Source organism: Gossypium hirsutum, chromosome A01 (genome assembly GCF_007990345.1).
Source record: "Gossypium hirsutum isolate 1008001.06 chromosome A01, Gossypium_hirsutum_v2.1, whole genome shotgun sequence".
NCBI classification, from domain to species: Eukaryota; Viridiplantae; Streptophyta; class Magnoliopsida; order Malvales; family Malvaceae; genus Gossypium; species Gossypium hirsutum.
In genome coordinates this window covers 11,968,478-12,040,566 of record NC_053424.1, presented here as the reverse complement: position 1 = coordinate 12,040,566, position 72,089 = coordinate 11,968,478, and the positions used below count along the sequence as shown (strand labels likewise).

The 72,089-nt window shown below is 33.9% G+C and overlaps 7 protein-coding genes across 8 annotated transcripts; 1 reads left to right on the top strand and 6 right to left on the bottom strand.

Moving 5' to 3' along the window:
* Window positions 1-15,139: 15,139 nt before the first annotated feature.
* LOC107917521 (uncharacterized) lies at window positions 15,140-16,069 on the bottom strand. The gene is made up of 2 exons (XM_016846857.2): window positions 15,652-16,069; window positions 15,140-15,501 (listed from the first exon to the last, which is right to left on the bottom strand). The coding sequence occupies exons 1-2, from the start codon at window positions 15,926-15,928 to the stop codon at window positions 15,410-15,412; spliced, it is 369 nt and encodes a 122-aa protein (XP_016702346.1). The 5' UTR covers window positions 15,929-16,069; the 3' UTR covers window positions 15,140-15,409.
* A 5,817-nt stretch (window positions 16,070-21,886) lies between these two features.
* LOC121206023 (uncharacterized) lies at window positions 21,887-22,816 on the bottom strand. Its single transcript, XM_041076186.1, has 2 exons — window positions 22,399-22,816; window positions 21,887-22,248 (listed from the first exon to the last, which is right to left on the bottom strand). Exons 1-2 carry the CDS (start codon window positions 22,673-22,675, stop codon window positions 22,157-22,159), a joined length of 369 nt encoding a protein of 122 aa, XP_040932120.1. The 5' UTR covers window positions 22,676-22,816; the 3' UTR covers window positions 21,887-22,156.
* Window positions 22,817-28,645: 5,829 nt separating this feature from the next.
* LOC121206018 (uncharacterized) lies at window positions 28,646-29,575 on the bottom strand. The gene is made up of 2 exons (XM_041076181.1): window positions 29,158-29,575; window positions 28,646-29,007 (listed from the first exon to the last, which is right to left on the bottom strand). Exons 1-2 carry the CDS (start codon window positions 29,432-29,434, stop codon window positions 28,916-28,918), a joined length of 369 nt encoding a protein of 122 aa, XP_040932115.1. The 5' UTR covers window positions 29,435-29,575; the 3' UTR covers window positions 28,646-28,915.
* Window positions 29,576-35,388: 5,813 nt separating this feature from the next.
* Window positions 35,389-36,234, bottom strand: LOC121206017 (uncharacterized). The gene is made up of 2 exons (XM_041076177.1): window positions 35,901-36,234; window positions 35,389-35,750 (listed from the first exon to the last, which is right to left on the bottom strand). The coding sequence occupies exons 1-2, from the start codon at window positions 36,175-36,177 to the stop codon at window positions 35,659-35,661; spliced, it is 369 nt and encodes a 122-aa protein (XP_040932111.1). The 5' UTR covers window positions 36,178-36,234; the 3' UTR covers window positions 35,389-35,658.
* A 7,443-nt stretch (window positions 36,235-43,677) lies between these two features.
* On the bottom strand, window positions 43,678-44,570 carry LOC107917083 (glycine-rich cell wall structural protein). Its single transcript, XM_016846468.2, has one exon. The coding sequence runs from the start codon at window positions 44,454-44,456 to the stop codon at window positions 43,953-43,955; it is 504 nt and encodes a 167-aa protein (XP_016701957.1). The 5' UTR covers window positions 44,457-44,570; the 3' UTR covers window positions 43,678-43,952.
* A 2,786-nt stretch (window positions 44,571-47,356) lies between these two features.
* Window positions 47,357-48,121, top strand: LOC107918147 (uncharacterized). Its single transcript, XM_016847678.2, has 2 exons — window positions 47,357-47,776; window positions 47,870-48,121. Exons 1-2 carry the CDS (start codon window positions 47,541-47,543, stop codon window positions 47,997-47,999), a joined length of 366 nt encoding a protein of 121 aa, XP_016703167.1. The 5' UTR covers window positions 47,357-47,540; the 3' UTR covers window positions 48,000-48,121.
* A 114-nt stretch (window positions 48,122-48,235) lies between these two features.
* LOC107918146 (rab3 GTPase-activating protein catalytic subunit) lies at window positions 48,236-53,343 on the bottom strand. 2 transcript variants are annotated; one of them, XM_016847677.2, is made up of 14 exons: window positions 53,047-53,343; window positions 52,801-52,865; window positions 52,149-52,349; window positions 51,921-52,018; window positions 51,418-51,611; window positions 51,114-51,295; window positions 50,603-50,947; window positions 50,454-50,518; window positions 50,061-50,109; window positions 49,815-49,950; window positions 49,397-49,481; window positions 49,230-49,299; window positions 48,839-48,979; window positions 48,236-48,579 (listed from the first exon to the last, which is right to left on the bottom strand). In XM_016847677.2, the coding sequence occupies exons 1-14, from the start codon at window positions 53,141-53,143 to the stop codon at window positions 48,241-48,243; spliced, it is 2,067 nt and encodes a 688-aa protein (XP_016703166.2). In that variant the 5' UTR covers window positions 53,144-53,343; the 3' UTR covers window positions 48,236-48,240. The 2 variants fall into 2 exon arrangements, with proteins under 2 accessions (XP_016703166.2, XP_040932096.1); XM_041076162.1 differs by having other exon boundaries at window positions 52,149-52,352; window positions 53,047-53,318.
* Between the last annotated feature and the right edge of the window lie 18,746 nt (window positions 53,344-72,089).

The following is a 72,089-nucleotide window of genomic DNA, read 5'->3' as shown; positions in this document are numbered from 1 at the left end:
ACTTTAGCGGCATTTTTTAAAAGCGCCGCTAATGCTTGTTCTTTAGCGGCGTTTTTCATTCAAACGCCACTAAAAAATGCCGCTAAAAACCCGTTTTGGTGTAGTGAAAGGGTCTAAATTTTTTTAGCTATTAAAGAACAATTTTGTGTCTCAATTTGGATCTAAAGAAAAAAAAGATTATTTAGGAGATGGATTTCTTGCAAGTTAAGAAGTTTAGGAAAGCTCATAAGCCAGACCCTGAAAAGGATTTGGAGAATATCAAATGATAGTGGTGGTGGTGGTTGTGGTGGCGGCGGTGGCGGTGGCGGTTCTGATGGTGGTGGTGATAATGATGTGAAGAAATCATCCAAAGTTGACAATGGTGTTGAAGTTGAGGATGATGATGATTATGATTTTATAACTGTTAGAATTAAGTGACCCGAATTCTTATTTAAATAAAATACGATGGAAAATAAAATAAAAGTAAAATCCATATAGAACTAGACTTCTTTTATTTTATTTTAGAATAAAGTTTTTTAAACCTTATTAAACTCCATCTATTTTATATTGGTTAGGATAATGTGTTTCAATCCTACTAGAATATGGCTTTACAAGCCTATAAATAGACATAGTCTATTCCTCTTGTATTGGATTCAAATTTTCAACATAGTGAATTTTCTTCTCCTCTGCCCGTGGTTTTTTCCCGAAAGGATTTCCATGTAAAATTTGTGTGTTCTTTATTTTATTTTATTTTATTTTTATTTTATTTTTTATAAATTGGTATCAGAGCTTCTGGGTTGTTCATTTCAATCACAGTAATGGCGTCTTTAAAGTATGAAATTCCACTGTTGGATCGCAACACTAGATTTGCATTGTGGCTGATTAAGATGCAAGCAGTTCTTACGCAGATGGATCTGAAGGATGCCCTGCTAGGGAGATAAGATGCCTTCGACATTAACAGATGAAGAGAAGAAGCGTAAGGATCGAAAGGCGTTAACACAATTACATCTGCATTTGTCCAACGAAATTTTGCAAGATGTGATGAAAGAGAAGACTGTCGCTGCATTATGGAAGAGGCTAGAACAAATATGTATGTCGAAAACTCTAACAAGCAAGTTGTATATGAAGCAGCGTCTTTATGCTCATCGTTTGGAGGAAGGTGCGTCTATGCACGAACACTTAACAGTGTTTAAAGAAATTCTCTCAAACTTGGAGGCCATGGAGGTTCAGTATTATAAGGAAGATCTAGGGTTGATTCTACTTTGTTCGTTGCCCCTATCTTATTCAACCTTTAGAGACACGATTTTATATAGCCGCGAGTCTCTCACAGTTGATGAGGGTTATGATTCTTTAATCTCGTATGATAAGATTAAGCATCTTGTAGTTAAACCCGACTCTCAGGGAGAGGGTCTCATTAATCATGGGAGACAAGATCGGAATACTGATGATGATCGTGGTAGGATACAGGAATGGAATCCTCGTAGTAAATCTAAGGGTAGATCGAAGTCTTCAAATAGAGGTAAACTTGTAACTTCTGCAAGAAGAAAGGACACATTAAAGCTGCGTGCTATAAGGTACAAAATAAGATTAAAAGGGAGGCTGCGAATCAAAAGGGAAAACAGCCAAAAAATTCTGGTGAAGCTAATGTTGTAGAAGACTACAACGATGGTGAACTTCTAGTCGCTTTTGTCAATGATTCTAAAGTAAGTGAGGAGTGGATACTTGATTCAGGCTGCACCTTCCACATAAGTCCCAATCGGGATTGGTTTACAACTTACGAAACAGTGTCTGAATGTGTTGTTTTGATGGGAAAAAATGTTTCGTGTAAAATCGCAAGTGTTGGAACAATTAAAGTTAAGATGTTTGATGGAGTTGTCAGAACACTTAGTGACGTACGACATGTTCCAGAATTGAAAAGAAATTTAATTTCGTTGAGTACTCTTGATTCAAAAGGGTACAGATACACAACTGAAAGTGGGGTTTTAAAGATTTCTAAAGGGTCCCTTGTTGTGATGAAAGGGTAGAGAAAAATTGCCAAGTTATATGTTTTGCAGGGTTCTACTGTTACTGGTGATGCAGCTGTCGCTTCCTCTTCCTTGTCAGATGATATTACTAAACTTTGGCATATGCGCCTAGGGTATATGAGTGAGAATAGCATGGCAGAATTGAGCAAAAGAGGACTTCTTGATAGGCAAGGAATTTGCAAACTGAATTTCTGTGAGCACTGTGTTTTTAGGAAGCAAAAGAGAGTTCGATTCACTAGGGGAATCCATAACACGAAGGGAACGTTGGAGTATATTCATTCTGATCTGTAGGGGCTATCCAGAGTGCCTTCGAGAGGTGGAGCTAATTATATGCTAACCTTTATTGATAATTTTTCCAGAAAAGTTTGGGCGTTCTTCTTGAAGCAGAAAAGCGATGTGTTTTCAGCATTTAAGTCTTGGAAAATTATGATTGAAAAACAGACGGGAAAACAGATAAAATACCTCCGTACAGACAATGGCTTAGAGTTCTGTTCTGATGAGTTTAATAGATTGTGCAAGTCAGAAGGGATCATGAGACACTTGACAGTTCGTTATACTCCACAGCAAAACAGCATTATAGAACGAATTAACAGAACGATCATGGAGAAGGTTCGATGTATGTTGTCAAATGCCAACTTACCGAAGTCATTTTGGGCAGAAGCAGCCTCTACTGCATGTTTTTTAATCAACCGATCTCCATCCGTTGCCATTGAGAAAAAGACTCCACAAGAGGTATGGTCTGGTAATCCTGCTAATTATTCTGATTTAAAGATTTTTGGGTGTCCTGCGCATGCTCATGTTGATAATGGAAAATTGGAACCGAGATCCATTAAATGTGTTTTTCTTGGTTATAAAGCTGGTGTAAAAGGGTATATGTTATGGTGTCCTGAAAATAGAAAAGTTGTGATTAGCAGAGATGTTGTTTTTGATGAAACTGCTATGCTACCTAACTTATCTCTTAAAGACTCTTTCAATAACGAAAAATCAAAAGCAGGTAGAGCATCAGATTAATACAGAGTCAACTCCTCAAGCCAGAACAAAAATTGAGAATAGAGTTGCTTCTTCACCACAGTACTTTATCGCCAAAAACAGAACTAGAAGAGAAATTAAACATCTAAAGAAGTATGCCGAGGCTGATCTAGTTGCTTATGCTTTAAATGTGGCTGAAGATATAGATGCGAATCAAGAGCCATCTAATTATTTTAAGGCGGTTAGCTGTGAAGACTCAGAAAATTGGATGTTTGCTATGCAAGAAAAGATGGAATCACTCTACAAAAATAGAACATGGGACCTTGTGAAACTTCCTAAGGGTAAAAAGGTTGTTCGTTGTAAATGGGTGTTTAAAAAGAAAGAAGGGACTTCAGGAGTTGAAAAACCCAGATATAAAGCAAGGCTTGTTGTAAAGGGTTACAGTCAAATTCCAAGAGTGGACTTCACAAATGTGTTCTCTCCAGTTGTTAAGCATAGTTCGATTCGAGCTTTGCTTGGTATTGTGGCCATGCATGATTTGGAGCTTGAACAGTTAGATGTAAAAACTACATTTCTGTATGGAGAACTTGAGGAGGATATTTACATACAACAACTAGAGGGTTTTATAGTCTCAGAAAAAGAGGACTATGTTTACTTGCTGAGAAAGTCCCTTTACGGTTTGAAACAGTCACCAAGACAGTGGTACAAGAGGTTTGATTCCTTTATGACTTCTCATGATTTCAAAAGAAGTAGTTTAGACAGTTGTGTTTACTTTAAGAAAAACTATGATAGTTCTTTTGTGTATCTACTTCTTTATGTTGATGACATGTTGATAGCAGCAAAAGATAAAGGAAAGATAAGAAAGGTCAAAGCCCAACTCAGTGAAGAATTTGAGATAAAAGATTTAGGACCAGCAAAGAAGATACTTGGTATGGAGATTCTCAGAGATAGAATAGCAAGTAAATTGTACCTAAGTCAGAAGGGATACATTGAGAAAGTTCTTTGCAGGTTCAATATGCAGAGTGCTAAGCCTGTTAGTACTCCTTTAGCAGCCCATTTCAGACTTTCATCGGCTTTTTCTCACAATCAGATGATGAGATTGAGTACATGTCACATGTTCCATACTCTAGTGCAGTGGGATCTCTCATGTATGCTATGGTTTGTTCACGTCCAAATTTATCATATGCAGTCAGTGCAGTTAGCAGATACATGGAAAATCCCGGTAAAGAACATTGGAAAGCAGTTTAGTGGATTTTAAGATACTTACAAGGCACTACTAATGTTTGCTTACAGTTTGGAAGAACTAAAGATTGAGTCATAGGGTATTTTGATGCTGATTTTACTGGAGACCTTGATAGAAGAAGATCTCTTACAGGTTACGTCTTTACAGTTAGAGGTTGTGCAATTAGTTGGAAAGCCACTTTGCAAACTACAATCGCTTTGTCTACCACATGTCGATTACTGAGGCTTGTAAAGAAGCTATTTGGTTGAAGGGACTATTTAGTGAACTCAATGAACACCTTCAAATCAGTACAGTATTTTGTGACAGTTAGAGTGCCATCTTCCTTACAAAAGATCAAATGTTTCATGAGAGAACAAAACATATTGATGTTCGGTATCATTTTGTTCGTGATATTATTGCTCGTGGTGATATTGTTGTGAGCAAAATTAGTACTCATGAAAATCCTGCAAATATGATGACTAAGTCACTTCCTATAACCAAGTTTGAGCATTGCTTAGACTTGGTTGGTGTTCATTGTTGAAGTTAAACCCTTAAGGGGTTTTATGGAAGAGGTGGAGAACTTGTTCATTAAAAGTTCGCGATGAAGAACTTGTTCGTTGAGAATTTGTTTCAAGGTAGAGATTGTTAGAATTAAGTGACCCGAATTCTTATTTAAATAAAATACGATGGAAAATAAAATAAAAGTAAAATCCATATAGAACTAGACTTCTTTTATTTTATTTTAAAATAAGATTTTTTAAACCTTATTAAACTCCATCTATTTTATATTGATTAGGATAAGGTGTTTCAATCCTACTAGAATATGGCTTTACAAGCCTATAAATAGACATAGTTTATTCCTCTTGTATTGGATTCAAATTTTCGACATAGTGAATTTTCTTCTCCTCTGCCTGTGGTTTTTTCCCGAAAGGGTTTCCACGTAAAATTTGTGTGTTCTTTATTTTATTTTATTTTATTTTATTTTATTTTTCACAATAACCAATGAAGTGAAAAGGAGATTAAAAGAACTTAGAAAAAACAGTTTTTATGGTACTGATTCCTGAGAAAGAAGAAGAAGAGTTGTACAACGAGGATGATGGGGAGGAGGTCAGTGGCGAGACGTGCTCGAGTGAATGTAGGGATGTTGAAGTTGAAGGTCGACAATGGTGGGGTGGATTCGATGCTGTTTACGAGAAGTATTGCGAGCGTATGTTGTTGTACGATAAGATGATTGCACAACAGCACAATGAAGCTGGTAAAACGTTATTTGCATTATTGAATTTTACATCGAATTTGCGAATCATACGAGCTTTTAATACTTTTAGTGCTGCATTACTTGTTTACATTGTGTTGCATACTAGCATGATGAACAATTTTAGGAGGTTGAATTGTATAAGGTCTTAGTCGAAAGCAGATGTACATCCTAGCCTCTCTAATGATCCGTGTACCGTTCTGCACTCGGCAAGATCCTCTCCTTGGCTTATTTTCTTCCTCGATTTAAGATTATGATTTTCTGTCACAAAGATAATAATTACTTTAACAGGTGGTCGAACTGTTCCCACAAATTTTTTTTTAATATAACATCTTGTAAGAGAAAAGTTTCAACACTGAAGCAGAAACAAACATGGACACAATATAGTACTAAAACCACCAATCCAACCATGAAGAGAAATATGTGGCATCATTCATAATTCACCTTACTTCCTAGAAGAATATTTCTCTGAAAATTGGGTGTCGTTTGATCATTGTGGTTTCTGTGAAGAAAAAATTACTGCCATGGAACTTTTCTTCTCAACTGAAGCTTGAAAACCTAATGATCAAACTATTTCAGGTCTTGACTTCACATAATAGATGATTGAACAAACCTCCAAAAACAGTATTGGAGATACCAATAGAAAGTTTAGCAGTTGTTTAAATTGGAAGTATCTCAAGAATCCCACTCCCCTAGAATATAAGTAAAATACAAAAGCATGCATCTTAGAAACCAATCACAACAAAATCTAAATCAGTATAAAATTTGAAGCTAAAAAGTAGATTCCAATACATTAATGATTTCCTGTAAGCAGGATTATTTAAACTAGCACCTAGAGAACTTGATAATTATTAACATACCAGGCATGAATAAAATGAAATGAATGGTATACATTGTCTAGTTGCAAAAGAACATACCAATAATGACTTTGAATGTAATTGTATAGCAAAGGTATTCATGCTTTACACCAAGGCCTCATTTTATCGGAAGAACGTCCTAGACACAAATTGTAGTAGCCATATGCCTGAAAAGTCATAAAGGGAACAAAAATGCAGATACAACGCAGTGCTCTACAATGCCAACTAGCACAGAAACAGAAAGTTGTTTATGAAACCATACATTTGTCTAAAAAGTTCATTCTCTATACCCTTAAAGTGAAACTTTTAAACTCTACAACTGAAATGTGCCTTAAAAAGGGAATGTGACAACTCTCTAACTGCCCTAGTAGAATAAAAAAACTCCAGCAGCGGTGCATAATACAATATTCCTTTTCACAAATCAATGTTTGATGTAAAATCACATACCATAATAGAAAGCTAAAAAATGTTATCATATTAATTTGCACAATATTAATGGATGATTAACTAACTAGCTAACTAACTAATATATCCACTTTGACATAAGCAAAATGATCCCGGTCCCATTGAAGACATTAAGGAAACAAGATAGACATGCACAAAAGATACCTGCAAATGCCTTGTGGGAGCGTGTGTAAATGGAAAATACATGAAAACCAAAAAATAGACAGCTGCAAGTTGAATATTAAACTTGGTTCCTTAACTATCTCATTGACAACATGTTATTAGAATAAGTTCAGTTTGATTTCATTAATTATCACCCCATTTCCACTAATGTCTTCACCTAGGAATGGGTTTTATGTACAATGCTTCTATAGCCCATTAAACATCAATGGAAGATAACAATTAATAAGCAGTCAAATAACTGAAATCTAGCCCTTTCAGCTTTGCCTTAAGGATGAAGCCTTGTGGGAAAATAAACACAACCTGCAAATAGAGCATTGTAACCTAAGAAAACGAGAAACTTACAAAAGCACGCTTTTTTAGATAAAAAGCATCATAGGTGTTGAGTTATATCATCATCCAAAGATTAAAAACAATAAAAATTTGTGTTTCAAAGATGAAAAACAAAAGCAAAACAAAACTGTTGAGAGGAAAAAAATTGAAAAACTTCACATTACTACAATAAGCAACATTACAATATACATAAGTAGATTCATTACATTGGAAGAAAACAAAACATTGCTTGTGGTAGTATCCAAGTTGTAAAATCAGCTTAATGATAACCTAAGAGGCTACTAAATCAGCTAAGTACATGACTAACCTTAGCAAAACAAAAATTACAATCAAACTAAACATAAGTCACATGTTACAAAAAGTTTTAACAACCAAATTGCACATTGGACATTTGCTTGCTGTTGTATTGTTGCCAACTTTCAACACTCCTCATTGGCTACAAAGCAGCAGACACCAATTCTTTTCCTCAAATACTCAAACCTTGCATTAGCTAGTGGCTTGGTTAAAATGTTGGCAAGCTGAACCTCTGAACTGCAATGAATCAAATTGACTTCCCTTTATAGTTTTGCCTCCCTTACAAAATGATACTTGATCTTAAAATGCTTGGTCTCGCCATTAAGTACAGGATTTTTAGCAATAGCAACAGCTGACTAGTTGTTCACCTTGATTTCTGTTGCTTCCTCTTGATCAGCATTCAAGTCACTCAAGAGTTTTCTAAGCCAAATGGCTTGATTAACAATAGTAACAGCTGCAATGTACTCTGCCTCTGTAGTGGATTAAGCTACTGTTTGTTGTTTCTTAGAATTCCAACAAAAGACCCATGAACCTAGAGTGAAAAAATAACCCGATGTGCTCGTCATATCATCAACTGAGCTTGCCCAGTTACTATCTAAATAGCCAATCAGTTTTAGCTCCCTAGTTTTCACAAACTTCACCCCATAGTTCAAGGTCCCTTTGACATATCTTAAAACTCTTTTAGCAACCTTGAAGTGAGCAACATTGCAGCAATACATTAACCTTGATAGAAGGCTAACTGCATACATGATGTCTGACCTTGTTGCTGTCAAATAGAGCAAACAACCTACAAGGCTTCTGTAGCATTTTTCATCCACTCGTTCACGGTCACTATTGCTAGAAAGTTTTTCTCCTTATGCCATAGAAATGCTAGCAAGTTTGCAATTTTTCATGCAAAACTTACTTAGGACATTCAATACAAATACTTGTTGGCTTATAAAAATGCCATGCTCATTCTAATTTACTTCCATGCCAAGAAAGCAAGTCATCAAGTCTAGATAAGTCATCTCAAAAACATCTTACATTTGTTTCTTAAACTCTTCAATCAATTCACTTTTACAACTAGTAACAAGCAAGTCATCCACATACAATGATAAAATCAACAAGGTTTCTTTCTCAAATTTCTTCACATAGAGTGTAGGCTCACTAATGCTTTTTTCAATCCCTAGCTTTGACAAGTAAGCAGCAATTCTGTCATACCAGGCCCTTGGAGTCTATTTTAGACCATATAAACCTTCTTAAGCTTGTAAACTTTGTGCTCTTCACCAAGAACCTTGAATCCATCTGGCTGCTCAACAAAGATCTCTTCCTTAAGAAATCCATTCAAGAAAGCAGATTTGACATCCAGCTGGTGCACTTTTCACAGCTTTTGAGCAGCTAAGGCAAATAACAGCCTTATGGTGTTTAACATTGCAACTGGTGCAAAGGTTTCTAAAAAACCAATGCCATGCTGTTGACTATACCCCTTTACAACTAGCCTCGCTTTGTGCTTGTTTAATGACCCATCTACATTGTGTTTGGTCTTGAACACCCATTTCGAACCAATAAATTTTTTGTATGCTGGCCTATCAACTAGCTCTCATGTACCATTCTTGTGAATCATTTCCATTTCTGCCTCCATTGCTTCTTTCCAGCAGCCCTCCTTTGCAGACTTATCAAAGTTGGAAGGCTCAACAATGGTCATATCACATCTTTTATAGATGTCCATGTAAGTCCTTGTACCTCTGACAGGTACATCATCATATCCTTCCTCAATTTTAGCTTCATTCTCAACATGCTGCAAGTCAAGATCTTGCTAGTCTTGTTCAAACAAGCTTGCATCTGTTCCATCCCATTTCCAACAGTTGGGCTCATTAAATTTCACATCTCTGCTCACAACAATCCTTTTAATGGATGGATTAAAGACCATATACCCTTTCTTTGTACCGCTATAGCCAACAAAAACTCATAGCATAGACCTTCTTTCCAACTTGGTTCTCTTTTCAGCTGGTACAAGTATGTAGCATAAACAGCCAAACACTTTCAAGCGTGAGACAGTAAACTTGTGTCCAAACCAAGCTTCAAATGGTGTTTTGCCTTTGACTACATTTTTTGGCAGTCTATTGAGTAAATATACTGAGGTATTTGCTGCCTTAGTCCAAAAAATGTTAGGTATTTTCCCTTCAAACAACAAACACCTAGTTATATTAAGAACAGTTCTGTTCTTTCTTTCACAAACACCATTCTGTTGTGGTGTGTAAATAGTGGTTAATTAATGTTGAATGCCAATTTCATCACAAATCTTCTAAAACTTTTGAGACACATATTCAGTCCTATTGTTTGACCTCAATACCTTCAGCTTACAACTTGCTTAATTCTCAGCTAAGGCCTTAAACTTGTAAAATAAATCAACCACTTCTGATTTCTGTTTCAAAAAATACACCAAACAGAATCGAGTGCAATCATCAATGAATAACACAAAATACCTGCTGCCATTCAATGAAGAGGTCTTCATAGGTCCATAAATATCAGTTGGAGCCTCTCTTGAGCTCTCCAAGCTTTGTTAACTAGAAAAGGTAGTCTGGTCTGCTTGCCAAGCTGACAGACCTCACATACTTCATTTTTAAGCTTAATCTTGGACATGTCTTCAACTAGACTCATTTTATGTAGCAAAACAAGTGACTTATAGTTCACATCCCCCAACCTTTTGTGCCATAAACATGATTCATCAACCAGAGCAGTATATGCATTTACTTCTAACTGATTCACATCTAAAGTAAAATATCTATCATACATAGCTATTTTCACAAGCTCTTGACCAAAAAGATCCTTAATCATACAAGTTTTATCTCAAAGATAAGGGAGTAACCCTTCTCTAACAACTGACTAACACTAAGTAAATTTTGGTCAATATCAGGTACAAAAAGAACTTCTGAAATTGTTTTGTTACCTGATTAAGTGCAGATCACAACTTTGCCTTTGCCTTTGGCCTAAATGAACTCACCATTCCCAATTCTGACCTTGGACACAAAGCTGGTATCTAGTTTCCTAAACACGCCTTCATCTGATGCCATGTAATGAGTGCAGCCACTGTCAATCAACCAATTCTTTTTGACCTTGTTCGAACTTGCAAAACAAGAAGTAGTAAAAATATGCTCCTCCCAAGCGTGAACATCCTCAACAGCTTGAGCTTGATTTTGCTACTGTAACTGTGTTTTTACCTTATTTTTACAGACTTTTTCCATGTAACCAAGTTGCTTGCAACTTCTACATTGAATGTCAGTCCTAAACCAGCAGTACTTTTCTAAATGAGTGGACTTCTTACAGTGAGTGCATGATGGAAGCTTCCTCTTGGCATAATTATTCTTTGCCTTTTCTTTCTTTTCAGACCAAAACTTTTTACCCTTGTAGCTTGAGTTCAAATTTGAGATTTCTTTACTTCTAGCCTGAAAGGCTCTTTCAGAATACTCCTCCATCCTGTTTTCTCTTCTCTGCTCTTATGTATAAAGAACATTTATCAACTCTGTCAAGGATATAGTTGATAGGTCTCTAGAGTCATCCAAGGAAGAAATTTTTTACTCGTACTTCTTTGGAAGAGTTGTAATGACATTTCAACTATTCTTTTGTCACTGAAATCATCCCCAAGAAGCTTAATATTATTAACTGTGGTCATAATCCTGTCAGAATACTGCTTAATGGATTTAGACTCCTTTATCTTCTTATTCTCGAAGTCCCTCCTTAAGTTGATCAACTGTTGCTACCTGGTTTTATCTGACCCTTAAAACTCTTTCTTGAATCTGTCCTAGGCCTACTTTGGAGAGTCACAAGCCATTATCCTTGTGAAAATTACATCTAAAACTCTATTTTAAAGCAATGACATAGCCTTATACTTTTTGGCACAATCCTCATTATGCTGCCTAATTTGAGTTATGGTAGGATTAACTCTCAAAGGTGGTGGCTCTGTGTCAGTTTGAACAACACCACCACCACAGATCATGAGCTTGCAGGTATGTTTTCATTTTCACATCCCAAATGTTGTAGTTTTCACTAGTAGAAACAAATGGTGGTGGTGGTGAGAAACTCATTCTTTTGCAGCAACCATAAAACCAACAAAACATCTTCTGTTTCTTTTCTTTCAAGCACAGAACACTCAAATGAACAATACACAACAAAAGGCCCTCAAAGATGACAGGCTCTTGATACCATTTGTTGAGTTATATCAGCATTCAAAGATAAAAAAACAATAAAAATTTATGTTTGAAAGATGAAAAACAGAAGCAAAACAAATCTGTTGAGAGGAAAAATTGAAAAACTTCACATTACTACAATAAGCAACATTACAATATACATAAGTAACTTTATTACATTGGAAAAAAACAAAACATTGCTTCTGCTAGTATCCAAGCTATAAAGTCAACTTAATGATAACCTAAGAGGCTATTAAATCAGCTAAGTACATGACTAACCTTAGCAAAACAAAAATTATAATCAAACTAAACATAAGTCACATGTTACAAAAAGTTTTAACAACCAAATTGCATATTGGACATTTGCTTGCTACTGTATTGTTGCCAACTTTCAACAACAAGCCTAATGCATTGCTTGAAAACTAAAATAACCAGCATTGAGCAATCTATTAGATCTTGCAAAACCGGAAAGAGAAAGCCAAAGCACCACAATATTATTGGCATGAGATACTAAATAGTAGCATCCACCAATTGAAAACAAGGCATACAAGCTCTCAGAATATCTGCAATCACAAGAAAACACAAAAAAAATAATCCACAATCAACTTCACCCTCTAAAAATCAAGAAGAAAAAAATGAGAACATACATTGATGAATAGAATATGGACGCTGGATTAAAGGAAAACAAAAATGGAAGCCTTTAGGTCCTTCAAAAGGATAACTGAAAGCCTGTTAGAGCAAAAGCATAGGAAGAATAGTCACAAGTTATATAAAATATCATGATTCTCCATAAATCTAGAATGTAAAGCAACATCAGAGGAACTTTAAAAAAAAGTAACAGTAAGACAATTCTATCTTATTCCATAATATAGGGCTTAATGCGACAATGGAAATTGTTAAAATGTACCAATTTCAAGATAAAAAAAAATGAAAATGTTAGCATTTATAATCATAACAGCAGAAGATACCCATATTTCAGGCCATTGCCAAGAAGATAAGACCGTCTCAAAGTATGACTCTAGACATTATCCAATTAAGATTGATTTTATATAGTATCTCATATGGAGAAACCTCAACTTTAAATGTAGAAACTCCATATAGATAACATAATAAACAGGCAATCATTATAAAATTTTCAAATTTACATTCCAAATAAAAAAAGAGATGCAGAACTCCTCTTAAGAATATATGAATTCATAAAACTGAAATTAGATATTAAATTCACATATTTAACTTTTTTATGAGATAAATGTTGACTCCACCCCATCAATTTCATGAATAACAAGAGAAGTACTAAGTGATCAAAGCAAAATGCAAATAGTCACTAGGCTTCATTGTGTTCTCGAGGTTCATTTGTTTGAAACTCATTTGTACACAGAGTATAGGTGGGGTGAATAGAACCTTAAAAATAGTGGTTTGATACACGCCTTGGATCATTATCCTATTACTTCATATTTTTACTAGAGTTGGTGTTCGTGTTCCGTTTATGTGTTCAAGATTTTTCTCATCGAAGTTTTAACAAAACCAGTTTGTTGCAGTTTACCAACTTTTGTTTGAGTCAATTAACGAGAAATCAAGACTCAACATTAGCCTTTACAATGTCTTCATTTATTTAATTGTTGGAAGATTCTATAAACTACTTAGGTTATGTCATACTCATAATGTGGGGTAGGAGAAAACCTTATATGTAAGAAAAGTATTTTTCTTTTAAAATTTATTCAACAATAATTGTAAACGAAGTGGAAAAAACTTTTAAATAAATTTTATTAAACATTCGTTCAAATAGATGTGTAGTTTTTAATTATTTTATTTAAAAATTATATAAAAGTATGGAAAGACAAAAGTACCATCATAATATTATTAGTTTTCATTTAAAAGAAAAAGTTATGTTAATCTTTTTTTCAATTAATTTGGTACATGATTAATCTGCGACACGAACTTAGTTAGAAGTTCTTTAATATGTATAAATATATAAAAGGAATGGCTAAAGCCACGCACGTGTTAATAATATTTTTTTTTCATTATAAGTTAATGATTAAATTTCAATTATGACCCCTTTACTTCTTTTTTAAGATTATATGACAATAACCAAATTTTAGTTTTTGTACACTCAATATTTAATTTATTTACTTTATTTTTTTATATAATTTGGTACTACACCAACTTTTATAATGTCTTGGCAAAAAAGAAATTACTTTTATAATGTAAGTAGGGGAGAATATTCGATCTAGTCGAGTCAAGTCGAGTAAAAAATTTTTGAGTTAGTCGAGTTGACAAATCTATTTTAGTAACCGAACTCAATTTGAATTTTTTCGAATCGAATCGAATCGAGTCAAAAAATTTCGAATTAAATCAAGTCGAGTTAACGAATTCTATTATTTATACTTAATGTTGCGTTTAGATGAACCAATTATTTAACTAGTAGACGAAGTACAAGATTATTTAACTACATGAACAATATAATGATTTTGTCTTTTAACTTAATCGGTAAACATTTATTAAAAAGACGTAGTTTTGCATTTTAACTTAATTATTTTGAATTTTAACTTTTAAAAAAATGAACATTTATCAAAACGATGTAGTTTTGTCTTTTCTTATTCTAATTTTCGGATAACTCGAATTGTGTAATTCATATTCGAGTTAAACTGAAAAACTTAATTTTTTATTCGAGTTGATCCGAATAACTTGATTAACTCAAATAACTCGAACTATTTAATTCAAAATTTAAATTTTTTATCAAGTTTTTCGAATCAAATTGGATTTTGCTCACCTCTAGATGTAAGGCCTTCCTTGGAAGGAGTCTAAGTAATTTTTTTTATATTATAAAATAATGGTTAAATTTCAAATTTTACATTTTTATTTTTTAATTAAGATTATATAACAATGAATGGTCAAATTTTTTATTTGGTTTTTATCATAAGCTCAAATTTAAAATTTAATCTTTATATTTTAATTTTTGACGTAATTTAGTACTTCAACTTTTACAATTTCATTAGTTGGTATAAGTATTTTATTCTAATTAAAATGTTTACGTGATTTTAAGAACTGTTACCATCGTCAAATTTCTTTGTTAAATTTAGGCCTATTACACTGTTATTTTTTTATCATAAGGCTATCAAGTGGATTTTTTTTATTTCAAAGTATACCCCACAAATTTAGTAGAAGAATTTCAATGGTGATGATAATTAAACTTGAGTTTTTAAATTTAAAAAGTAAAGGGATTAAATTCTTGAAAATAAAAATATGAAGATTAAAATCCAAAAATATTAATTTACTCAATAAAAATTAACCTAATGCAAAATGTATGAAAACCATATTAGTTATTAAGAACACTGCTACGAAAAAACATAACAATAAATTTCTATGCATAAATCATGATATCCAATTGCGCAAAAGATCATTAGGCCACACTGAAACGATGATAGTAATAATAACTAGCTTATCGGATAATGTTCAAATTTTACACTGCAGGGCAAAAAGAGAGATACTTAAATCTAAAAGCAGGTTGTATATGTTTATTTTATTAGTACATATGACCTTGTCTTATTGTGGATGTTTATACTCTACATTTCTGTTATTTGGAAGTAAACAAGGTATAAATGATTTGGCCATGAAGAGGAATCTTCCTACCTTCATGTCCTAACATTTCGGTTATTGCAATATTTGGGTGTACGAAGCTTTATATAGATTTAATTCTTCTCTTTAGCAGCCTCCCATGGTCTTGATCCTTTGATATATTTGTGGAATCCATATGTAAGCAGTGCAAGGTATAAAGCAAACCCTGAAATATATAGATAATATTTTAGTATCAAAACTATTAAGTTACATCCTAAGCTTGATATCTATCTATCTATCTCTATCTCTATATATATGTATAATTAAAAACTGAAGTTTCAGGAACTTATGAACTAAGTTGAGGAATGTAAATTACCCATTAGGGTTGCTTTTAGAACTAGATTCACCATTAGAACCTCATCGGCAGCATTAAGAACAACATCTTCTGTCCATATCCCTTTCGCATCGTATACCATGGAGATGAAAACAACAGTCAAAGTTGCCACAACAGGCAATGAAATCGCACCACCTTTCCCTTCTACTATTTTGTCTAACATCTTCGTTATCAGTTCCCTTAGCTTAGAAGAACTGAAGACAAGCGCAAAAAGAAGAGTCATTTCAGATAAAAGAAGCAGAGACAAGAAGAGATGCATGTTCTCGGTCAACGGGTATTCAACAGATTAATACAATTGTTGGTTGGTTCCTGAGAAAAAATCACATCCATTTATAGGGGGAAGAAACTGGAATCAAACAACATAAAACGTTTAACATGTTTACGTATTGGCATCTGCTTCAAAACTTCACCTGCTGCCTCAATTAAAGAATTATACTTTCCATTTGTAGAATTAGAATAACTTGCAGACTCAGTTAGTATGAAGCACATTGGTACGGATAGTAATCTTGGGCTATTTAAAAATCCTCTAAGCTCTATACAATATTAAAGCTGGGGACGCCTTGGTCCAGAAAGGGAACTCAAATGGAAGAATTTAAACATAGAAATTATCTCCATAGTTGGCAAGTGTAATTTGAGTTAAAGAATAAAAAAACCAACCACTCGTTACTTCAACCTGGTTCCGCTACCAATTGACATTTATGAGAGTTTACATAAAAATATTAAATCTGAAAAATAAGTTTATGTAAAAAATTAGGTTCATTTAAGATATAAATCGGACTCGGACTTGAACATTCAAGACCTGAGCTCAATCTGACCTGTATTTTTAATTTGCTATGTTTTATGTTAAGTTATTTTTATATATTATGTAATTTATAACACATAAAAAAATTAAATCTATAATATGACCATAATTAAACATTAAAAAAATTAAGATGACTATATAAAATTTTAATGAATAAAAAAATATTAAATTAAAAAATAATATAAATATAATTTTTAAAAAATTAATATGGTCAGTCCTAAAATAGACTTGAGTTAACTATTTGAAAATATAGGTGGGCTTAGGCAAAATTTTAGGTCATATTTCGAGTTGGGCCATGCTTGGACAAACATAAATCGTGTTAATATTATGTCTAGTTCTAGCCCAAATCTGATTCGTCCGACCCATGATCACCTTTACTCATTATCATCTTATTGGCTAGAGTTTTTTTCAAGGGTTAATTTCACTAGACCCTCTCAAGCTATAGCCCTTATTCTAACTTGGTCCTTAAACTTCAAAACGTTCTAATTGCACCTCCAAACTATGGATTTATATCAAGCAAGCCCTTTTATTATTAAAATCATTAATTTAACCATCAAATGACATGCTAAATCTTATGTGACGTAATTTTAAACAAAAGTAAAGCATTGTTGTATAATTTTTAAAAGTAGAAAAAAAAACAAAGTAAAACAAAAAAAAAAGAAAAAGAAAAAGGAGTGAATGATAAAAGTTCTGTAAAAGTTTCAAAAACTTTGAAACAAATTTTTTTTTTCAAATAACTATAAAATCAAATAATTAATTCAAATATCATAATATTTTTACCTACATTGTGGGTATGATAAATTCTAATATCATTATTATTTTTTGAACAATCTCATTATAGGTTCTAATCATATCTGTTCTTTTTGACACAATATCTAAAACTACCCATACCCCCTCCCCAACCCATAAACAGGAGGATTGTAACTAGGGGTGAGCGTTTGATCGAATCAAATCAAATTGAATGAAAAAATTTTGAGTTAATCGAGTTGACAAATCCTATTTTATCATCCTAACTCGATTTGAAATTTTATCGAATCGAGTCAAGTGAGATAGAATTCAGTTCGAATCAAATCAAGTGAGATAGAATTCAGTTCGAATCAAATCTAATATATTTGTTCGAGTTAAATTTAAAAAATGATTTTGAGTCCTTATAATCACTGTCACCCACCGTAATCAAATTTGCCCACCGTAATCAAATTTGTTATTAACTTTCATCCCCTTATAATTTATTTATTAATATTTTATATACAGATAAGCTTCTTTGATTTATCAATTATCTTCTGGTTCTTGTCTCTATGTATTTTGAAATTAAAAATATATTAAATATAAAAAATGTGACTTTTTTAATAAAATTTATATTAAAGATTAAATATAAAATTGATACCAACATAAAATTTTAACACGAATATTTTATGACATCATCAATAATCCAATTTTAACAAAATTCTATAAAAATTCAATATGATTAAACAATTCAATAATATAAATAGTACAAAATGTGAAATTTAATTTAATAATATAAATAGTAGATATAAATAAAATTATTACTATTTAGGTTTAGAGATTTTTTGGGATAATTTTAAGTTTTGATTTAGGGGTAAAAGGTGAGAAGTAAATTGTAACAACCCAATTTCAATGGTGACAGTGTAACACCCCAAACCCGGCCTAGGAGTTTAGGCCGAATTCGGAATGTTACATTGATCACCGAAGTGATCGTGAGAAAATTTCACCAACACCAGTCGATCTTAATTGGAAAGCTTTAATATCAATATTTAAAACAAAATTGGAGTAATAAAAACGAATAAGTCTTGAAATAGAATTTGTACCACAGAATTAAAACTTTACATTTCGAAACTGTATATCAATGTAATAGTCTAAATTCACAACTAATAATTTATTTTCCCGCGAGACTGTCTGAGTCCTCCGCATATCGCGTCCAACATCCAAATTCCGAAATGTACTTGAAAGGGAAAACAGAAGAGGGGGTGAGCTACTCGAGCTCAGTGTGAAATCAACTACCTAACTACAGAAACAGGTACAGAAAACCAAGAAGCAATTCAAAAGTGGAACTTACTTACGGAACTATACACAATTGGTACGTTCTAAACGGTCATACCTGTGGATAACAGTATTTAGCACCTATTAAAACACACTCAATCACACAGTCGCTATAACGGTTCAGTCAGACAATCGCAACCAGAGTACACAGTGTCAGAAACGCTTTTCGGTTAAATAGTGTAATAGTCAGTCACATTCTCAAGCAGTCGATAAAATGTATATGAGTGCAGTTGAGCTAAAGAAAACCCACCCATCCAGCCAACACACCTCTCCGTCCCCCATCGCACCTCATTAAAGCTGTAAGCTCATCCAATCGATCACTTCATGTGGGGATATAATCAACACATCCATCCAACCCTACACTCCATATGATGTCATCCCGGGTTGCCCGACGACGAAGGATATCAGCATTGTCCTCGACCGTCAGGGAATTGGGACTGCCCATAACCCTCTAGGCATTGGGGGCTATCAGTAAGCTATACAGTGCCATGCGAAATTCCACCGTACAGAATTGTAGTATGAACTGCCAAATTAGATATATTACGTAGCAAAGCTAGCGTATAAGCTGTACTGTGTAATAAGGTAAACCGCAGTACAGGCGTGCAGTATAATTGCCAGACCAGATAATGGTACGTAGCGTAGCTAACGTACATGCGGTACAATGTAAAACGGTAATTCGCTATACTGTTATCAGTAATGTCCACGACCTTCAGGGTATTGGGACCGCCCACGACCCTCTGGGTACTAGAGGCTATCAGTAATAACCAGCAGAGCAACTGCCAATTCATATCAGAATCCCTTCTCTTCACAATCCCGCCCAAAATAGTTTATGCATATGTATGTATGTATGTATGCAGTCAAATGTACACCACCAGAAAACCAGTCTCAGATAAATAACCAGAAGCAAACATTCACATCCAATCAATCAGACAGTACCCATTGCACACACACTCATTCAGTTAATCGGGTTCAGAAACAAACATGTCACATACCCAGTCACAAAAAACACATTACTCAAACTCAAATTAGAGTCGTAAATACCCTCACTAAAACTTAACCAAGGGTTAGATCATACAAAGCAACAATTACTAGTAACTTTGACCTAACAACAATATTTGGCGAGATAGGGCCACACGCCCGTGTGCTCCGGCCGTGTGGAGCAATCCAGGCCGTGTGACAGCAGCACATGCCCGTGTGGTGTAGGAACATAACCATGTGGATAGGCCGTGTAACTCACTACCCAAAATCACTAAAATAAGGTGCAGGGAAGACACGGCCGTGTGATGGTCTCACAGGCCCGTATGCGTACTAGACACGACTGTCTGTTCCGAAACACACGCTCGTGTGGGATCCCTAATCCTCAAATCAATCACATGGTCGTGTGGCCAGGTCGTGTGACCCCAAATCTCTAAAACCCTAATCCCCAAACTCACACGCCCGTGTAGACCAAGGGACACGGCCGTGTGAGAAATAACAAAATCCCTAAATCGGCCACACGGCTATGTGGCTAGCCTGTGTGACACCAAATTTGGCCCAGAACCCTAATTCCCAAATCCACAAGGGCCGTGTGCCTCGGCACACACATGTGTGGTCGTCGGGGAGGTCCCGAAACCACCATCTAAGCCACCGGAATCATCCCTAATATTTGCTCTATCAACATATAACAGAAAGTGATGAATCCTTATTACTTCCATCGACTAAAACCCCGAAACTAATGGGTTAGCATTCGGTCTAGAAAAGTCGAATTGAAATTTGCAAGAATAATAAACGCATAAAGTAACGTAGTCAAAGTTCGAATCCCATACCTGTTTCTATGACGAAGCAATTGGAGGCAACGATAGAGGAGCGAAATTCCCAAAACCAACAAGCAAAAAGAAAAATAAAGAAATAATAGTATAGACAAAGAAGAAAGAGGAGAATGTAAAAAAGAAAAGAAAAGAAAAGAAAATAGATTAAAAACATCTAATTAAAACCAATCAATAAAAATAAATTTATTAAAAACATTAACTTAAAACAAAGAAAAATAAATTGCCTTACTAAAAATAAAAGAAATGTACACCCAAAAACTCGAACCCATAACCTCAAAGTTCACTAACACTCACTTAACCACCAGACCAGCAGACCCATTCTAATATTAAATTGCACAACGAATCACTTAAGTGCAACCTTCTCATAGTCCCTGTACTCAAAACCCAAAACTATTAGGCCCCAAAATTCGGGGCGTTACAAACAGAATAGTGATTTCAGGACCACAAATTTCTATCGTGTCAACTCGTAAATATTATCTATAGAATATTTATAGAGTCATTAAGGTTGTATTAAAATTTGATTAAGAAAATTTAAAGTTTAGCTAATTAATTAAAGAGAAAGGACTAAATTGAAAAAGTTACAAAATTTAGTAAATTTTGAATTCTATTGATTCGATAGCTTAATTATTAAATGAAAAGGGACTTAAGAAATAATTATCCATAAGGTTATTGATGGATAATAATAGGCTTTTAAATTGTTGATTTATAAGGTTATAATTAAAGATAAATTTGTAATTTAGTAAATTAATTAAAGATTAATAAAACAATAAGAAAATTTCTATCATCTTTTTCATGTTCTACCGAAAAATCAAAGAGAAATCACCATTTTTGGAGCTTCAAATTCGGAAACACATTAAGCCTTGCATGTGAATGATTTCTTTACCCTTTTTCTTGTAGTTTTTATGTTTTTGAGATCGTTGTAACTAGGTCTAACTAGCCCGTACTTTCGTTTTTGAATCTATTAAAAAATTTAGAAGTTTCTATTGATGAATCTTGAATTTTTTTTTATGATAACAATGTATTTGAAGCTTTGATTGCGTTATTTGGTGATTTTGTGAAGTGATTTTTGTTTGATTTTGATTTAGGGATTAAATTATGAAAATGTCAAAATTTTAGGGTTTGATAGTGAATTTGATGTTTATTAGCGACTATTTAGTGGCCTAGTATATTCTACTATCATGTTGACTTGAGAAAAATGGTTAATTTGATGATTCTCGGGTTAATGGACTAAATTAGAAAAATTGTAAAAGTTAGGGGTAATTATTTCAAAGTATACCCCACAAATTTAGTAGAAGAATTTCAATGGTGATGATAATTAAACTTGAGTTTTTAAATTTAAAAAGTAAAGGGATTAAATTCTTGAAAATAAAAATATGAAGATTAAAATCCAAAAATATTAATTTACTCAATAAAAATTAACCTAATGCAAAATGTATGAAAACCATATTAGTTATTAAGAACACTGCTACGAAAAAACATAACAATAAATTTCTATGCATAAATCATGATATCCAATTGCGCAAAAGATCATTAGGCCACACTGAAACGATGATAGTAATAATAACTAGCTTATCGGATAATGTTCAAATTTTACACTGCAGGGCAAAAAGAGAGATACTTAAATCTAAAAGCAGGTTGTATATGTTTATTTTATTAGTACATATGACCTTGTCTTATTGTGGATGTTTATACTCTACATTTCTGTTATTTGGAAGTAAACAAGGTATAAATGATTTGGCCATGAAGAGGAATCTTCCTACCTTCATGTCCTAACATTTCGGTTATTGCAATATTTGGGTGTACGAAGCTTTATATAGATTTAATTCTTCTCTTTAGCAGCCTCCCATGGTCTTGATCCTTTGATATATTTGTGGAATCCATATGTAAGCAGTGCAAGGTATAAAGCAAACCCTGAAATATATAGATAATATTTTAGTATCAAAACTATTAAGTTACATCCTAAGCTTGATATCTATCTATCTATCTCTATCTCTATATATATGTATAATTAAAAACTGAAGTTTCAGGAACTTATGAACTAAGTTGAGGAATGTAAATTACCCATTAGGGTTGCTTTTAGAACTAGATTCACCATTAGAACCTCATCGGCAGCATTAAGAACAACATCTTCTGTCCATATCCCTTTCGCATCGTATACCATGGAGATGAAAACAACAGTCAAAGTTGCCACAACAGGCAATGAAATCGCACCACCTTTCCCTTCTACTATTTTGTCTAACATCTTCGTTATCAGTTCCCTTAGCTTAGAAGAACTGAAGACAAGCGCAAAAAGAAGAGTCATTTCAGATAAAAGAAGCAGAGACAAGAAGAGATGCATGTTCTCGGTCAACGGGTATTCAACAGATTAATACAATTGTTGGTTGGTTCCTGAGAAAAAATCACATCCATTTATAGGGGGAAGAAACTGGAATCAAACAACATAAAACGTTTAACATGTTTACGTATTGGCATCTGCTTCAAAACTTCACCTGCTGCCTCAATTAAAGAATTATACTTTCCATTTGTAGAATTAGAATAACTTGCAGACTCAGTTAGTATGAAGCACATTGGTACGGATAGTAATCTTGGGCTATTTAAAAATCCTCTAAGCTCTATACAATATTAAAGCTGGGGACGCCTTGGTCCAGAAAGGGAACTCAAATGGAAGAATTTAAACATAGAAATTATCTCCATAGTTGGCAAGTGTAATTTGAGTTAAAGAATAAAAAAACCAACCACTCGTTACTTAAACCTGGTTCCGCTACCAATTGACATTTATGAGAGTTTACATAAAAATATTAAATCTGAAAAATAAGTTTATGTAAAAAATTAGGTTCATTTAAGATATAAATCGGACTCGGACTTGAACATTCAAGACCTGAGCTCAATCTGACCTGTATTTTTAATTTGCTATGTTTTATGTTAAGTTATTTTTATATATTATGTAATTTATAACACATAAAAAAATTAAATCTATAATATGACCATAATTAAACATTAAAAAAATTAAGATGACTATATAAAATTTTAATGAATAAAAAATATTAAATTAAAAAATAATATAAATATAATTTTTAAAAAATTAATATGGTCAGTCCTAAAATAGACTTGAGTTAACTATTTGAAAATATAGGTGGGCTTAGGCAAAATTTTAGGTCATATTTCGAGTTGGGCCATGCTTGGACAAACATAAATCGTGTTAATATTATGTCTAGTTCTAGCCCAAATCTGATTCGTCCGACCCATGATCACCTTTACTCATTATCATCTTATTGGCTAGAGTTTTTTTCAAGGGTTAATTTCACTAGACCCTCTCAAGCTATAGCCCTTATTCTAACTTGGTCCTTAAACTTCAAAACGTTCTAATTGCACCTCCAAACTATGGATTTATATCAAGCAAGCCCTTTTATTATTAAAATCATTAATTTAACCATCAAATGACATGCTAAATCTTATGTGACGTAATTTTAAACAAAAGTAAAGCATTGTTGTATAATTTTTAAAAGTAGAAAAAAAAACAAAGTAAAACAAAAAAAAAGAAAAAGAAAAAGGAGTGAATGATAAAAGTTCTGTAAAAGTTTCAAAAACTTTGAAACAAATTTTTTTTTTCAAATAACTATAAAATCAAATAATTAATTCAAATATCATAATATTTTTACCTACATTGTGGGTATGATAAATTCTAATATCATTATTATTTTTGAACAATCTCATTATAGGTTCTAATCATATCTGTTCTTTTTGACACAATATCTAAAACTACCCATACCCCCTCCCCAACCCATAAACAGGAGGATTGTAACTAGGGGTGAGCGTTTGATCGAATCAAATCAAATTGAATGAAAAAATTTTGAGTTAATCGAGTTGACAAATCCTATTTTATCATCCTAACTCGATTTGAAATTTTATCGAATCGAGTCAAGTGAGATAGAATTCAGTTCGAATCAAATCAAGTGAGATAGAATTCAGTTCGAATCAAATCTAATATATTTGTTCGAGTTAAATTTAAAAAATGATTTTGAGTCCTTATAATCACTGTCACCCACCGTAATCAAATTTGCCCACCGTAATCAAATTTGCCCACCGTAATCAAATTTGTTATTAACTATCATCCCCTTATAATTTATTTATTAATATTTTATATACAGATAAGCTTCTTTGATTTATCAATTATCTTCTGGTTCTTGTCTCTATGTATTTTGAAATTAAAAATATATTAAATATAAAAAATGTGACTTTTTTAATAAAATTTATATTAAAGATTAAATATAAAATTGATACCAACATAAAATTTTAACACGAATATTTTATGACATCATCAATAATCCAATTTTAACAAAATTCTATAAAAATTCAATATGATTAAACAATTCAATAATATAAATAGTACAAAATGTGAAATTTAATTTAATAATATAAATAGTAGATATAAATAAAATTATTACTATTTAGGTTTAGAGATTTTTTGGGATAATTTTAAGTTTTGATTTAGGGGTAAAAGGTGAGAAGTAAATTGTAACAACCCAATTTCAATGGTGACAGTGTAACACCCCAAACCCGGCCTAGGAGTTTAGGCCGAATTCGGAATGTTACATTGATCACCGAAGTGATCGTGAGAAAATTTCACCAACACCAGTCGATCTTAATTGGAAAGCTTTAATATCAATATTTAAAACAAAATTGGAGTAATAAAAACGAATAAGTCTTGAAATAGAATTTGTACCACAGAATTAAAACTTTACATTTCGAAACTGTATATCAATGTAATAGTCTAAATTCACAACTAATAATTTATTTTCCCGCGAGACTGTCTGAGTCCTCCGCATATCGCGTCCAACATCCAAATTCCGAAATGTACTTGAAAGGGAAAACAGAAGAGGGGGTGAGCTACTCGAGCTCAGTGTGAAATCAACTACCTAACTACAGAAACAGGTACAGAAAACCAAGAAGCAATTCAAAAGTGGAACTTACTTACGGAACTATACACAATTGGTACGTTCTAAACGGTCATACCTGTGGATAACAGTATTTAGCACCTATTAAAACACACTCAATCACACAGTCGCTATAACGGTTCAGTCAGACAATCGCAACCAGAGTACACAGTGTCAGAAACGCTTTTCGGTTAAATAGTGTAATAGTCAGTCACATTCTCAAGCAGTCGATAAAATGTATATGAGTGCAGTTGAGCTAAAGAAAACCCACCCATCCAGCCAACACACCTCTCCGTCCCCCATCGCACCTCATTAAAGCTGTAAGCTCATCCAATCGATCACTTCATGTGGGGATATAATCAACACATCCATCCAACCCTACACTCCATATGATGTCATCCCGGGTTGCCCGACGACGAAGGATATCAGCATTGTCCTCGACCGTCAGGGAATTGGGACTGCCCATAACCCTCTAGGCATTGGGGGCTATCAGTAAGCTATACAGTGCCATGCGAAATTCCACCGTACAGAATTGTAGTATGAACTGCCAAATTAGATATATTACGCAGCAAAGCTAGCGTATAAGCTGTACTGTGTAATAAGGTAAACCGCAGTACAGGCGTGCAGTATAATTGCCAGACCAGATAATGGTACGTAGCGTAGCTAACGTACATGCGGTACAATGTAAAACGGTAATTCGCTATACTGTTATCAGTAATGTCCACGACCTTCAGGGTATTGGGACCGCCCACGACCCTCTGGGTACTAGAGGCTATCAGTAATAACCAGCAGAGCAACTGCCAATTCATATCAGAATCCCTTCTCTTCACAATCCCGCCCAAAATAGTTTATGCATATGTATGTATGTATGTATGCAGTCAAATGTACACCACCAGAAAACCAGTCTCAGATAAATAACCAGAAGCAAACATTCACATCCAATCAATCAGACAGTACCCATTGCACACACACTCATTCAGTTAATCGGGTTCAGAAACAAACATGTCACATACCCAGTCACAAAAAACACATTACTCAAACTCAAATTAGAGTCGTAAATACCCTCACTAAAACTTAACCAAGGGTTAGATCATACAAAGCAACAATTACTAGTAACTTTGACCTAACAACAATATTTGGCGAGATAGGGCCACACACCCGTGTGCTCCGGCCGTGTGGAGCAATCCAGGCCGTGTGACAGCAGCACATGCCCGTGTGGTGTAGGAACATAACCATGTGGATAGGCCGTGTAACTCACTACCCAAAATCACTAAAATAAGGTGCAGGGAAGACACGGCCGTGTGATGGTCTCACAGGCCCGTATGCGTACTAGACACGACTGTCTGTTCCGAAACACACGCTCGTGTGGGATCCCTAATCCTCAAATCAATCACATGGTCGTGTGGCCAGGTCGTGTGACCCCAAATCTCTAAAACCCTAATCCCCAAACTCACACGCCCGTGTAGACCAAGGGACACGGCCGTGTGAGAAATAACAAAATCCCTAAATCGGCCACACGGCTATGTGGCTAGCCTGTGTGACACCAAATTTGGCCCAGAACCCTAATTCCCAAATCCACAAGGGCCGTGTGCCTCGGCACACACATGTGTGGTCGTCGGGGAGGTCCCGAAACCACCATCTAAGCCACCGGAATCATCCCTAATATTTGCTCTATCAACATATAACAGAAAGTGATGAATCCTTATTACTTCCATCGACTAAAACCCCGAAACTAATGGGTTAGCATTCGGTCTAGAAAAGTCGAATTGAAATTTGCAAGAATAATAAACGCATAAAGTAACGTAGTCAAAGTTCGAATCCCATACCTGTTTCTATGACGAAGCAATTGGAGGCAACGATAGAGGAGCGAAATTCCCAAAACCAACAAGCAAAAAGAAAAATAAAGAAATAATAGTATAGACAAAGAAGAAAGAGGAGAATGTAAAAAAGAAAAGAAAAGAAAAGAAAATAGATTAAAAACATCTAATTAAAACCAATCAATAAAAATAAATTTATTAAAAACATTAACTTAAAACAAAGAAAAATAAATTACCTTACTAAAAATAAAAGAAATGTACACCCAAAAACTCGAACCCATAACCTCAAAGTTCACTAACACTCACTTAACCACCAGACCAGCAGACCCATTCTAATATTAAATTGCACAACGAATCACTTAAGTGCAACCTTCTCATAGTCCCTGTACTCAAAACCCAAAACTATTAGGCCCCAAAATTCGGGGCGTTACAAACAGAATAGTGATTTCAGGACCACAAATTTCTATCGTGTCAACTCGTAAATATTATCTATAGAATATTTATAGAGTCATTAAGGTTGTATTAAAATTTGATTAAGAAAATTTAAAGTTTAGCTAATTAATTAAAGAGAAAGGACTAAATTGAAAAAGTTACAAAATTTAGTAAATTTTGAATTCTATTGATTCGATAGCTTAATTATTAAATGAAAAGGGACTTAAGAAATAATTATCCATAAGGTTATTGATGGATAATAATAGGCTTTTAAATTGTTGATTTATAAGGTTATAATTAAAGATAAATTTGTAATTTAGTAAATTAATTAAAGATTAATAAAACAATAAGAAAATTTCTATCATCTTTTTCATGTTCTACCGAAAAATCAAAGAGAAATCACCATTTTTGGAGCTTCAAATTCGGAAACACATTAAGCCTTGCATGTGAATGATTTCTTTACCCGTTTCTTGTAGTTTTTATGTTTTTGAGATCGTTGTAACTAGGTCTAACTAGCCCGTACTTTCGTTTTTGAATCTATTAAAAAATTTAGAAGTTTCTATTGATGAATCTTGAATTATTTTTTATGATAACAATGTATTTGAAGCTTTGATTGCGTTATTTGGTGATTTTGTGAAGTGATTTTTGTTTGATTTTGATTTAGGGATTAAATTATGAAAATGTCAAAATTTTAGGGTTTGATAGTGAATTTGATGTTTATTAGCGACTATTTAGTGGCCTAGTATATTCTACTATCATGTTGACTTGAGAAAAATGGTTAATTTGATGATTCTCGGGTTAATGGACTAAATTAGAAAAATTGTAAAAGTTAGGGGTAATTATGTAAATTACCCCACAAATTTAGTAGAAGAATTTCAATGGTGATGATAATTAAACTTGAGTTTTTAAATTTAAAAAGTAAAGGGATTAAATTCTTGAAAATAAAAATATGAAGATTAAAATCCAAAAATATTAATTTACTCAATAAAAATTAACCTAATGCAAAATGTATGAAAACCATATTAGTTATTAAGAACACTGCTACGAAAAAACATAACAATAAATTTCTATGCATAAATCATGATATCCAATTGCGCAAAAGATCATTAGGCCACACTGAAACGATGATAGTAATAATAACTAGCTTATCGGATAATGTTCAAATTTTACACTGCAGGGCAAAAAGAGAGATACTTAAATCTAAAAGCAGGTTGTATATGTTTATTTTATTAGTACATATGACCTTGTCTTATTGTGGATGTTTATACTCTACATTTCTGTTATTTGGAAGTAAACAAGGTATAAATGATTTGGCCATGAAGAGGAATCTTCCTACCTTCATGTCCTAACATTTCGGTTATTGCAATATTTGGGTGTACGAAGCTTTATATAGATTTAATTCTTCTCTTTAGCAGCCTCCCATGGTCTTGATCCTTTGATATATTTGTGGAATCCATATGTAAGCAGTGCAAGGTATAAAGCAAACCCTGAAATATATAGATAATATTTTAGTATCAAAACTATTAAGTTACATCCTAAGCTTGATATCTATCTATCTATCTCTATCTCTATATATATGTATAATTAAAAACTGAAGTTTCAGGAACTTATGAACTAAGTTGAGGAATGTAAATTACCCATTAGGGTTGCTTTTAGAACTAGATTCACCATTAGAACCTCATCGGCAGCATTAAGAACAACATCTTCTGTCCATATCCCTTTCGCATCGTATACCATGGAGATGAAAACAACAGTCAAAGTTGCCACAACAGGCAATGAAATCGCACCACCTTTCCCTTCTACTATTTTGTCTAACATCTTCGTTATCAGTTCCCTTAGCTTAGAAGAACTGAAGACAAGCGCAAAAAGAAGAGTCATTTCAGATAAAAGAAGCAGAGACAAGAAGAGATGCATGTTCTCGGTCAACGGGTATTCAACAGATTAATACAATTGTTGGTTGGTTCCTGAGAAAAAATCACATCCATTTATAGGGGGAAGAAACTGGAATCAAACAACATAAAACGTTTAACATGTTTACGTATTGGCATCTGCTTCAAAACTTCACCTGCTGCCTCAATTAAAGAATTATACTTTCCATTTGTAGAATTAGAATAACTTGCAGACTCAGTTAGTATGAAGCACATTGGTACGGATAGTAATCTTGGGCTATTTAAAAATCCTCTAAGCTCTATACAATATTAAAGCTGGGGACGCCTTGGTCCAGAAAGGGAACTCAAATGGAAGAATTTAAACATAGAAATTATCTCCATAGTTGGCAAGTGTAATTTGAGTTAAAGAATAAAAAAACCAACCACTCGTTACTTCAACCTGGTTCCGCTACCAATTGACATTTATGAGAGTTTACATAAAAATATTAAATCTGAAAAATAAGTTTATGTAAAAAATTAGGTTCATTTAAGATATAAATCGGACTCGGACTTGAACATTCAAGACCTGAGCTCAATCTGACCTGTATTTTTAATTTGCTATGTTTTATGTTAAGTTATTTTTATATATTATGTAATTTATAACACATAAAAAAATTAAATCTATAATATGACCATAATTAAACATTAAAAAAAATTAAGATGACTATATAAAATTTTAATGAATAAAAAATATTAAATTAAAAAATAATATAAATATAATTTTTAAAAATTAATATGGTCAGTCCTAAAATAGACTTGAGTTAACTATTTGAAAATATAGGTGGGCTTAGGCAAAATTTTAGGTCATATTTCGAGTTGGGCCATGCTTGGACAAACATAAATCGTGTTAATATTATGTCTAGTTCTAGCCCAAATCTGATTCGTCCGACCCATGATCACCTTTACTCATTATCATCTTATTGGCTAGAGTTTTTTTCAAGGGTTAATTTCACTAGACCCTCTCAAGCTATAGCCCTTATTCTAACTTGGTCCTTAAACTTCAAAACGTTCTAATTGCACCTCCAAACTATGGATTTATATCAAGCAAGCCCTTTTATTATTAAAATCATTAATTTAACCATCAAATGACATGCTAAATCTTATGTGACGTAATTTTAAACAAAAGTAAAGCATTGTTGTATAATTTTTAAAAGTAGAAAAAAAAACAAAGTAAAACAAAAAAAAAAAGAAAAAGAAAAAGGAGTGAATGATAAAAGTTCTGTAAAAGTTTCAAAAACTTTGAAACAAATTTTTTTTTTCAAATAACTATAAAATCAAATAATTAATTCAAATATCATAATATTTTTACCTACATTGTGGGTATGATAAATTCTAATATCATTATTATTTTTTGAACAATCTCATTATAGGTTCTAATCATATCTGTTCTTTTTGACACAATATCTAAAACTACCCATACCCCCTCCCCAACCCATAAACAGGAGGATTGTAACTAGGGGTGAGCGTTTGATCGAATCAAATCAAATTGAATGAAAAAATTTTGAGTTAATCGAGTTGACAAATCCTATTTTATCATCCTAACTCGATTTGAAATTTTATCGAATCGAGTCAAGTGAGATAGAATTCAGTTCGAATCAAATCAAGTGAGATAGAATTCAGTTCGAATCAAATCTAATATATTTGTTCGAGTTAAATTTAAAAAATGATTTTGAGTCCTTATAATCACTGTCACCCACCGTAATCAAATTTGCCCACCGTAATCAAATTTGTTATTAACTTTCATCCCCTTATAATTTATTTATTAATATTTTATATACAGATAAGCTTCTTTGATTTATCAATTATCTTCTGGTTCTTGTCTCTATGTATTTTGAAATTAAAAATATATTAAATATAAAAAATGTGACTTTTTTAATAAAATTTATATTAAAGATTAAATATAAAATTGATACCAACATAAAATTTTAACACGAATATTTTATGACATCATCAATAATCCAATTTTAACAAAATTCTATAAAAATTCAATATGATTAAACAATTCAATAATATAAATAGTACAAAATGTGAAATTTAATTTAATAATATAAATAGTAGATATAAATAAAATTATTACTATTTAGGTTTAGAGATTTTTTGGGATAATTTTAAGTTTTGATTTAGGGGTAAAAGGTGAGAAGTAAATTGTAACAACCCAATTTCAATGGTGACAGTGTAACACCCCAAACCCGGCCTAGGAGTTTAGGCCGAATTCGGAATGTTACATTGATCACCGAAGTGATCGTGAGAAAATTTCACCAACACCAGTCGATCTTAATTGGAAAGCTTTAATATCAATATTTAAAACAAAATTGGAGTAATAAAAACGAATAAGTCTTGAAATAGAATTTGTACCACAGAATTAAAACTTTACATTTCGAAACTGTATATCAATGTAATAGTCTAAATTCACAACTAATAATTTATTTTCCCGCGAGACTGTCTGAGTCCTCCGCATATCGCGTCCAACATCCAAATTCCGAAATGTACTTGAAAGGGAAAACAGAAGAGGGGGTGAGCTACTCGAGCTCAGTGTGAAATCAACTACCTAACTACAGAAACAGGTACAGAAAACCAAGAAGCAATTCAAAAGTGGAACTTACTTACGGAACTATACACAATTGGTACGTTCTAAACGGTCATACCTGTGGATAACAGTATTTAGCACCTATTAAAACACACTCAATCACACAGTCGCTATAACGGTTCAGTCAGACAATCGCAACCAGAGTACACAGTGTCAGAAACGCTTTTCGGTTAAATAGTGTAATAGTCAGTCACATTCTCAAGCAGTCGATAAAATGCATATGAGTGCAGTTGAGCTAAAGAAAACCCACCCATCCAGCCAACACACCTCTCCGTCCCCCATCGCACCTCATTAAAGCTGTAAGCTCATCCAATCGATCACTTCATGTGGGGATATAATCAACACATCCATCCAACCCTACACTCCATATGATGTCATCCCGGGTTGCCCGACGACGAAGGATATCAGCATTGTCCTCGACCGTCAGGGAATTGGGACTGCCCATAACCCTCTAGGCATTGGGGGCTATCAGTAAGCTATACAGTGCCATGCGAAATTCCACCGTACAGAATTGTAGTATGAACTGCCAAATTAGATATATTACGCAGCAAAGCTAGCGTATAAGCTGTACTGTGTAATAAGGTAAACCGCAGTACAGGCGTGCAGTATAATTGCCAGACCAGATAATGGTACGTAGCGTAGCTAACGTACATGCGGTACAATGTAAAACGGTAATTCGCTATACTGTTATCAGTAATGTCCACGACCTTCAGGGTATTGGGACCGCCCACGACCCTCTGGGTACTAGAGGCTATCAGTAATAACCAGCAGAGCAACTGCCAATTCATATCAGAATCCCTTCTCTTCACAATCCCGCCCAAAATAGTTTATGCATATGTATGTATGTATGTATGCAGTCAAATGTACACCACCAGAAAACCAGTCTCAGATAAATAACCAGAAGCAAACATTCACATCCAATCAATCAGACAGTACCCATTGCACACACACTCATTCAGTTAATCGGGTTCAGAAACAAACATGTCACATACCCAGTCACAAAAAACACATTACTCAAACTCAAATTAGAGTCGTAAATACCCTCACTAAAACTTAACCAAGGGTTAGATCATACAAAGCAACAATTACTAGTAACTTTGACCTAACAACAATATTTGGCGAGATAGGGCCACACGCCCGTGTGCTCCGGCCGTGTGGAGCAATCCAGGCCGTGTGACAGCAGCACATGCCCGTGTGGTGTAGGAACATAACCATGTGGATAGGCCGTGTAACTCACTACCCAAAATCACTAAAATAAGGTGCAGGGAAGACACGGCCGTGTGATGGTCTCACAGGCCCGTATGCGTACTAGACACGACTGTCTGTTCCGAAACACACGCTCGTGTGGAATCCCTAATCCTCAAATCAATCACATGGTCGTGTGGCCAGGTCGTGTGACCCCAAATCTCTAAAACCCTAATCCCCAAACTCACACGCCCGTGTAGACCAAGGGACACGGCCGTGTGAGAAATAACAAAATCCCTAAATCGGCCACACGGCTATGTGGCTAGCCTGTGTGACACCAAATTTGGCCCAGAACCCTAATTCCCAAATCCACAAGGGCCGTGTGCCTCGGCACACACATGTGTGGTCGTCGGGGAGGTCCCGAAACCACCATCTAAGCCACCGGAATCATCCCTAATATTTGCTCTATCAACATATAACAGAAAGTGATGAATCCTTATTACTTCCATCGACTAAAACCCCGAAACTAATGGGTTAGCATTCGGTCTAGAAAAGTCGAATTGAAATTTGCAAGAATAATAAACGCATAAAGTAACGTAGTCAAAGTTCGAATCCCATACCTGTTTCTATGACGAAGCAATTGGAGGCAACGATAGAGGAGCGAAATTCCCAAAACCAACAAGCAAAAAGAAAAATAAAGAAATAATAGTATAGACAAAGAAGAAAGAGGAGAATGTAAAAAAGAAAAGAAAAGAAAATAAAATAGATTAAAAACATCTAATTAAAACCAATCAATAAAAATAAATTTATTAAAAACATTAACTTAAAACAAAGAAAAATAAATTGCCTTACTAAAAATAAAAGAAATGTACACCCAAAAACTCGAACCCATAACCTCAAAGTTCACTAACACTCACTTAACCACCAGACCAGCAGACCCATTCTAATATTAAATTGCACAACGAATCACTTAAGTGCAACCTTCTCATAGTCCCTGTACTCAAAACCCAAAACTATTAGGCCCCAAAATTCGGGGCGTTACAAACAGAATAGTGATTTCAGGACCACAAATTTCTATCGTGTCAACTCGTAAATATTATCTATAGAATATTTATAGAGTCATTAAGGTTGTATTAAAATTTGATTAAGAAAATTTAAAGTTTAGCTAATTAATTAAAGAGAAAGGACTAAATTGAAAAGGTTACAAAATTTAGTAAATTTTGAATTCTATTGATTCGATAGCTTAATTATTAAATGAAAAGGGACTTAAGAAATAATTATCCATAAGGTTATTGATGGATAATAATAGGCTTTTAAATTGTTGATTTATAAGGTTATAATTAAAGATAAATTTGTAATTTAGTAAATTAATTAAAGATTAATAAAACAATAAGAAAATTTCTATCATCTTTTTCATGTTCTACCGAAAAATCAAAGAGAAATCACCATTTTTGGAGCTTCAAATTCGGAAACACATTAAGCCTTGCATGTGAATGATTTCTTTACCCGTTTCTTGTAGTTTTTATGTTTTTGAGATCGTTGTAACTAGGTCTAACTAGCCCGTACTTTCGTTTTTGAATCTATTAAAAAATTTAGAAGTTTCTATTGATGAATCTTGAATTTTTTTTTATGATAACAATGTATTTGAAGCTTTGATTGCGTTATTTGGTGATTTTGTGAAGTGATTTTTGTTTGATTTTGATTTAGGGATTAAATTATGAAAATGTCAAAATTTTAGGGTTTGATAGTGAATTTGATGTTTATTAGCGACTATTTAGTGGCCTAGTATATTCTACTATCATGTTGACTTGAGAAAAATGGTTAATTTGATGATTCTCGGGTTAATGGACTAAATTAGAAAAATTGTAAAAGTTAGGGGTAATTATGTAAATTACCCCACAAATTTAGTAGAAGAATTTCAATGGTGATGATAATTAAACTTGAGTTTTTAAATTTAAAAAGTAAAGGGATTAAATTCTTGAAAATAAAAATATGAAGATTAAAATCCAAAAATATTAATTTACTCAATAAAAATTAACCTAATGCAAAATGTATGAAAACCATATTAGTTATTAAGAACACTGCTACGAAAAAACATAACAATAAATTTCTATGCATAAATCATGATATCCAATTGCGCAAAAGATCATTAGGCCACACTGAAACGATGATAGTAATAATAACTAGCTTATCGGATAATGTTCAAATTTTACACTGCAGGGCAAAAAGAGAGATACTTAAATCTAAAAGCAGGTTGTATATGTTTATTTTATTAGTACATATGACCTTGTCTTATTGTGGATGTTTATACTCTACATTTCTGTTATTTGGAAGTAAACAAGGTATAAATGATTTGGCCATGAAGAGGAATCTTCCTACCTTCATGTCCTAACATTTCGGTTATTGCAATATTTGGGTGTACGAAGCTTTATATAGATTTAATGCTTCTCTTTAGCAGCCTCCCATGGTCTTGATCCTTTGATATATTTGTGGAATCCATATGTAAGCAGTGCAAGGTATAAAGCAAACCCTGAAATATATAGATAATATTTTAGTATCAAAACTATTAAGTTACATCCTAAGCTTGATATCTATCTATCTATCTCTATCTCTATATATATGTATAATTAAAAACTGAAGTTTCAGGAACTTATGAACTAAGTTGAGGAATGTAAATTACCCATTAGGGTTGCTTTTAGAACTAGATTCACCATTAGAACCTCATCGGCAGCATTAAGAACAACATCTTCTGTCCATATCCCTTTCGCATCGTATACCATGGAGATGAAAACAACAGTCAAAGTTGCCACAACAGGCAATGAAATCGCACCACCTTTCCCTTCTACTATTTTGTCTAACATCTTCGTTATCAGTTCCCTTAGCTTAGAAGAACTGAAGACAAGCGCAAAAAGAAGAGTCATTTCAGATAAAAGAAGCAGAGACAAGAAGAGATGCATGTTCTCGGTCAACGGGTATTCAACAGATTAATACAATTGTTGGTTGGTTCCTGAGAAAAAATCACATCCATTTATAGGGGGAAGAAACTGGAATCAAACAACATAAAACGTTTAACATGTTTACGTATTGGCATCTGCTTCAAAACTTCACCTGCTGCCTCAATTAAAGAATTATACTTTCCATTTGTAGAATTAGAATAACTTGCAGACTCAGTTAGTATGAAGCACATTGGTACGGATAGTAATCTTGGGCTATTTAAAAATCCTCTAAGCTCTATACAATATTAAAGCTGGGGACGCCTTGGTCCAGAAAGGGAACTCAAATGGAAGAATTTAAACATAGAAATTATCTCCATAGTTGGCAAGTGTAATTTGAGTTAAAGAATAAAAAAACCAACCACTCGTTACTTAAACCTGGTTCCGCTACCAATTGACATTTATGAGAGTTTACATAAAAATATTAAATCTGAAAAATAAGTTTATGTAAAAATTAGGTTCATTTAAGATATAAATCGGACTCGGACTTGAACATTCAAGACCTGAGCTCAATCTGACCTGTATTTTTAATTTGCTATGTTTTATGTTAAGTTATTTTTATATATTATGTAATTTATAACACATAAAAAATTAAATCTATAATATGACCATAATTAAACATTAAAAAAAATTAAGATGACTATATAAAATTTTAATGAATAAAAAATATTAAATTAAAAAATAATATAAATATAATTTTTAAAAAATTAATATGGTCAGTCCTAAAATAGACTTGAGTTAACTATTTGAAAATATAGGTGGGCTTAGGCAAAATTTTAGGTCATATTTCGAGTTGGGCCATGCTTGGACAAACATAAATCGTGTTAATATTATGTCTAGTTCTAGCCCAAATCTGATTCGTCCGACCCATGATCACCTTTACTCATTATCATCTTATTGGCTAGAGTTTTTTTCAAGGGTTAATTTCACTAGACCCTCTCAAGCTATAGCCCTTATTCTAACTTGGTCCTTAAACTTCAAAACGTTCTAATTGCACCTCCAAACTATGGATTTATATCAAGCAAGCCCTTTTATTATTAAAATCATTAATTTAACCATCAAATGACATGCTAAATCTTATGTGACGTAATTTTAAACAAAAGTAAAGCATTGTTGTATAATTTTTAAAAGTAGAAAAAAAAACAAAGTAAAACAAAAAAAAAGAAAAAGAAAAAGGAGTGAATGATAAAAGTTCTGTAAAAGTTTCAAAAACTTTGAAACAATTTTTTTTTTCAAATAACTATAAAATCAAATAATTAATTCAAATATCATAATATTTTACCTACATTGTGGGTATGATAAATTCTAATATCATTATTATTTTTTGAACAATCTCATTATAGGTTCTAATCATATCTGTTCTTTTGACACAATATCTAAAACTACCCATACCCCCTCCCCAACCCATAAACAGGAGGATTGTAACTAGGGGTGAGCGTTTGATCGAATCAAATCAAATTGAATGAAAAAATTTTGAGTTAATCGAGTTGACAAATCCTATTTTATCATCCTAACTCGATTTGAAATTTTATCGAATCGAGTCAAGTGAGATAGAATTCAGTTCGAATCAAATCAAGTGAGATAGAATTCAGTTCGAATCAAATCTAATATATTTGTTCGAGTTAAATTTAAAAAATGATTTTGAGTCCTTATAATCACTGTCACCCACCGTAATCAAATTTGCCCACCGTAATCAAATTTGTTATTAACTTTCATCCCCTTATAATTTATTTATTAATATTTTATATACAGATAAGCTTCTTTGATTTATCAATTATCTTCTGGTTCTTGTCTCTATGTATTTTGAAATTAAAATATATTAAATATAAAAAATGTGACTTTTTTAATAAAATTTATATTAAAGATTAAATATAAAATTGATACCAACATAAAATTTTAACACGAATATTTTATGACATCATCAATAATCCAATTTTAACAAAATTCTATAAAAATTCAATATGATTAAACAATTCAATAATATAAATAGTACAAAATGTGAAATTTAATTTAATAATATAAATAGTAGATATAAATAAAATTATTACTATTTAGGTTTAGAGATTTTTTGGGATAATTTTAAGTTTTGATTTAGGGGTAAAAGGTGAGAAGTAAATTGTAACAACCCAATTTCAATGGTGACAGTGTAACACCCCAAACCCGGCCTAGGAGTTTAGGCCGAATTCGGAATGTTACATTGATCACCGAAGTGATCGTGAGAAAATTTCACCAACACCAGTCGATCTTAATTGGAAAGCTTTAATATCAATATTTAAAACAAAATTGGAGTAATAAAAACGAATAAGTCTTGAAATAGAATTTGTACCACAGAATTAAAACTTTACATTTCGAAACTGTATATCAATGTAATAGTCTAAATTCACAACTAATAATTTATTTTCCCGCGAGACTGTCTGAGTCCTCCACATATCGCGTCCAACATCCAAATTCCGAAATGTACTTGAAAGGGAAAACAGAAGAGGGGGTGAGCTACTCGAGCTCAGTTTGAAATCAACTACCTAACTACAGAAACAGGTACAGAAAACCAGGAAGCAATTCAAAAGTGGAACTTACTTACGGAACTATACACAATTGGTACGTTCTAAACGGTCATACCTGTGGATAACAGTATTTAGCACCTATTAAAACACACTCAATCACACAGTCGCTATAACGGTTCAGTCAGACAATCGCAACCAGAGTACACAGTGTCAGAAATGCTTTTCGGTTAAATAGTGTAATAGTCAGTCACATTCTCAAGCAGTCGATAAAATGCATATGAGTGCAGTTGAGCTAAAGAAAACCCACCCATCCAGCCAACACACCTCTCCATCCCCCATCACACCTCATTAAAGCTGTAAGCTCATCCAATCGATCACTTCATGTGGGGATATAATCAACACATCCATCCAACCCTACACTCCATATGATGTCATCCCGGGTTGCCCGACGACGAAGGATATCAGCATTGACCTCGACCGTCAGGGAATTGGGACTGCCCATAACCCTCTAGGCATTGGGGGCTATCAGTAAGCTATACAGTGCCATGCGAAATTCCACCGTACAGAATTGTAGTATGAACTGCCAAATTAGATATATTACGCAGCAAAGCTAGCGTATAAGCTGTACTGTGTAATAAGGTAAACCGCAGTACAGGCGTGCAGTATAATTTCCAGACCAGATAATGGTACGTAGCGTAGCTAACGTACATGCGGTACAATGTAAAACGGTAATTCGCTATACTGTTATCAGTAATGTCCACGACCTTCAGGGTATTGGGACCGCCCACGACCCTCTGGGTACTAGAGGCTATCAGTAATAACCAGCAGAGCAACTGCCAATTCATATCAGAATCCCTTCTCTTCACAATCCCGCCCAAAATAGTTTATGCATATGTATGTATGTATGTATGCAGTCAAATGTACACCACCAGAAAACCAGTCTCAGATAAATAACCAGAAGCAAACATTCACATCCAATCAATCAGACAGTACCCATTGCACACACACTCATTCAGTTAATCGGGTTCAGAAACAAACATGTCACATACCCAGTCACAAAAAACACATTACTCAAACTCAAATTAGAGTCGTAAATACCCTCACTAAAACTTAACCAAGGGTTAGATCATACAAAGCAACAATTACTAGTAACTTTGACCTAACAACAATATTTGGCGAGATAGGGCCACACGCCCGTGTGCTCCGGCCGTGTGGAGCAATCCAGGCCGTGTGACAGCAGCACATGCCCGTGTGGTGTAGGAACATAACCATGTGGATAGGCCGTGTAACTCACTACCCAAAATCACTAAAATAAGGTGCAGGGAAGACACGGCCGTGTGAGGGTCTCACAGGCCCGTATGCGTACTAGACACGACTGTCTGTTCCGAAACACACGCTCGTGTGGAATCCCTAATCCTCAAATCAATCACATGGTCGTGTGGCCAGGTTGTGTGACCCCAAATCTCTAAAACCCTAATCCCCAAACTCACACGCCCGTGTAGACCAAGGGACACGGCCGTGTGAGAAATAACAAAATCCCTAAATCGGCCACACGGCTATGTGGCTAGCCTGTGTGACACCAAATTTGGCCCAGAACCCTAATTCCCAAATCCAGAACCCTAATAGTATAGACAAAGAAGAAAGAGGAGAATGTAAAAAAGAAAAGAAAAGAAAATAAAATAGATTAAAAACATCTAATTAAAACTAATCAATAAAAATAAATTTATTAAAAACATTAACTTAAACAAAGAAAAATAAATTGCCTTACTAAAAATAAAAGAAATGTACACCCAAAAACTCGAACCCATAACCTCAAAGTTCAGTAACACTCACTTAACCACCAGACCAGCAGGCCCATTCTAATATTAAATTGCACAACGAATCACTTAAGTGCAACCTTCTCATAGTCCCTGTACTCAAAACCCAAAACTATTAGGCCCCAAAATTCGGGGCGTTACAAACAGAATAGTGATTTCAGGACCACAAATTTCTATCGTGTCAACTCGTAAATATTATCTATAGAATATTTATAGAGTCATTAAGGTTGTATTAAAATTTGATTAAGAAATTTTAAAGTTTAGCTAATTAATTAAAGAGAAAGGACTAAATTGAAAAAGTTACAAAATTTAGTAAATTTTGAATTCTATTGATTCGATAGCTTAATTATTAAATGAAAAGGGACTTAAGAAATAATTATCCATAAGGTTATTGATGGATAATAATAGGCTTTTAAATTGTTGATTTATAAGGTTATAATTAAAGATAAATTTGTAATTTAGTAAATTAATTAAAGATTAATAAAACAATAAGAAAATTTCTATCATCTTTTTCATGTTCTACCGAAAAATCAAAGAGAAATCACCATTTTTGGAGCTTCAAATTCGGAAACACATTAAGCCTTGCATGTGAATGATTTCTTTACCCGTTTCTTGTAGTTTTTATGTTTTTGAGATCGTTGTAACTAGGTCCAACTAGCCCGTACTTTCGTTTTTGAATCTATTAAAAAATTTAGAAGTTTCTATTGATGAATCTTGAATTTTTTTATGATAACAATGTATTTGAAGCTTTGATTGCGTTATTTGGTGATTTTGTGAAGTGATTTTTGTTTGATTTTGATTTAGGGATTAAATTATGAAAATGTCAAAATTTTAGGGTTTGATAGTGAATTTGATGTTTATTAGCGACTATTTAGCGGCCTAGTATATTCTACTATCATGTTTACTTGAGAAAAATGGTTAATTTGATGATTCTCGGGTTAATGGACTAAATTAGAAAAATTGTAAAAGTTAGGGGTAATTATGTAAATTTGAAAAATAAAAGGGTATAAAATGTAAAATGAATTGGAATGTGAAATGTAGGCTAATAATTGAGAAATTTTACATTTTAGATTAAGACCCAATTAATACTCGTGGAAAAGGAAAAATTACGGAATACTCCCTGAACTTCTGTAACTATTACAATTCGGTCCAGGTAAGTTCGTTAACATCTATCTGAAATGTTTGATGGTATAATGTGATGTAATAGATATATTTTATTATAAATGATGTAAAGTTATTTGAGAAGTTGTTGAAATTCAATACTTGGATCGAATCGAATGCGGGATAGAGTACAATCAAGATATGGTGTGTTATGAGGATTGGAGAGGAAATTGTTGTGGATTATTTTATATATTTGTTTCCTGAGTAGACCGAGGTTTATATTTGTAGCGAACTCTCGTGTTACACTCCCTATTCTGGTGTGTTTCGGTTGGATTAGCTCTTTGGTGCCACTGATGTGTTACCGGGTGGATTAGCTCTTATGAGCATCTAGTGTGTTTTGGATGGAATATCGATGTACTCATATCTGTAATTCGTTCATCAAATTGTAAATCTCGGTAAGGTAACTTATTTATTGATTTTGATGATTTTGTCATGCATTTGAATTTGAATTTGAATTGAATTTTACAATTCATCAGTTGAGATTGTGAATGACAGGGAAAACATATGGTTGTATATTATTATTTGACTTATTATACTTACTTAGGTAAGATTTATCATTTCAGTATGCCGAACTTATTAAGCTTCATTGAGCTTACTTGTGTTATTTTCTGTTCTTGTAGATATTTTGAAGGTTGGACGATAGGATCGGCACTCAAGTCACACTATTCACCCATTTTCGGTAGTTTTTGGAAGTTTATTTTAGATTATATGGCATGTAAGAGGCTTATATGTCACTATTATTGTTTTGATATGTAAAACGTTAAAATATGATTTTTAAGTGCACGTAGTTAACTTAAAATGACATGTGAACTAAGGAAGATGTTTAGTGCAATTATATAGTATGTGTTAATTGATTGTTGTGATTGAGGTGCCTATGTTTGGCATATTGGTTGAATGTTAGATTATGTGATTTAACATACTTTGAATGATAGTTCATTTTGTGGTAAAATTGTATATACTTGTGGTATCAATAAGGATACATTGGTTAGACACTTAGGATGGTTAATTTAGCATGTTTTTAGCTTGTTTAATGTCACTTTGAATAGGTCTTTTGGCTAGTAAATGAATTACTTAGAGTCCAAGTAAGCTTGAAATGGTAAACTTGTTGTTTAAGGTTCATTTTGGGTCCACACGGCCTGAGACATGGGCGTGTGACTCAGCCGTTTGAGACACACGATCTGGCGACAAGCCATGTGTCATTTGATGAGTTCTTTAGGGTGCAAGTCAGTGAGTTACACGGCCTAACACACGGCCTAGCACACGGACGTGTAGGGCAACTTAGAGAGTTACAAGGGTGAGGACATGGGCTGGGACATGGCTGTGTGTCCTTAGTTCAATTGTTAGACGGCCTGAGACACAGGCGACTCTGGAGCTCGGTTTCCACTTTATTTGTTTAGTATGCTTTGGACTTTTATGGACTTTTCGAACTTTTGGACATTTAGTTCTGTTTGGGACTTTAAAATTTTATTTTGGTATTTGTTTCATAAAAATCTTAATTTTTAAACAGTGTTTTAATCAAGACAACATGAATAACAATAAACTAAGGTTTTATAAGATCGAATTGCTATAATGTTTTTCGCTGCAAAGTTTTTGACTAAATCGTTATGACATTTTATCACTCAAATAATTTAAGAAAAAGGGATTGAAAAACGCGATTTCCATCAAAGTATTATCGAGTGTTTCGAAATAGGTGTGTTTTCAAATGCGTTAATCAATTATATTTTTCTTTATGTTAAAATGAGCTAATCACCAAAGTTAAGTATTATTGTTTTCTCGTATGATGTAACTCTTACAATCTGGCCGTAACGTTCAGGCCAGGTTTGGGGTGTTACAAGGATAATGCACTTCAGCGCACTTGAACTCACATCCTCCTGCATTAGCAACAATTTCCATACTATTTGAGCTAAAACTTAATCCAAATATGATTATTTTTGTACGTGAAATATTTCAACTAGTCATTTTAAAGTACACATATAAAAAATATATAATACTAAAATTTTTGAGATGATGAAATATAAAAGGAAATGGAGATGTCGGTAGGTGTTACAAGTTAATGATTTTGTAGCATGGCAGTTCTATGATGAAATTGCGAGCAAGCATAGGGTTTATGCTTTTATTTCCTTCTTTAACAAATTGGAACAAATAACAGAAAACATAAAATTGAGGCTTGCTGTTCAAGCAATACTTAACAAATTACATTTTGATTCATACTTTTCATTATTGATTTATGTAGACGTTATATTTTGGGCAAGACTTCTATTCATGGCAGTCCTCCTCCAAGCCCACTACCTGCACCAGCTCCACCACCGAACCCACCACCTGCACCAGCTCCACCGCCAAACCCACCTCCTCCACCGAAGCCGCCTCCACCTCCACCTCCAGCTCCACCACCACCACCTAGTCCACCTCCAGCTCCTGCTCCTGCTCCACCTCCAAACCCACCACCAGCACCACCACCTACTCCACCACCACCACCTCCTCCGAACCCTCCACCACCTCCTCCTCCAAGTCCACCACCTCGACCAAGGCCACCACCAGCACCAGCGCCCCCACCAAATCCAGCTCCACCACCTAGCCCTCCTCCACCTCCACCACCAAACCCTCCACCACCTCCTCCTCCTAATCCACCCCCAAACCTCGGCTGACGATGGAAGAGGTTTTTCTCTTCCTCAAATCCACCCCTAAGCTTCCTAGCACTAGTGGCGCAAACAAGTGCACCAAGAAACAAAACAAGAAGAACCTTAAAAGAAAAAGAAGCTGTCATCTTTGGTAAGTCTAGATAACACTTAAACAAGATGACTTTGATGAGAACTGGGGGCAGGAAGAAGGATTTATATATAGTAAAAAAAGAATTGAAGCCATGAAGAGTACAGTTGAGGTCTTAAATTTTGCTCATCTTCTCATCTAAAAGCCGTGTTGGGAGATTTAATGCATCCAACCGTCACTTTTGACGAAAGAAAAACTATAAACCATGATCCATGACCCACCCCTTATTTTAAAAAAGAATGGATCTCTTTAGTTCTTCACCTTGAAAGCCATTGCTTTTATGATTCAGAACCCAATTTGCATGGACTTTACACTCATGTTCTCTCAAGTTGCATGGATTTTGGTGTTGCATGCATCTCTGTCATTAGGGTTTTTTTTTTTATAAAGTCTTCTCTCCATATCCATTCATTTCTTTGACTTTTTTAAACGTACCCCACAGGTTTGCTATTAGTTGTGGGTTATATATATCGAAATCAATGAAAAAAAGAAAAAGGAATGAGTTAGATAACAGAATCCAATCAAGTGATTATGGTTTATAAGGATCTCATAATTTGATCAAGTTGATATTGGTAAAGATAAAATCATTGGTCTACTTTTATTGCTGTCAACATACGAAACCAACAAAAGTAGTGTGCTTGAATGATCACCAATATTAAAAGGAAATTGAGTTGGCTGGAGTCTATTTGAATTAAAATAATTTTTTAATTATATTGAAGGTATAAGGTTAGTTCTATAAATTGTAAGGGTTTAGTTAAAAGCACAATATACATGGAAACTTGAGAACCCATTTAAAAAAGTTGTTTAGCTATCGATTTTACCAAAAAGACTTTTTGTTTGGGCTATGACTAATCCGACCCTTTAAAATTAGCCTCTACAAATCCTTTAATCATTGTAAAAAAATCACCCAGTATGTATAGTTGAATTATCCTATTGCGAAGTTTGAACATTCTGAAGTTAAACTTGGTATTAATGGTAATACCGACTCTTATCAATGGTATGCTAATATTTCTTTAAACTGTTAAATGTGCGCTGCCTGAAACCCATTTTCTGCATTAATGCCTTTGGTGCTTTCTTGCGATGATATATGAGATGCTTGGTATAGGCTGAAGAATCTTGACAGAAACGCTTTTTTGAGAATTTGATGGATAATTTATTAATTTAACGATAATATTAATGTATTTTAATAGTTTCATTCATAATTTATAAATTGTCATTTAAATTTATTATTTTAATTAAATAGTTGCATGGAGTACATATATATATTATTATTAATGTAGACGTCCATTAAGAGTGTATTTTAGATTTTTAATATTCATTAGAAGTGGAGATTTATTTCATTTAATAGGGTTTTATTTTGATGGAAAATGACATTGCAAATCTCAATATTGCTAAGTGTGGCAAGTACATCTGGAGGAGGATGCGGCGAAAGGAGAGCTTCAGTTCTATTTGGTCGGTAGTTTCTTGACGGCAAGCGTGATTCATTTTTAGCCCATGCGGGCAATGTTGGTGAATGTTTGGCACCCATTAGGAGGAGTTTCTATCTCATATTTGAGGGAGAAACGATATTTATTTGGATTCAATTATGAGATTGATGTTGATCTGGTTGTCGATGGTGATAACAGTTGAGGAGTACAAAATGTAAATAATAGTTGTGATATTACAATAGTGATAATTTAATTTATAATTATTAATCACAAAAAAATTTACATAAAATTATGATAAATTTGTAAGTATAGTAGCTCCCTTTCTTAAAAAACAGTATACGAATAGAATTCTATGCATAATATTAAGAAAAAGATTGTATCAGTTAATTATCACTTAATTAATATTAGTGTTATATATCGATTAAAATTTAAGTTTATCTTTATTAACATTCATTAGTTAGGCATATTCAATCGAGTAGCATTTAAGAAAATTTGATGGTAAAAAATGGAGATTTGTTAGAATTAATAAGTTACAAGTATTTAAAAAACGAATGGAGAATTAAAGTAATGAGTATCAAATCATACTTAAATAATAATAACACTAAAAAAATATGGAAAATTATTTTAATTGATGATGAGGGAAAATAATATTATACCTTTTTATTATTATTTCAATTTAATATTATAGTTTTTTATTTTAGTTCTAAGTTTCTATATTATTTTAATGTTTAATTTATTTTTTTGTTAAACATTGACTATTTCATGGAATTAAAATTCATACAGGGCTGTTGTAACAAAATTCAATGATAATTTTCAGAAGAAAAAAAAACTTATATTATTACACATGATTTAGTAAAAAAATTATTATGATAAATTTATTAATCATCATAATAAATATGAATTTTCATTAACTTCTTATACCATTAAAAAAGAAGAACTCCAATTCACAAAAGTGCTCTATTTGATGATTTTGTTTCTTTTAATGATATGAAAAAGCACATGGATAAGTGATATATATATTATTTATTTCATTATATTTCAATAAACATGTATATCCACATGCAATGCAGGTTAATATAGATTGAAAAAAGAGAAACGATAATAAAACATTTTAAATATAATTATAGTTAATTTAATTCGTTTTATAATCAGAAGTAAAGTGAGGTCTGAAATTTTGAAGTCAAATTTTATTATCCATAAATTTAATATTTACTTTTAAACAATCTAGGCATATTCTGATTTATTAGTTTACTTGTTTGTTTGTCATTTGCATATTAAAATTGGTGTTTTTCTAATTATACTGGAGTCCCTATGTATATTTATATTACAAGAGAGACCACAGAGCAAGTCAAAATCAGCTGCTGTCCTCGTTAAGAAGCAACTTTAGGGGCTTCTCTGCCGAAATTATATTCCACAATCACTGGTTATTAGATTGTCTAAATAAATGCGTCCTTTTTACGTAGGAACAAGTTATGCGTTGGGCGAGATGCGATGATATGAAACCCAAATCACAAGTTGACCCAAACCCAGCAAATTGTTTGTTTCTATGCGTTGGGACAAATTATCCCACTTTATTATCCACTTCTTACCCAAACAATCTAACCCATCGTTATTCTTCTTAAGACTGTAAGTCTAAATTTTCAATTCTGAGAATCGCGATGAGCTGCCTCCATTGTTATTCTCCATTTCTTCCCTTGAATTCTCAGCTTAAACACAAACAGAAACTGAAAGCCAAACGACATCTTCGGCTTTTCAGCACTGAATCATCTCCGAACCTGGTTTTGCAGACCCGAAACGTGAATTCGAGGACAAATGCTACCTCCAATCCCCTTTTTATTGCTGCTAAAGTTCCTCCATCTCAATCTGGTGATATTACTGTTTTTCTCCAAACAAGGTCTAAGTCTTTCTTTCTTTCTTTTCTTTTCTTTTTTTTTTTTTTCAAAATTTGCTAGAAATTAAGAATGTTTTTGTTTTCCTGGAAATGCAGTGCATTACTTCTGGTTGTTTACTTCTTAGCGAATTTTGTGGCACCTTATTTCATCTCCAAGTATTTTGAATTCGACAAGATTGGGGAAGACCAGAAGAGAAATGAAAATAATGACGACAAAGGAAGATGAGGATGAAGAAGATAACAGAATATCAAGGCAAGGTTTCCCTTGTTATGTTGTGGTCATTTTCACAATATTGTATAAGCAATGCACATTTATTACCAGAATAAAAAATTGGTAATTTTTATCTACTTTGAAATTACTTCTGATAGCAACCATCAAGCTCATTTCACAATAATTTACAATTACCTGCAAAACTACACTCTGGTTATGCCTATCGAAAACACAAAAAGGGCGAAAAATGATGCAATCAAACCAATGTCCAATCACTTTCTTCTAGGGATCGAAGTTTTTCAATCACTGAGAGATTCTCGGATTTAGGGGACAACTTTGAAAATAAAGATGACTTGCTATCGAAAAAGCTAGCAAATGATCGAGAAGAACTCTCATCTGAATTCTTCTGGTCTTTTGGAGGAGAATTTCTCTGCTGTTGTTTATCCTTGCCACCAAAGTTGAGACTGAGCTTCTTAAACCGACGTTTTAACTCACCAGCAGCATTTCCATTCTCCATTGTTGGTGTCTCTGCCTGCTTCATCGTCTTCATGACTTCTTCAGGAGTAGCTGCCATCTTTTCCACTGTTTCATACACCTATTGATAGAATTGAAAATGAACACCATCAGATCACAGAAAAACTAAATCTTATAAACTGACACCATCAAACATATGAAGAAACCGAATTTTCCTTCCCCTCACTGGGAAACTTTGAATGTGCCTGGACAAAGGCACTCCCATCTTCGTTTCATTTAGCATTCAATTTACCGTAAGCATTTGATATCAGTCCCATGTGTTTAGAGATACTTGTTGCCATTGTGGAAACATTGAAGCAGCTGTTTAAAATAGAAATTACCTGACAAAGATCATCCATTTTATCATCCCACAAACTTCTCTGGCAAGTTGAAACAACATAGTCTTTGCACTCATAGAACAGCTTTGACAAGTTTTCATCAGAAGAGACCTTTTCCTCGGCTAGTGCAAATCCTAAAGAAAGCTGAAAAGTACAGAGATGAGATGTTAGCATTATAAAGAATGACTGGTTTAGTACCAAAGTACGACCTAAGATTAGGAACAGAACAGCCAATTAATGATATTCCTCTCAAATCATGTACTAGAAACAAAGTAAAAAAGTGCAGACTCATTTTTGCATTTATTTACTCTTTATACTTAAACTGTACCGCAGATTGGAAATACGTGACATAAATAAAGAAATGGTCATCCATAATCAGATCAAAAACACTTACTAGAGAAACAAAGAGTTGCTGAAAAAGCTCAGAAGTGGGAATGTCCTCTAAGAAATTCAGAATTCCTTCCCTAAAAGAATCATAACCAAAGCTATTATTGTAAGAAAAATGCTCCTGTGATGGAAATTTTGAATGTCTTAATATCAAACGTTATGCATCCAACTTACACTGCCAAATCCTCATCAAAGAGAGGTGTTTGTTTAATTGCCGGTACTGGCTTGGCTGTATCCCATAATTCACGCCACAAATTACCTAAATTGTACATAATTCACATATCAGATCCAACTCTACCAAAAGTCCCGGTTAAGAATGTCAAATGAATACATCAAGAAGCAAAAACCCTCCACTCAACTAGACAGTTTTTTCTGGCCAAAAGAAATACTAGACAGTATTCAGGCAACAAAAAAAAAAACAGTATTCAGAATTTTTTCTCCGAATACAAGTCAGAACATGATACAAGTTCTTTCAAACATGTAACACTGTGTATTAAAATGAACTAATGTTCACAACTCAAAAGTAAATCCTGACCAAGAAGAAACTAATTACAGCAAACTTGACTAAGGGAACTGGGATAAAGAAAAGAACCTTCTTTTTGCATTCTGCTACTTAGTTGACCTCTTGAAACTGAAGAGTTAACCTCATCGCTTGGCTCAGTGTCAGTCCAATCAGGAGGAGAGTGCCATCTAACAAAATCTTCTAAAATGCAGCCGGGATTCGCGGCCTAAAACAATTTAGATAGGCAATGAATAGACACTTGAAACAATATTCAGCATTCATATGTATCTACAACAGTAATAAGATTGAGGTAATTTCTTTGTGCTAAAATTATACCTTGAAAGCCTGCATGTCAGAGAGGAGTTGAGAACACCCAGCACCAACACTGACCATCAAAAGATAAGGCAATGAGTAAAAGAATAACAAGAATAATTTAAATAACCAACAAAGTAATATGACAGCAGAGGAAATTTTCACTCAAAAACTTTGATGCGTACATCAGAATATGGAAAAGATTAGAAAATAAACGGAAAAATTCAACATATATAACAGCATTAAATATGTCTGTCCTGAAAGATAATATCATTGTTTTAAATCAAACAGGAGAACGTTAATAATATTAAGATCCAATTCGGTAAACAGAGTAATGAACGAAGATAGTAAGAATTCTATAGTGTGAATTTCACATAAAAGTAGCAAGGTTAAGGAGTGTTTGGTCAATATACTGACCTCCCCGTACGAAGCACCAACTCTTCTGTTTCTTTGATAAGGTCTTCTGTAAGCAAAGGTCCTTCCTACAGTCGTGTGCATAAACACAGTGAACCATGGGAATAGGGTCAAAAGGTAAACAATCAGTTAATAGAATCCATTAACCATACCTGGGTAATAGGTGAGTATATAGGTTCACCAGTTTCTAACATTGTCAAATTTTCAGCCAGTTGATTAGCTCCCTGTCGAAGAACGAGTTCTCCACTACCAACTCGTGCATACAATGCAGAGCTGGGAGCCACTGTGCCTATAGCAACATCTGATTCTTCAACATTTGACCTAGCTTCCTCCATTTCAGAATCAAATGATTCAGTTGCAATACTACGCTGTCTTTTTCTTGATAGACAACAATTAATAACTTGTAATTGTTGATATAAAAGACAAGAATTTAGATCAGGAGTCTCATCCACAGGAATGCCTGGCAGATATCTCTCTTCAGACCAAAATCTTCTCAACTGCATGATTAAAGGATTCCAAGCACTTCTCATTAGGTGAAGATCAACGAAAACTGTGTTTAATGCAAACAGACTTTAGAGACATCAAAATGTGACAATGGAGGAGTTTAGTTTCATTTCTACATCGACCATTCATGTCAGTACAGATTCTTCATAACCCACTTACTTCAATAACAACCCTGCACCAAAAGAGAGCCATTTTGCGAAGGGTCCTAAAGCTTCCAATGACTTCAGAAAGCTTAACAACGAAGCTCTGTGGAGGAGCACCGTGAATGTCTCTAGGCAAAGATATCGTTGTTGTAGATGTGTTTGAATCAGAAATAAGATTCCTTTGGAGGAAGTTCCCATCTGCAATTATCTTGCAGATATACAACGAAGTAAAAGACCATGACATGAAATTGTGAAGGTTTAAATAGAAACATATCTTCTTACAAGAGTAAATGTCCTATCAGTCGCATATATGAACCTACCAGCATCAAACAGTGAATGGATCAAAGCAAGGACTCTTGCATCATCATGAAAGCCAGATGCAAGTTTATCCTCTTTGTCTCGAAGAACTAATGACTTCACAGCAGAGAAGCTCAGACCTGTCCTTTCCCTCAAGGGTGAAGAATTTCCAGAAGATGTCAATAGATCTTTCAAAGACTTAAAAGTCCTCCCAGCCCTGGAAAAGAAAGGCAAGAACAAAAAGATAAGAACACCATACACAAGTTGATATATGATAAATCAATAGATCACACAGTTGACCACTAACATGAGCTCAGAAGCAAGAAATATTTTGCATCAAAAGATTAAGTTGTAGCTACCAGTATGGCATAGCAGTATCAATGGGCAGGAAAGTAAATTCCAGTAATGGTAACAAATCATAAATCAGCATGTTTCACGAGGCACCAAATGAATTTCAAGATCAGCAACATCAGAGAACCAACAACTGAAGTCAAGAATTGAAAGCATGTTAGTGGCAAAAACTTACTCGGCAGCTATAGCTAATTGCTTGATAACAGATGTTGGAGGAATGTTATTGGTGTTGATACTATTTAAAATGTCTACAGAGGGAACTGCTTCTGAAGCCTGTAGGACAACAAACCCATTCAGAAATCCCTTCATATGAATTTTATGAGGACACAAAAAAAGCATTTTAATTGCAATTACAGCAACCTTCACCTATGGATGAGCAAAATAAAGAGAATCATAAATGTACCTTTGCTTCCGCATCATTCTTTACTTTGAGCAAGTATAAGTTTTCATCATAGCATGCAACAGCCATTGTTGAATTTTCAACTTTCTCTGAATCTTCAACTCCTTTTTTCCCTAGTCTTATATTCTTAAATCTTTCTTGCCATTCTTGCTTTGTCCCTAAATTTGCAGGCATCCACTTAGAATGCTTTACCTCATGAATGCTCTGCTTCATGCCAAACAAATTTCAAAACTAATATAAATGAATATGTATTGGAAAATAATTATGAGGTTACATGCAGGAAAAAAAAAAGTGCAAATGTAACAACAAAATTCATCATGGTAACTACTCAGCAGAATTCTGAAGCCTTTTTTCGTTGCTGGGAAAGTGCAGGAAACTAAATAGCATACAAATTGCAAAGCCTCCAATTCGATTCCAAGCAAACCAAGCTAAACCCTTGGAATTCAATACTTGATAAGTCAAACATAAAGAAATTCAAAAACAAAGAATTCTACACTGTACTTCGTTTTCCCAGTAGCCAAACAAAGTTTCATTTTACCTTTTAAAAGACATTTTTAAAAAAAAAATTTAATAATAATGAAACTAAAACAGCTTAATCCTACATTTCTCTTAAAAGAAAGCCAAATATCAGTTTCAAAATTCAAAGAAAATTTACCTTAGACTCGGCTTCTCTCGTCGGAGATTCGTTTTTGAATTCTTTCGGTGATAATCTATCAGAATCTTCAGGAAATGAATAGGAAAAAAAAACAAAACAGAAAAACCAAACTCCATTATAATATCTATCAAGAATCTCTTTAAAACCGGAAATTGATAAAAAGAATCCAAAAATAGCAAAGTGAGAAAAAAAATAAGCGATAGATTTTGATCAGCCAAAAATATAGAGGTTTCTAATTTTAATTACCTAGATCGGATTTCAAATCAGTGAGGACTCGCTCGGCTTTGGCAGCTGCGGAATGGAAAGCAAATCTTGCTCTGGACACAAATGAAGGAGACTCCATTTCGTGCGCCGGCGGTGCGCACGTTAAGATTTGGACCGTAAGAAGAAGAGAGCGAAAATAGTTGTTAAAATCGAAGGGATCAAAATGGCACCTATTTTTTTTTATATTTATTTATTTTCAGATAGAGCGGGGATATTCCTTTTGGTGAAGAAGAAAGCCGAGTGGAAAATGGAGGATTTAAACATTCTAAAGGAAAAAAAAAACTGAAAAAAACTATTTAACAAATACTATTAAATATTGTTTTTTTTTAAATTTTGTTTTTTGTAATCGGAGTTGCTAATTTTCTTGTTAAAAAAAACAGAAATATAAAATAATAATAATAATAACCTTACTACGGTATTAATATCTAGACTTAGCAATTTTAGGTGTTAAAAAAGTTTAAGGACAAAAACAAATGCAGGAACTGATTAATTGTCGTAAGTTGAATCAATCATTAGCAGTTCTTATTGTTAATTGTTTAAATCACCATCTTAACTTAGAAGCCTTACCCAATTGATTTATTTAAAATAATATTTCTTGTAATCATAAGATTTTGTCTGCTTTTTTATGGTCAACACGTTTTGGATGCCATGTACCACCTAACACATTTTAAGTTTACATGATAATGTGTTAATCTCTTTTTACATTTTTTTACAACTAAAAATACTAATTCAAAACTCTTTTTTTATATTTAATGCATTTTACCAAGTATAAATCATAATTTATTAATTAGATTTTAGCTTGATTGATATTAATATTGTTATTTATATAGAATGACAATATTTTTTTGATTAAAAATTAAAATTATAAAGTAATTCAATTAGATCAACAAATGAGGATCATCAACCAATTTTAAACATAAGTTTCTAGTGCAAATTGACTTCGCCAAACTATCTACAATTGAGTTTTTTTCTCTAGGCAAATGTTGAATCTTCCACGGCTTAAACATATTTAGGACTTGAAGTATTCTCCTGACTGGGGTAGAATTAGAGTTTCTGGAAGAGCCATCTTGAATAATGTTAACGGCCTCAATACTATCAGTTTGAATTGAGACCTTATCGAATTGTCTTTCCAAAAGAAGGTTTAACCCATCCAAGATCCCATAAAATTCAGCCCTCATCACTGTGCAATTAGCCAAACATCGACAAAACCCAATGATCCACCCACCATTATGATCATATATGTAACCTCTAGCTGCTACAAAAACCTTCATCAAGCCTAGTCGAACCATCTGTTCTCAAGCAAACTCAACTGCTAGTGTTAAAGGTGAAGAGCGAAGATAACTATAAAATTTATGAATTTAAACACATTGAAATCATAAATTATTTTTAAATAATATTTTTATAAAAATAATATCAACTTAATATTTCCTCAAAATATAAATAGAAGAAAAAAACCTAAGTTAAAAGTTAGATTTAATTAAATCATGCTTCCAAGATTGAACTTTTCTTGCTTAATATTAATATTTCAAGTTAAAATTGAGTTGAATAGGCCCTTCTAAAGACCAAGGCAATCTTTGGATCATGAAATCATGAAATAAAGAATCAGTGGAATGTACTCATTCTTTGATCTCGTTTTTCCCATATAAGTTATTGACTAATTAAGTTCATGAAGTCTCTTTAAACCTTAATCTAAAAAATGACTAAGTACATAAAAGTACTAAATACCTTGGTTGCCCATTTTGAATTATTGCTTCAATATGGACTGATTTAAATCAATTTTAAATTTATATTTTAAACCAAGTTGAATTTGAGAAAATGCAAAATGTATTAATATCATGTTTAAATCAAAATTTTATTTAACTGAAATAACTTTTTTAATGTTAACACATGAACGGAGGTGAATCTAGGGGGCTAGTAGGATCCCTATCCCTCTAAATAGAAAGTTGTTAATTAAGCCTATTAGAAAATTTTAAAATTTTAAATTAATAAAAATAAAATTACACTTTAACTTTCCTAAAATTATAAAAGTTTAATTTCATCATTTAAAAATTATAAAAATATAAACTATTAAAAATTAAAATTTCATTTCGACCACTCCTGGCTTTTGCCTACGCATAAAATTGACTTTTAATATGTTCATCTAGTTTTCTCTTTTTCTCTATTGTTATTTGTCTAACATAAATGAAAAATCAAATGGGTGATTTGTTTTTAAACTCGAGATAGACTTTGACCTTGCATGACTGAACCGAACACACACATAGGGTCGACTCAAGATACCCCCCGCTACGACAAGAACGTGTTTGGTTGTCGTTACTTTCCTCCCTAACCCAAATATCTTTTTCATTGTTACAATTAGTACTGCTCTCTTTGACACTGGGCTTTTTTTTTTGGTTGATTTACTAAAAAAAAATAAAAAAAGGAAATTAAGAACCAGTGCTTTGGTTTCCTCTTCATATTAAACCACTCATGTCTCATCAAGTCCTTTCCTTTTGGGTTTCTTTCTTTCTCATGGCGTAGGTTTTAAGTACAATAAACTATTGATGTTTCGCTAAGTTCAAATAAATAGTAGTTGACTAACATTCATTGAGATACAATATTACCAAGGGTCGTATCCACAAAAACTCTAGCTATCGCCTCGATTGGATGATATAAATTCCCAAAAACATGATCATTCCAATTAGAGCAATATTTCGAAATGGGCAAACAAGGGACTTGACCTTATAGATCCCCAAGCCTACAACGTACTTTTTATCTCATTCAACCCTGCAAACATAAATTAAATAACTCGTTAATAAAACAAAACAAAAATTACATATAGATTAATTAAAAACGAAAAGTTATACATATACCGTAAGAAGATGGGCTTTTGGATCACATGTTGGTATCAAAATAAAGAGTAGTTTATGCCTTGAAGTTTTGATTTTAACCCCTCCAACATCGCCTTCAACTTTCCATTGTATTTAAGAGACCAAAAATTGTATTCTTCATTGCATTCATGGGTTTTATATTTTTAACTCTTTCCAGTAGAATTCATGATAGCAATGAGAATGAATTTACGTGCATCAAATTCGTATAACGAAAAAATGGTGAAATTTTAGGATCAAGTTTTACCATTTGTTATAAAGTAGAGTAACAATTCTACCTCGAGTAACTTCTTCTTCGCCATAAGAACTCCTCTACTACCTTCCATTACTTTTTCAGTAGTGTTTTTATTTTATATTATTAAAGCAAAGCAATATATATATATATAAAGTTTTCTCAGCATTTCTTGTTTAATTATTAAAAAGAGAAAAGAATTTATTATCTATCTAAGGCGGAGCCTCTAAGGAGCCCAATATTTTTTATTATATAATAAATACATAGATATGTATATGTATTCATATGTTAAATTAAATCAAATTCGCTCTCTCAAAATAAATTTATATTTCTGTTTATAACTTAATTTCATGTGTGAAAACTTTTTAAAGTTTTATTTGTTATTTTTTATTAGGTAAACTATATCGATAGTCATTTAATTATGCATAATTTTTTTTAATCACTTAAATAAATAATCACTAATTTTTGGAAAAAATTTTATCACTCACGATAAGTGACTAATAGAATAATGTTATGACACTTTTTAATTTGTTTAATAATTAATTTAATCCTCAATTTTTATATTTATTATTTATTTGACCTTGATTTGTATTACTCAGTCAAAATTTATTTTATTCATAATAAAACCTCCAAGGGAGGTTACAAGGAAAACAACCACAAAAACACCTTAAACAAACCATATTGGTTGTCCTTGCATTTTGTCTTTGTATAAAAATTATATTTTTGTTCTTTCGTATTTATTTTGTTGTTGAATCATTAAATGATTGCCATGTTGGAATCCATGTAAGCATTGAATTGCCTTGCACTTAAAATAAAATTACTTATTAACATTTTAATAAAAAATTAACGATACTAATTATTTGTATCAATTGCATTATAAAAATGGAAAAATCAAATCTCAAACTTTAGTAAAGAAGGGAGACCAAAACCATATTTTGACTTAAACTATGGATCCAATTTAGATGTATTATGTATTTTATTGACTAATTGAAATCTCATTAAACTTAAGACTAAGTTTGAGAGTTTAGGTAAATAATTATGAAGTAAAAGAAAAGAAAGAGAGGTTAATGAAAGGAAATGATATATATATATTGTTTGATATAGTTAAAATTATTAAAGGAAGGGAGACTGAAGAAATTTCACGAAATATTTAATTGGAAGATGTATGATGAGTTACTTGATTGTCACACTATATTAGAAAACTTAATAAGAACTAAATGAAATGTTGAATTACAGCCAAACTTTTGGGATACATAACTTGTTAAACTATAACTAATTCATAGTTGGTTGAGGTTAACTAATAGTAGTTATTTAGCTGCTTCTGTTAACTGCTATTGCTAGCATCTGTTGATATTTCCCCTGCACAAGCGCGAAAAATAGCAAGTGAAACCACATTGAGTTTGTCACGACATTGAGCAAAATTCCCTATGGTCAGCTGCTTGGTGAGTATATCTGCTACTTGATCTCGAGCAGGAACATAGTTCACTTTTAGGTTGCCACTCAACATCTTGTCTCGAACGAAATGTAGGTCAAGTTCCATATGTTTCTCTCGAGCATGTAACACTGGGTTGGCAACCAAAGATATTATGCTGGAATTGTCACACCAAACAACTGGAGGTCTTGGAGGGTTTTATCCCAATTTCATTAAGTAAAGAATGAAATCAGGTTACTTCAGAAGCTGCATTTTTCAAGCTTTTGTATTCTGCTTCTATAGTGGATCGTGACACTACATTTTGTTTCTTAGATGTCCAGCCAATGAGATTATCTCCAAGATACACACAGTAACCTGATGTGGACTTACGATCTTTAAGATAATGTGCCCAATCAGCATCAGAAAATCCAGTCAATGTGACCCTTGAAGGGTGAAAAACTATTCTATGGTCAAGCGTCCCTGGAGCATACTGTAAAATACGTTTAATAGCACTCCAGTAAATGTCATGTGGCTGATGCATGTACTGGCTCACCTTATTAATAGCAAAGGCAATATCTGGTCGGGTGAGACACAAGTATTGCAATCCTCCAACAATCTGCTTGTACGTTGTACCATTATTAAGTGGAGTGCTAACGAGAGAAGTCAATGTCGGTGAAATCACCATAGGGGTGCTAACAGACTTAGCATTTGCCATACTTGCTCGATCCAACAGCTCTCGAGCATATTTGTGCTGGGAAACATGCATGTAAAAGCCCATTTTTGCCCGGGCCCATACCAACAAATAACCCAAATAATAAAATCCAAAATAAAGTCCCAAAACCCTAAACTCCCACTTGCCTCTTCCCACTCTCCCATGCTGTCTGCCACCAGCACCATCACACACCCCCATACCGTCTACCACCACCATGCCTTTGCCGCACCTGCAAACAAGCAAAGGAAAAGGACAAAAAAATGGAGCAATAAACAGTAACAGAATATTGTATTTTTGGCTATAAAAGCTACAAGCAAAATCGAACTCGGGGGGGGTTCTTTCTTTTTACGAATACAGACACAAAAAAAAACAAAAAAATCAATACAGAAAAGCTTGAACAAAAGGTCTCGACAAGGTGATTTGATTCTCATTTTTCTTTCGATTTCGTTTCTGTTTTCTTTGATTTATCTATCGCATGAAAAACGAATAAAAGGGGGGATCGATGGTATTTTGGGGAAGAATCGATTGTATTTTAGGGGAAGAATCGATTGTATTTTAGGGGAGAACCGTTTGTAAATAGGGGGCTTTCTTTTTTTTTTTCCTTTGTTTTCAAGAGAAACGGGTATGGATTTTTGAAGATAAAATACGCAAAAAATATATATATATTTCTTAGGTGATTACTTGTTGCACTTTTTTTTTTATTTCAATTTTTCTTCTTTCATTCGACACAAACACGAAATATAAGAGAGGACGAGAGGCTTACCGAAGTTGTATCGTGTTTTCGCTGTCGAAGGGTCTTGCTTTGTTGGTCACAATCAAATTTTGGAGAATGGTTGAGGGCTTGAGATGAGCCTTTCGGCTGAAAAGAAAAGGGGAAATGGGGAGAGTAGAGAGCATTAAGGATTTTTTTTTTAAAAAAGAAAAGGGGCAAAAGTAAAAATGATTTTAAAACAGTTTTTTTTTTATTTTAAATAGTACAATAAAACAGCATTGGAAAGGGGGAAGTTAGCATGCGACTTGGGCCATATGCATTGTCCCTTTAGATGGGGGATTTGTACTTTTAGTCTCTCCCCTTCGCGCCAGCTTCTAAATTGGCCGAGTTCGCATTTTATGTTCTTGTAAATTTACCCTGAAATTTGCATACTGTCCCAATTTGGCCCAGCCCAGGTGTTGCATTTAGGAGTTTGGATTTTTTTGAGCTTTTGGTCCCTCCTTATTATTCGCGTGTTCGATTTGGTCCTATTCTCTTTATCTTTATTTCGGATCTACCCCGAATTTTTGTTTTCAATCCAATTTAATCCTTTTAGTTAATTTGCCATTTTATTATTAAAATTGATTAATTATATTTATTTATTAATTTTATTATTTTTGCTATTATTATTATTATCATTATTTTTATTCTGTTATTGTTATTATTTCTCTTGTTGTTTTCATTATTATTTATATTATTGTTAGTACTATTAGTACTCTTTAGTTTATTATTATTATTATTATTTCGTCATTATTTTCTATTATTGTTATTAATATACTATTATTATTCTTATTAATGTATTACTATTATTTTTTTTACTTTATTATTACATTATTACTATTGCTATCATCACATTATTAAACTGATTAATTTCGGATTGATTTTGTCATATTATATATTTTCTCTTTGTATATATTTACATTATTATTGCTATTATTATTATTATTATTATTATTATTATTATTAGACATAACATATATTTTATATTATTATCAACTTTAAATATTTTACATATGTTATTTCTTTTAAACTTTTGTATATATCGTTTATATGTTAATGATTTTAAATTCTATTATTGTTATTTCCTTTGAACTTTATATACATATCACTTATTTTAAATTTTATCTTAAAGTTTTACTGTGTATTATATTTATATGTAAATTTTCATCTAGACTCTTTTAAAAAAAAATTCATTAAAACGAAAGAGACGTTTGATATTTGGCAATCCATGGAATTGTGCCCTAACGTGCTGGGTTTCGGTTTTCTCGTTCGACCAAATAGCCAAATATCCTTTTTAAACTTTCAAAATAAGGTAATATTTCGTATTTAGAAAATTCGAGAAAATCGTGCCCTAACTTACTGAGCTTCGATTCTTCTGGCGTTGATCCTAAATAACCGAACATCCTTTTGAAATTAAAATAAATGAGTTTTAAACAAAAAAAATAAAGGCAAGCTTACTCTCGAAAATACGATGTGTTGTATCCTAACTTACTGGACGTGACATCTTGTTACTTCGAGATAAGGAAGCATTTTCCATCTTGATTTATTTGAGTAATTTTAAAATAACAATATAAGGAGGGATTGTATTTTAAATTCTTTTTGAGTTTTTTAATTTTCGACACCAAGACATTAAGAAATCAACTAGGTACCAATTTTGGGCGTATCGAGGGTGCTAACCCTTCCTCGTGCGTAACCGACTCCCGAACCTGTTTTTGGATTTCGTAGACCAAACTCGTTGTTTTAATAAAATCAAATTGTTTATCAAAAACAACCATTTTACGAGGTGACCCGATCACACCTCATCAAAAAAGATTGGTGGCGACTCCCAATTTCGTTTCATTTTCAAAATCCAAGTCGACCCCATTTTCATCCAAAAAATGGTGTCAACAGCTTGGCGACTCCGCTGGGGACAATAAGAGAGTCAAGCCACGTGTTGATTATTTCTTGTCTTTTTGTCGAAAGTTGAAAATTCGATTTAAATTTACGATCCTCTCATTGCATCTCTTTTGTTTTGAGTTATATTTTTTATCGTGTTCTGTATTTTATTTTATACCTCCGCACATTGCATTGCATGACCGCTGGTCATACCCTTTTAAGTGGGAGTGAGAAACTACGCCTTCGTGAGGTTTTCACCTCCGCATGGGATAGTGAATCGCTTCCGGGATACATCCGTACCAATGTCTTCGTGAGATTTTCATCTCCGCATGGCCATAGGGAAATGTATTCCCCTGAACTGAACTCGGTCCATATGAGCCTATAATGGGTGAGGATCGAGGAATCTGCTGGTTCAGGTACCCTTACTCTAGAACCAAACCACATATAGAGAGACCTAGGAGCCTACCCTACGTAGAGCCACTCCAAACCCCTAGTGGTCACCCGAATTGCTTTATTTGTTATTTATTCTGCACTAACGTGTTTTGTTTTTTTGTTTATAATTGCATTGTATTACATCATCCTAGGAAGGAGGTGTTGATTCATATTTGATTGCTAAATAGAACAGTTTGTCATAAGAAAACAAATTTTTTTGATAAAGTGGATTATAACACGGTTGTCTAAATATGGTCCAAGTGAATACAAGAAAGAAGGCTGATAGTCCGTGAAGAAATGCAAGACTTTGCTTCATTGCCTAAAGACAGAAACTAACAAAGATTATTCGAGAGCTGTCATGCCTTGACTTTCTTAAAAGAGCAGAAAAGTATCATAGAAATAAGTGAGCAACGAGTCGCAGCCTGGATCAAGCAAAAAAAAGGAGTTAATATAGACATCTCTTGGAGAATTCGTCAGACTCGACCATAAGATCCAGATATGAAGAGGAAGAAAGGTGTCTTCACTTGGAATATGAGAGAAAGACCGTGTATGTAGTCCGTTTTATGTAAAGGAATTTGTTTTCTAGAAAAGTTGTTCCAATGAAATTAAATTCAGAATCAATGTCTTCCTTTCTTTTTGCATTCATGCATTTGCATTACATTACATCAAAGAAAAGAATGTGTTGATTCGGAATTCGATTCCTAAATAGAATAGTTTGTCATAAGGAAGCGAATTTCTTGATAAAGTGGATTATAGTGCGGTCGCCTGAATATAGTCTGAGTAAACACGATGAGAGAAAGCTGGTAGTTCACGGAGGAATACATAATGTAATTTCTAGAGATTCAAGCCAACGAAGGCATGACGAGAGAAAGCCGGAAGTCCACGAAGGAATACATGACTTGATTTAATTGCCAACGAAGATTATCCAAGAGCTGGCACTTTTTGATGAGTATCATAGAGATAAGCGAGCAAGAGATCGAGGCTCAGATTAAGCAGTAAGGAGCTAGCAAATGCATCTTTTGGAGAATTTACAGGGTTTAACCATGAAGAAAATATCAGCGTTTACTTGGACTATGAAGGGCAATACCATATATGTAAACTATTTTCATGTAAAAAAATCTGTCTTTTAGAAAAATTATTCTAATAGAATTAAATTTAGAATCAACGCTTTCCTTTCTTTTGCATTCATTTCATGCATTTGTATTGCATTGCTTTATTTTGCATTAGACTTTCCCTAAAAGGACCCTAATTAGGTAAAATTATCCCAGTTAACTTGGAAACCGACAAAAGTCAAATGACTAGGCATCTTTACGTTACACGATAATGAACAAAGAGTTGTAATGCCTTGAACAAGTCAAAAGCCTGAAAGGAATATCGAGGAATTTCAATGATATATCCGAAAAGGGAACTGAGGAATAAAAGTCTCCAAACTTTTGCATATTTGGGAGTGTTTTGAACAATGGGACTGTGGAAGAGATCCATGTATTTTTAGAGCTAATCTAGAGTAATATTCAGAACACTTGTTGCCCTAAGCCTGGGGGTGATAAGAATCTTTTGTAAAAGGCACATGTCCAAAATCTAATTTTAGTGAAAACTTATCATTCAGTTTCATCTTGAGCAAATATTCTTTCATTCTTTTCATTCCCTTTATAATCATAATATGCATACAAGTATTCTTAGATTCTTTTATTTGGGCCTCCATTTGTTCCAATAACAGGTCTTCAGATATCAACGAGATGAGCGACGCTGTTACGAATTCAGAGTCTCTATTTGAACAAGACATGAGTATAGATGATCCTCAAGATTTTGAAGGTGACCAAGATAGCGTTTTATCTCCGGATTTGTTAAGAATGATGGAAGAAGAAGAAAAACAAATTCTACCCTATAAGGAATCAGTAGAAGTTGTGATCTTAGAAGAGGGCAGAGAGGTAAAAGTTGGCGCTTGCATTGCCAAGGAAACAAGGCAAGACCTTGTTGAGTTGCTTCAAGAGTTTAAAGATGTCTTCGCATGGTCCTACCAAGATATGCCAGGGTTAAGTACTGATATCGTGGTACACCGATTGCCTATAAAGGAAGAATGCAAACCAGTCCAACAAAAACTTTGAAGGATGAGGCCTGATGTCTTGTTAAAAATAAAGGAAGAAGTTAATAAGCAATTTGATGCTGGTTTCTTACATGTGGTCAAGTACTCAGAATGGGTAGCCAATATAGTCCCTGTTCCTAAGAAAGATGGGAAGGTGCGAATGTGTGTGGACTACAGAGACTTGAACAAAGCCAACCCAAAAGATAATTTCCCACTGCCTCATATCGATACCTTGGTAGACAACACGGCCAGATACTCACTGTTCTCTTTCATGGATGGTTTCTCCGGGTACAACCAAATTAAGATGCTTTCTGAAGACAGGGAGAAGACCACATTCATAACGATGTGGGGGACGTTTTGTTATAAAGTAATGCCTTTTGGGTTGAAAAATGCGGGAGCAACATATCAGAGAGTCATGGTAGCATTATTCCATGATATGATGCATAAAGAGATAGAAGTTTATGTTGATGACATGATCGCAAAATCCAGAACAGAAGGGGAACACGTGCAAGGTCTGAGAAAACTGTTTCTAAGGTTAAGGAAGTTCCAGCTAAAACTTAACCCAGCCAAGTGTACTTTCGGGGCGAGATCAGGAAAATTGCTAGGATTCTTAGTCAGCGAAAAGGGAATTAAAATTCACCCAGACAAAGTTAAGGCCATACAAGAATTACCTCCGCCAAGTACTCAAAAAGAAGTTCGGGGTTTCCTAGGAAGACTAAATTACATCGCTCGATTCATTTCACAATTAACTAAGAAATGTGACCCCATATTCCGTCTTCTTAGAAAACACAATCCAGGTGTATGGGATAAAGAGTGCCAGAAAACTTTCGAAAGAGTTAAACATTACTTGTCCAACGCCCCAGTACTGATGCCACCTTGCCCTGACAAGCCACTGATACTATACTTGGCAGTATTTGAGAATTCTATGGGGTGCGTGCTCGGCCAACATGATGAGTCAGGACGAAAGGAAAGAGCGATCTATTATCTCAGTAAGAAGTTCACTGAATGCGAAACGAGATATTCGCCAATTGAAAAATTATGTTGCGCATTGGTTTGAACTACTCGGAGATTGAGACAATACATGTTGTACCATACGACTTGGTTAATCTCAAAGTTAGACCCTCTGAAATACATGATGGAGTCAACTGCTCTAAACGGAAGGATGGCCCGATGGCAAATTCTACTATCTGAATTTGACATAACCTATGTGAATCAAAAGGCTGTAAAAGGGAGCGCGATCGCAGATTTTCTAGCAAGTAGAACCCTGGACGATTATGAGCCTTTGAACTTTGATTTCCCAAATGAGGATCTGATGTATGTGGCAACTACTGAAGCAAGCACACAAGAAGGCAATACTTGGAAATTAAATTTTGACGGAGCCTCAAATGCCATGGGCAACAGGATTGGGGCAGTCTTGGTATCTCCAAACGGTGATCATTATCCTTTCACCAGTAAACTAGATTTTGATTGCACAAATAACATGGCGGAATATGAAGCATGTATCATGGGAATCCGCGCGGCTATGGAACGCAAAATCAAGGTACTTGAGGTATAAGGGGATTCGGTATTGGAAATTTATCAGCTCAAAGGCGAATGGGAAACAAGAGACCCTAAGTTGATTAGTTACCGAAGGCTAGTCCTAGAATTGATTGAGGAGTTTGACGACATCACTTTTCGTTATCTCCCACGAGACGAGAATCAGATGGTCGACGCTTTAGCTACATTGGCTTCCATGATCAAAGTAAATAAACCAGAGGATGTGAAGCCTATCCAAATGAGCATTTATGATGCTCCAGCCCACTGTTGTAACATTGACGAGGAAGAAGAAAAGGACGACAACCCTTGGTATCAGGACATATTGCAATACGTGAAAAATCGTGAATACCCAAACCAAGCAACTGAGAATGACAAGAGAATGTTGAGGAGGCTGGCCAGTGGTTACGTCTTAGATGGAGATATCTTGTACAAAAGAGGAAAAGATCAGGTGCTGTTAAAATGTATGGACGCTGTGGAGGCCAAGAAGATCTTGGAAGAAGTCCATGATGGTATTTGTGGAACACACGCTAACGGTTTCACAATGGCCAGACAGATCATGAGATTTGGATATTATTGGTCTACCATGGAAGGAGACTGCATCAAATATGCTAAGAAGTGCCATAAATGCCAGATTTACGGAGACAAAATTCATGTGCCTCCATCACCTCTTCACGTCATGACTTCCCCATGGCCTTTCTCCATGTGGGGCATGGACGTCATTGGGCCGATATCGCCAAAGGCTTCAAACGGACATCGTTTCATTTTTGTAGTGATTGACTACTTTACTAAGTGGGTAGAGGCTACTTCTTACGCCAACGTCACAAAGGCAGCTGTCAGCAAGTTTTTAAAGAAGGAAATCATATGTCGGTATGGAATGCCCGAAAGGATTATATCTGACAACGCATTAAATTTGAATAATAGCACGATAGCAGAGGTTTGTAGTCAATTCAATATCAAGCACCACAACTCATCGCCATATCGTCCGAAGATGAATGGTGCGGTGGAGGCAGCCAATAAAAATATCAAAAAGATTGTGGGGAAAATGACTGAGACCTATAGGGATTGGCACGAGAAGTTGCCATTCGCCCTCTATGCTTATCGAACGTCCGTCAGGACTTCTACCGGGGCAACACCATTCTCTTTGGTTTATGGAATGGAGGCAGTGCTACCAATTGAGGTTGAAATTCCCTCTCTCCGAGTTTTTTCAGAACTAAAGTTAGACGAAGCAGAATGGGTCCAATCCCGATATGATCAGCTGAACTTGATTGAAGAAAGGAGGTTAAGAGCTATCCGTCATGGTCAAATGTACCAGAAACGAATGATACGAGCTTACAATAAGAAAGTTCGTCCTAGAAACTTCCATGAAGGGGACTTGGTACTGAAGAAGATCCTTCCCATACAAAAAGACTTCAGAGGAAAGTGGATGCCAAACTGGGAGGGACCTTATGTAGTAAAAAAGGCCTTTTCAGGAGGGGCATTAATTTTAACTGGGATGGATGGCAAAAGCTTGCCCAATCCTGTGAATTCGGATTCAGTGAAGAGGTACTTTGCCTAAAAAAAAAAAGGGAAAGGCCAAGGCGAAAACCCGCAAAGGGCACCTTGAGACCAAAGGGGTTTTGGATTGAAAACCCAGGAATGGGCAATTCAAATTTTCGATCAAAAATGAGGCATAGAGTAGTTTTGTCTTCTCCGAATTAACAAGAAGGAAAGATGCTATATCTTGGGGCATCAACAAAGTCTTTTAGGACTTCTAAACACAGTTTGTGCAGAGAAGCTCATGCTGCGATATCTGGGGCACCTTTTTTTTATCTTATTTACATCTTAGCAAAATTTGCTATTTGTTCATTTAGAGATCTGCTCTCAATAAAGTTCCATCTTATTCATTGTGATAATCTTTTTCATCTTATTCATCTCGTATCTCAGCAAAATTTGCTATCTTGATTTGTTTGTTTAGAGCTTTGCTCTCAACAAAATTTCATTTTATCCATTTTGATAATCTTTTTCAAACATTTTTCATTGAAATAACGATTAATGGACTGACAATACACATGCAGAAGGAGTTCTGCATATTACTCTGAAAGTTTCTAAATAATACGAGGACCTGAAACAGGACTATTGTTTAGAACTAACCAAACCTAAGGGTTGGAAACATTTGAGAAATGATAGTCTAAATAGCGTCTATTTCTTTAGGTTTTCTGTCAAAGGTACTGGCTGAACAAGAAGGCATCAGTGATAGAACCTTGATGAACAATGAGGAATGACAACCTAAGCATTAAAAATGGATCATTCTCATGACATTCTACAAATATAATACATACACATCTAGTTAGGAGCATTTGATTCATTCTGATCATGTCATCCTAAACACTAGGTAGCAGATCCTATCTTCCTATATTGGTAGGAAGTGGATCGAAGATGCAGATCTTGTCTTCCCATATTGGTGGCGAAGTAGATCGCAGAAAGCAGATCTTGTCTTCATGTATTGGCATGAAGTAGATCGAAGATAGCAGGTCCTATCTTCCTATATTGATAGGAAGTAGATCCAAGATGCAGATCTTGTCTTCCCATATTGGTGGCGAAATAGATCGCAGAAAGCAGATCTTGTCTTCATGTATTGGCGTGAAGAAGATCGAAGGTAGCAGATCCTATCTTCCTATATTGGTAGGAAGTGGATCGAAGATGCAGATCTTGTCTTCCCATATTGGTGGCGAAGTAGATCGCAGAAAGCAGATCTTGTCTTCATGTATTGGCGTGAAGTAGATCGAAGATAGCAGGTCTTGTCTTCCTATATTGGTAGGAAGTGGATCGACGATGCAGATCTTGTCTTCCCATACTGGTGGCGAAGTAGATCGCAGAAAGCAGATCTTATCTTCATGTATTGGCGTGAAGTAGATCGAAGATTGCAGATCTTGCCTTCCTGTATTTGGCAGCGAAGCAGATCGAAGATGGCAGATTTTACCTCCCTGACTACAGTGGAGTACATTGAAGCCGATAACTCTATCTCCCTGTATTTGGCAGTGGAATAGATTGAAGATCAAAGATGGCAGATTTTACCTCCATGTGACCACATTGGAGTACATTGAAGCTGATAATTCTATCTCCCTATATTTGGCAGTGGAATAGATTGAAGATTGCAGATCTTGCCTTCCTGTATTTGGCAGCGAAGCAGATCAAAGATGGCAGATTTTACCTCCCTGACTACAGTGGAGTACATTGAAGCCGATAATTCTATCTCCCTGTATTTGGCAGTGGAATAGATTGAAGATTGCAGATCTTGCCTTCCTGTATTTGGCAGCGAAGCAGATCAAAGATGGCAGATTTTACCTCCCTGACTACAGTGGAGTACATTGAAGCCGATAATTCTATCTCCCTGTATTTGGCAGTGGAATAGATTGAAGATTGCAGATCTTGCCTTCCTGTATTTGGCAGCGAAGCAGATCAAAGATGGCAGATTTTACCTCCCTGACTACAGTGAAGTACATTGAAGCCGATAATTCTATCTCCCGGTATTTGGCAGTGGAATAGATTGAAGATTACAGATCTTGCCTTCCTGTATTTGGCAGCGAAGCAGATCGAAGATGGCAGATTTTACCTCCCTGACTACAGTGGAGTACATTGAAGCCGATAACTCTATCTCCCTGTATTTGGTAGTGGAATAGATTGAACATTGCAGATCTTACCTTCCTGTATTTGGCAGCGAAGCAGGTCGAAGATGGCGGATTTTACCTCCCTGATTACGATGGAGTACATTAAAGCCAGTAATTCTATCTCCCTGGGCAACAGTAGAATAGAGTGAAGATTACAAATCTTATCTCCCTAAGCAATAGTGGAGCAGATCACATCCAGTCTTATCTCCCTAAATAGTAGTGGAGCAGACTAAAAACACAAATCTCATCCCCATGGAGTCGTAGCAGAATAGATTGAAGCTACAAGGCGTATCTGAAGTTGCAGTAGAGTGGATCGAAGCAACATGACGTAGCAGACTGGAATAAGGCTACTTGAAGAAGATGAGCACCAAAAGTCAAGACTCGACAAGACCGGGCAAAATTGGCCCTTTTGATGTCTTTGCTCTATTCTCGTTACACGAAAATGAGCAAAGAGGGGCAGCTGTAAAAGCCCATTTTTGCCCGGGCCCATACCAACAAATAACCCAAATAATAAAATCCAAAATAAAGTCCCAAAACCCTAAACTCCCACTTGCCTCTTCCCACTCTCCCATGCTGTCTGCCACTAGCACCATCACACACCCCCATACCGTCTACCACCACCATGCCTTTGCCGCATCTGCAAACAAGCAAAGGAAAAGGACAAAAAAATGGAGCAATAAACAGTAACAGAATATTGTATTTTTGGCTATAAAAGCCACAAGCAAAATCGAACTCGGGGGGGGGGGGGCTTCTTTCTTTTTACGAATACAGACACAAAAAAAAAACAAAAAAATCAATACAGAAAAGCTTGAACAAAAAGTCTCCACAAGGTGATTTGATTCTTATTTTTCTTTCGATTTCGTTTCTGTTTTCTTTGATTTATCTATCGCATGAAAAACGAATAAAAGGGGGGATCGATGGTATTTTGGGGAAGAATCGATTGTATTTTAGGGGAGAACCGTTTGTAAATAGGGGGCTTTCTTTTTTTTTTCCTTTGTTTTCAAGAGAAACGGGTATGGATTTTTGAAGATAAAATACGCAAAAAATATATATATATTTCTTAGGTGATTACTTGTTGCACTTTTTTTTTATTTCAATTTTTCTTCTTTCATTCGACACAAACACGAAATATAAGAGAGGACGAGAGGCTTACCGAAGTTGTATCGTGTTTTCGCTGTCGAAGGGTCTTGCTTTGTTGGTCACAATCAAATTTTGGAGAATGGTTGAGGGCTTGAGATGAGCCTTTCGGCTGAAAAGAAAAGGGGAAATGAGGAGAGTAGAGAGCATTAAGGATTTTTTTTTTAAAAGAAAAGGGGCAAAAGTAAAAATGATTTTAAAACAGTTTTTTTTATTTTAAATAGTACAATAAAACAGCATTGGAAAGGGGAAAGTCAGCATGCGACTTGGGCCATGTGCATTGTCCCTTTAGATGGGGGATTTGTACTTTTAGTTTCTCCCCTTCGCGCCAGCTTCTAAATTGGCCCAGTTCGCATTTTATGTTCTTGTAAATTTACCCTGAAATTTGCATACTGTCCCAATTTGGCCCAGCCCAGGTGTTGCATTTAGGAGTTTGGATTTTTTTGAGCTTTTGGTCCCTCCTTATTATTCGCGTGTTCGATTTGGTCCTATTCTCTTTATCTTTATTTCGGATCTGCCCCGAATTTTTGTTTTCAATCCAATTTAATCCTTTTAGTTAATTTGCCATTTTATTATTAAAATTGATTAATTATATTTATTTATTATTTTTATTATTTTTGCTATTATTATTATTATCATTATTTTTATTCTGTTATTGTTATTATTTCTCTTGTTGTTTTCATTATTATTTATATTATTGTTAGTACTATTAGTACTCTTTAGTTTATTATTATTATTATTATTTCGTCATTATTTTCTATTATTGTTATTAATATACTATTATTATTCTTATTAATGTATTACTATTATTTTTTTACTTTATTATTACATTATTACTATTGCTATCATCACATTATTAAACTGATTAATTTCGGATTGATTTTGTCATATTATATATTTTCTCTTTGTATATATTTACATTATTATTGCTATTATTATTATTATTATTATTATTATTATTAGACATAACATATATTTTATATTATTATCAACTTTAAATATTTTACATATGTTATTTCTTTTAAACTTTTGTATATATCGTTTATATGTTAATGATTTTAAATTCTATTATTGTTATTTCCTTTGAACTTTATATACATATCACTTATTTTAAATTTTATCTTAAAGTTTTACTGTGTATTATATTTATATGTAAATTTTCATCTAGACTCTTTTAAAAAAAAATTCATTAAAACGAAAGAGACGTTTGATATTTGGCAATCCATGGAATTGTGCCCTAACGTGCTGGGTTTCGGTTTTCTCGTTCGACCAAATAGCCGAATATCCTTTTTAAACTTTCAAAATAAGGTAATATTTCGTATTTAGAAAATTCGAGAAAATCATGCCCTAACTTACTGAGCTTCGATTCTTCTGGCGTTGATCCTAAATAACCGAACATCCTTTTGAAATTAAAATAAATGAGTTTTAAACAAAAAAAATAAAGGCAAGCTTACTCTCGAAAATACGATGTGTTGTATCCTAACTTACTGGACGTGACATCTTGTTACTTCGAGATAAGGAAGCATTTTCCATCTTGATTTATTTGAGTAATTTTAAAATAACAATATAAGGAGGGATTGTATTTTAAATTCTTTTTGAGTTTTTTAATTTTCGACACCAAGACATTAAGAAATCAACTAGGTACCAATTTTGGGCGTATCGAGGGTGCTAACCCTTCCTCGTGCGTAACCGACTCCCGAACCTGTTTTTGGATTTCGTAGACCAAACTCGTTGTTTTAATAAAATCAAATTGTTTATCAAAAACAACCATTTTACGAGGTGACCCGATCACACCTCATCAAAAAAGATTGGTGGCGACTCCCAATTTCGTTTCATTTTCAAAATCCAAGTCGACCCCGTTTTCATCCAAAAAATGGTGTCAACAATGCATACAATTACCTTTGTGAATGACTTCAAGTCCAAGAAAATAACTAAGATTCCCTAAGTCATTTAAAGAAAACTGTTCATTATGACACTGCACTACTTGATCAATTTCCAAGTTTGAATCACATGTGACGATTATATCATCGACATATACAAGCAAAAAAATACATCTAGCTGTAGTTTTCTTAAAGAACAATGATGAATCTGCACTAGAAGACTAAAATTGTTGCTTTTGAACCAGAAAGTCTCTCAGCATTTCAAACCAAGCTTTCGAGGCTTGTTTAAGACCATATAGAGCCTTATTTGGTTTACAAGCCAAAAAAGTCCTATTTGCATCACAAACTTCAAATCAAGGAGGCTATTTCATTAACACCTCTTTAGCCAGATCACCATTTAGGAATGCATTGTTAACATCAACCTGTTGTAGTCTCCATTATTGTGACACCGCTAATGCCAGAATT

Bases quoted from the DNA above. Each gene is read 5' to 3' on its own strand.
- LOC121206017 (XM_041076177.1), bottom strand. From the start codon at position 36,177: ATGCATCTCTTCTTGTCTCTGCTTCTTTTATCTGAAATGACTCTTCTT. The intron at 35,751-35,900 runs GTAATTTACATT...TATATATTTCAG, and splicing joins TCTAAAAGCAACCCTAATGG to GGTTTGCTTTATACCTTGCA.
- LOC121206023 (XM_041076186.1), bottom strand. From the start codon at position 22,675: ATGCATCTCTTCTTGTCTCTGCTTCTTTTATCTGAAATGACTCTTCTT. The intron at 22,249-22,398 runs GTAATTTACATT...TATATATTTCAG, and splicing joins TCTAAAAGCAACCCTAATGG to GGTTTGCTTTATACCTTGCA.
- LOC107917083 (XM_016846468.2), bottom strand. From the start codon at position 44,456: ATGACAGCTTCTTTTTCTTTTAAGGTTCTTCTTGTTTTGTTTCTTGGT.
- LOC107918146 (XM_041076162.1), bottom strand. From the start codon at position 53,143: ATGGAGTCTCCTTCATTTGTGTCCAGAGCAAGATTTGCTTTCCATTCC. The intron at 51,296-51,417 runs GTAGGTTCATAT...AGATAATTGCAG, and splicing joins CCATTCACTGTTTGATGCTG to ATGGGAACTTCCTCCAAAGG. The intron at 50,948-51,113 runs GTAAGTGGGTTA...TTAATCATGCAG, and splicing joins GGTGCAGGGTTGTTATTGAA to TTGAGAAGATTTTGGTCTGA.
- LOC107918147 (XM_016847678.2), top strand. From the start codon at position 47,541: ATGAGCTGCCTCCATTGTTATTCTCCATTTCTTCCCTTGAATTCTCAG. The intron at 47,777-47,869 runs GTCTAAGTCTTT...CTGGAAATGCAG, and splicing joins ACTGTTTTTCTCCAAACAAG to TGCATTACTTCTGGTTGTTT.
- LOC121206018 (XM_041076181.1), bottom strand. From the start codon at position 29,434: ATGCATCTCTTCTTGTCTCTGCTTCTTTTATCTGAAATGACTCTTCTT. The intron at 29,008-29,157 runs GTAATTTACATT...TATATATTTCAG, and splicing joins TCTAAAAGCAACCCTAATGG to GGTTTGCTTTATACCTTGCA.
- LOC107917521 (XM_016846857.2), bottom strand. From the start codon at position 15,928: ATGCATCTCTTCTTGTCTCTGCTTCTTTTATCTGAAATGACTCTTCTT. The intron at 15,502-15,651 runs GTAATTTACATT...TATATATTTCAG, and splicing joins TCTAAAAGCAACCCTAATGG to GGTTTGCTTTATACCTTGCA.